At 38.2% G+C, this 59,176-nt stretch overlaps 4 protein-coding genes across 7 annotated transcripts; 1 reads left to right on the forward strand and 3 right to left on the reverse strand.

Annotated features, from left to right (window-relative positions):
* Window positions 1–16,840: 16,840 nt before the first annotated feature.
* On the reverse strand, window positions 16,841–19,256 carry LOC103962156. Of its 4 annotated transcripts, XR_007255010.1 has the most exons (6): window positions 19,068–19,256; window positions 18,508–18,838; window positions 18,126–18,195; window positions 17,933–18,024; window positions 17,540–17,602; window positions 16,841–16,995 (listed from the first exon to the last, which is right to left on the reverse strand). XR_007255010.1 is itself a non-coding variant. In XM_048575381.1 (5 exons), the coding sequence occupies exons 1-4, from the start codon at window positions 19,076–19,078 to the stop codon at window positions 17,975–17,977; spliced, it is 462 nt and encodes a 153-aa protein (XP_048431338.1). In that variant the 5' UTR covers window positions 19,079–19,256; the 3' UTR covers window positions 16,841–16,985; window positions 17,933–17,974. The 4 variants fall into 4 exon arrangements, 3 of the variants coding, with proteins under 3 accessions (XP_048431338.1, XP_009373105.1, XP_009373106.1); XM_048575381.1 differs by lacking the exon at window positions 17,540–17,602 and having other exon boundaries at window positions 16,841–16,985; XM_009374830.3 differs by lacking the exon at window positions 17,540–17,602 and having other exon boundaries at window positions 19,068–19,253.
* A 1,070-nt stretch (window positions 19,257–20,326) lies between these two features.
* Window positions 20,327–22,515, reverse strand: LOC103962157 (putative pentatricopeptide repeat-containing protein At3g08820). The gene has a single exon (XM_009374834.2). The coding sequence runs from the start codon at window positions 22,438–22,440 to the stop codon at window positions 20,371–20,373; it is 2,070 nt and encodes a 689-aa protein (XP_009373109.2). The 5' UTR covers window positions 22,441–22,515; the 3' UTR covers window positions 20,327–20,370.
* Window positions 22,516–23,110: 595 nt separating this feature from the next.
* Window positions 23,111–30,223, reverse strand: LOC125473088 (protein SCAR2-like). The gene is made up of 10 exons (XM_048575388.1): window positions 30,049–30,223; window positions 29,293–29,456; window positions 29,013–29,136; window positions 28,784–28,907; window positions 28,179–28,255; window positions 26,594–28,065; window positions 24,072–26,506; window positions 23,880–23,966; window positions 23,679–23,801; window positions 23,111–23,604 (listed from the first exon to the last, which is right to left on the reverse strand). Exons 1-10 carry the CDS (start codon window positions 30,201–30,203, stop codon window positions 23,551–23,553), a joined length of 4,815 nt encoding a protein of 1,604 aa, XP_048431345.1. The 5' UTR covers window positions 30,204–30,223; the 3' UTR covers window positions 23,111–23,550.
* An 8,725-nt stretch (window positions 30,224–38,948) lies between these two features.
* Window positions 38,949–40,384, forward strand: LOC103962159 (short-chain dehydrogenase reductase 2a). The gene is made up of 2 exons (XM_009374836.3): window positions 38,949–39,176; window positions 39,371–40,384. The coding sequence occupies exons 1-2, from the start codon at window positions 39,088–39,090 to the stop codon at window positions 40,206–40,208; spliced, it is 927 nt and encodes a 308-aa protein (XP_009373111.1). The 5' UTR covers window positions 38,949–39,087; the 3' UTR covers window positions 40,209–40,384.
* The last annotated feature ends 18,792 nt before the right edge of the window (window positions 40,385–59,176 follow it).

Consider the following 59,176-nt stretch of genomic DNA (forward strand, 5'->3'; position numbering starts at 1 on the left):
ATGTGTAATGCAAATCTCAAAAATCATTTTGACTAAAAAACCTTTAATTAACTCACCTAGAGAAAACGTCCATTTCTATTGATTTTTTTAATGGTAAACTTTCCATGCTATGCTAACAATGAATATATGCAAGTCCAAGGGTAAAAAGCCAACATCCCATATGCTATCCCTTTTTCTCAGTTCTTCTCGCCGTCCCTCCTCCCTTCCTCCCGTTCCCAGTTCATCATTTCCCACATCCTTTGCTACAACATCTCAAATTCCCAACCCCTCTCATTTATTGTTTTGGGACATCAAGTTCCGTCCATGCTTTTTTTAAAATAAACTTTAACGAAAAACTTTCGGTACTATTTACTTTAACGAAAAATCACATTTTACACTAAAAAATCAATTCTGGTACTATTAATTTTATCATTTATTTTATCCTTATTGTTAAAACTCAAAATTTTCCAGCTAGTTTCATTAGTATTTTTTTTTGTTTTTTTTTTTTAAAGCGTATTTTACAAAAGAGAATTTTGAACAACAGTCTCTTGGGGTGACGGCTATTGGATCAGACTTATGATGTTCATCATGAAGGCTAGGGTTTGAGAGAAATTTTTGGAGTCAGTTGTGGTATCTCGTGTTTTCGTGTTCAAGGTCTGAATCACCTGTGGATTTGCAATTCTAGTGATGGTTTTGGCGACCTTGGTGATGGCTGCTGGTTTCCAAACCGCATGTCTATAATCTTAATCTTTTAAAACAGAAGTAAAAATCGTAGTCCGATATAGCAAGGTATCTTCGCCACGTCGATTTGTACCTCTGTGATACAGTCAGAGGATTAGGGTCACAAAATCCATATATTTAATTATTAAATCAAATGAAGATATATGGTTTGAATTGCTTTCAGTATAAGTTAATTAATTAAATCAAATGAAGATATATGGTTTGAATTGCTGACCAAATTGCTTTCAATATAATATTTCACCAGTTGAGACTGGAAAGCATACATTGAATGGAAACAACTGGAACAAACATTTCCAAATTAATCAACATATCATTAGCTACATGATTAGAAAATTTTAGGAGTACCTTCTTTTGTACTTTTGGCTAGACTTAGACTAAGTACTAATTTATACAAAGGTCATGAGGAGTTGTGATGGAGGAGGAGGACTTACCAACAACGCGGTATATATCAATCAATATTTCAAAGATATCGGCTATCGATTTATAACTAAAAACATTGGCAAGCCTCGCCTATTAGAGATGATAGACTTGAATAGGATTATTCACTATACTAAAAACACTAACGGCATTAAGAAAAATGGATGAAACTTCCTTATCTTGTTCAAATTGAAGGCCACCAATGAAGAAAATATATCCTACTAGTCCATCTAAAGGACAACTTTTCTTGAACAAAATAAGAAAATTGTCATTCATTTCGTACTTCAAAATGCTTTTAATATAGCAAATAACATACCCAAGTCAATTCTCTCTTATAAACGAAGCCATGAATACATTTCACCACCTACTAGGTAATTCGTTAAGTATAATAAGGGGTTCATTACGAAAAACTTTAGTGTCATTAGAATAAAACTGTCACTATATATTGTAGTTTGGACCCAAATTTACATCATCGGTCCGTGCAATCAAGGTGAGTGAGCATAGCTCCCAATTGTCGGATCGATAGTGAAGATAATTTTGTTATTGTTAAAAGATAATATTATGGTTTTTATCATAACAATTATCTTTTAATATAAATTATCTTTGCATATTCTTAAGCGAGATGGATGCAGATTATATCCCAAGCAAGCGGCACAGTTCAAATTGATTTAGGGTGTTTGGCGTGTCGTGTGGTGGTGACAAATTTACAAGTAATCATAAATGAATTTAAAATGAATTTGAAATTCATTAAATGGGGATCAGGATGCATGGATAGATCATGAAGAAGCCTGGATAAGCCTTGCTTTTGGTGATGATGTGATAAACCTAGGTTTTTATTTTGAAAAGTCACGAATAATCATGAAGGACAAATGACACATGCTCCTATCTTGTCATGAGGTCTGTTAGATGGTTTTTGATAAAAAAAAAAATGGTCTCTTAAGAGATTAGGTTATGTTGCAAATAAAAGGCAATTTATTATGCATGCATGGTTGCACCTGGACCAACATGGTGGAGAAGGAGAAGTTTCAGTTGGAATAGGATGCATTCATTTGGTCAGGTCATGCATATGGAAAGATATATTTATTTTTTCAAGGAGAATTAGGAGATAGCCTTTATCATATCTTGGAGATATTGGACGGCTAAGGTGATTAGACACAAGTTCTGAGTCAACGTGGCAAGTGATGTTCTACAAAGTTAGAGTGGCAATTAGACTCTACAAAGCTATCAGGCCGTGCCAAGCGAAAGACAACCACTATAAATATAGAGTCGTAGGCAACATTTGAGTCTCCCTCCAATTCAACACACAAACTGCCCTGCGCAAACTCTCACTCTACGCGAAATCTCTCAACAACCTTGAGATTTTTAATTTCCTTTTTCACCAACACATCTTCAGTTTGGATAAACACAACTGTTGCCGCATAATCAGCCAACCATGAAGCACCTTCAGTTTGGATAAACAGCACTGCGTCTAGGCCGACTGATTACCTATCCAAGTCTCGGCCAACAAGGATTTTCGAGTCTTTGTTGGTAGAGGTCATCCCATTAGCCTCTCAGCGAAGTGAGGTGTTACAAGTTATTGGGCTCAACACATTGAACGCCGAGTTGTTTATGATTGGATATGCATAAGTAAGTTTTAGAGTTCGGCATTTTGACAGTCAAACCACATGCACCATCAAGACATACATCTCTTTTGAGTACTTGTGTCCGTATAGCTTGGTGCTAGTTCGGCGTGCTTATACTATCACGAATATAATCACCGTGACCGAACCCGACGCCGACAATCTGTGAACTTCGCAAGACTAGCAGCCTTGTCTTCAAGCTCTAGAATCCGAAGGCTGAGACATATTCCTTCCTTGGCCGTAGTCACAAGATCAAGAAATCAGCAGCCCGCCCAGCGCAACATCAACACATTTTACTCCCTGGCAGAGCTCGGCCGACCAGTTGGCATGCCCCACAAACAACCGTAGGACGTAGTTAGCTTATTAATTACTTGGCATACGTGCCACGTAGGCTTGATAGTTTTTAGGGTCAACAATTGTGTATTCTTGAACAGATATATCTCCCCTACCTCTATCTCACTGTCCATTTGACATAAATTATTACGCAAGAACCAAGAAGTGAGATAAAGACATGCATAGGTGTTTTTATTTGGCGATCAAATAGGAAGACTTCGTTATATTGATTCCAATATATGAAATTTTATATGGAGATTAGGATTTAGAATTTGAACTTTGGAGGATCTCTGTGTTAAGTACAAGTTTCTTAAAAGAGAAACATAGCATGAAAGCGTGCCAAAAAAAAAAAATATTCAGTGAATAACTGAGTCATTTGCTCTAACACTTGATGAACTTGTTGTTGTCAGCAAAATCATATTGTACATATGTCAATACCTATCGAAATATGCTGAAACAATCTGATGAGTGATAAAGAGAATTTGTAGAGTATTATCGATGCAACCTGTCGAGATATGTCTAACATACATTACATCAAACACTTGGTAGATACAAAAAAGACCCTACCAAATATTCGAAGGGTCCTTAAAAAAACTTTACATGTATATTTCCCAAAACTTTGAATGATCCTGAGACCATCTTGTCCCAATATCCATCCGCTCAAAATTAAAAGTTGGTTGTGTATGTACGCAATTTCATACACGACGTCATTGAATTGTCTAGGAAAAGTCTAGTTTACCATCAATTTCATATTCTTGAGCGTGAATCCATGGAATACTTTCAACTTTAGCGTTTAGGATTTTAGGGCTTGGGTAATGTTATACAAAAAAAATTAATATAAGTTACGTGAACAATTCAGACATGCATCCATGCATGTTAATCGTGCTTTTCGAAATGGTCTGCTCTTCGCTCCTTATTTCAGATGATTGAAATGGTTTTATGCTTTCATGTTCCAACATGATCATCTTCGGATCTTTTGGTGAGAATTTTGGGGATTTGTGAATCGTGTCCGTTCATCGTACATCTTACAGTCATTTTTTGTCAAGTAATGTTTGTGTTTAATTTTAAATAAAAATATTTAAAATAATTTCTGATTGCATGATGTACGATGAACAGACATGATTGACGAATTCTGAGATCCTCACAAAGAGGATCCGGCGAATATCCAGATTCTTTTATCATAACTATTAGTCAAGCAACCTTTTTTTCTTAAACTTTGAAGCCTCAAAGAAAAAACGGCAGAGGTAGAAAATTCTCCTACAAAGTATATGATCCTTTGTCAACGGTCACTAGCACTCGATAATTCTTTCTATTTTCCTTGAGGAAGTTCATTGCATGCTCAAACCCTAGTTTTTGTGGTATCATCCAATAAATGTTTATTACGTGTTCAAAAAGTACAATATATCTATTTAATAGATGATTTACATATGATTAAATTGCGACCGAAGAGAATCTCTTATTTTTGAGAAAGAAAACAACTTACATGACAATTTTACAGTCATGTAGTGTAAGAACATGATATTTAAACCAAATTTTACTCATCTTTATTTTATTAGCACAACTACTGTACTGTGTCATATTCATAGCCCAAAAGTTGGACCAAAAAGGGATTTCGTACGGAAATTGGAATTAAGTTTTGACCAATACCGCAGTCAAATTGTACGGACAAAACCCCTGGCTTTCCAAGTTTTGACCAATTCCATGACAACCCAGCTACCGCAAATTCAAGCTGACTAGTTATATTCATAGCCCAATAGATGGACCAAAAGGGCTTTCGTACGGAAATTGGAATTAAGTTGAGAATTTTGGTGTTCAACGTGGAGTGACTAACTTCTTACAATACTTTTCACATGAGCCACCGTGCAAGGTGGAATTTGAGTCGCATCGTATTCAAATTTTATCATTTCGCATGCATGATGATCCAAAATATCCTTATTAAAAGCAGGTATAGCAAAAGGTCCCTTCACCATTTCCATCGCAGTTTGCGAAATTGTTGAGTGCAATCGGATGCATTTCATGTTAGGGTCATTCTGTGTCAGATCAGGAGAGAGGAGTGGGACGTTGGCATAAAAATTTATTCCGTAACATGATAAAATCTCTCCGCAAATTGGAATCATGACTCTGAAAAGATCGCTTCCACAAATAATACTAGCTTCACTTGGTATTTGAATTTCTAAAACTAACTGACGATTTTAGTAGCATAAATGTGCTTTGTACAATGATATTTGGAAAAAGAGAATTGAGTTAAGTCACACAATAAGTCTGTCATGATTAGGTAATGGACTTGTCATCCATATGTAAGTCGAGTATGAGACATTAATTTTATAAATGAATAAAAATATCACTAGACCAACAGTACCGATGATTGATGTTTATGAAGAAAATAAGAGGAAAATGTAGAAATGATCCCTCAACTAAAAATCCATGACTATTGGTCCTTTAACTCATCAAAACATGCAACTATAGTCCTTTTTGTCAACTACATTAGATTTCCGTCAAAATGAGTCACATGCCACACACATGAGGCTAAATCAAGAGGCAAATATAGAAAAACAAATGAGAAAAATTGTAGGAATGATCCCTCATCTTTAACCAAATTGTAGTAATGGTCATTCCAACATGACTCATTTTGACGGAATTCTGACGAAGTTAATGAAAAGGAATAGTCGCACATCTTGATGAGTTAAAGATTTTTAGTTGAGAGATCGTTGCTCTAATTTTTTCAAAAAATAGTATATATATGGATAGAGACCCAACTTTAGAAGTTTAATATGAACAATTGCAGATTGTGATGATGTTGTAAAACATTTAAGAAAGGCAGGCAACTTCTCAAAATGAATGATGCGTTTTCTGATGCGTGTATAGAGCAATGCAGCCAATGTCAACGAGAGCAAAAGACAGCAAAAGACAACTTCCAAAAGTCCTAAACAATGTATAACAAATACAATTAAACAAACAGCCAAATGAAGCTGAGCTAGAAGAAACTGGCAAAAGTTGACTTTTAGGCTTTTGGCCTATAGCTTGACTGATATAAACTAATGATGTTGGGTTAATCAAACTAGGAATGCAACTCGAGAAAAACTTAGGTGCAACCAGTTGTATATGATTTTGTGTTTATTATCATATTGGTATATCATTCTACGTAAGGCCGGCCTTGAGAATTTGCGGGCCTTAGGCGAGCCTTCGAAGTGGGGCCCTAGAGTTCTCTGACTCCCGATCCTTTGTACGTTGACATGTGTAAAAAATTTCACTAAATACATGAAAAATTTATTTCTGCATCAAATATCATTAAAAATTAATATAAAAAAAGAAAGACATACGAACATTATTCAAATATTACCTGTCTCGTGTTTTTAGATGCAAATGCACTTATTAAGTTTACATAATCTAATTTTTCAACCAATTCAAACAAAAAAAGAAGTCCCTACCCAGTATGCCAAATTCCAATCATTTTTCTATTGTCACAATGTTACTTGTTACATTCAATAAATGAATGAATGGTTGGATTGCAGAGACAATATCTTATAGCTAGGGAAAATACTAGAGTGAAGAGGATAATAATTTTCGTATACGCGGATTTGAATAATTTATTATATAAACTAATTAATTTGAACATTAAATAATGTCATTTTTTAAAAAGGTGAGACTTCTAGCCTTTTAGGTACATAATAAAGATATATGTGGTGTGATCTTAAAATAGGGCAATAAGGTGATATTTAAGAGAGAAGCAAAAAAAGTAAAAAGACGATGGTGATGACTATTTAAAAGGGAAAAGACGTGCATCTATAAAAAAAGATGGTGAGACCATCTTAAGTAAAATCATGCAATTAAAATGATGTTGGGAATAGGGTTGTCTTCTTCCTCACACAAGGCCAACCCTGCAACAAAAGATTTCTAGATTTTTGCGTTTACATATAAGTCCACATAGCTCCCGCCCATTTCCATTTAGACCTGCCTAGCTCTGCCTAAAAATTGGGGGCTCTTCCAAAGTGGGGGCCCTAGGCGGGCGCCTACTCCGGCTACCCCCAAAGCCGGCTCTAATTCTACGTAACACAAAGTGATATATTCTCGATTGCACCTTAGATTTTTCTGTAAGTAAGTTGTGAGTCAATCTAACTCAAATTCATACTTGACAATTTGAGTTTTAAACTTATTTTTCTCTTTCGGAAAGTTTAAAAGCCGAGTAGGGTTTTGTCGGATTTGGATTGACCTGATCTGAGTCGCAATCCTACCAAGAACTCATCAAGCCATAAAGTAAAATATGATTACCTGTGGGTTAGAGATGATTATTCCCATAACATATATGTAGACATCGAAATTTCAGTAAAACAAATGTTCACCAATGCATTAAAGTTTTGACGTGTCAAGGCATACATGGCATACGCCACGTGTTGTACAAATTATACATGTGGCGTGTGACTCAACAAAATAGGGAGAAATACCCTTGAAGGATTAAACAAGTTTTTCTTCTCATTTTGGGCAATGACAAGGCAAGTACATTTCAATCCATTGAGGATCAAAACAAGTTTTTCTTCTCATGTTGGGCAATGACAAGGCAAGCATACTTCAATCCATTACGGATCAAAGCAAGTTTTTCTCATTTGGGCAATGACAAAGCATACACATTTCAAGTTTAAAATGGTGTTAAGTGGGAAATTAAGCCATAAGTTACACCACTTCAAGTTTAAAATGGTATTAAGTGGGAAATTAGGCCATAAATTACACCACTTCAAGTTTTAAATGGTATTAAGTGGGAAATTAGGCAATAAGTTACACCACTTCAATTTCAATATTGCATTAAGTGGGAAAATTAGGCAATGGTGCTTGGAAAAGAAAAAAATATTTTGTGGTGGTGATTCATTCTCAAAGCCTATAAATAGGCTTCTCCATCAAGGTATCAAGCATCAACCAATTCACAAATACATTTCTCCACACACCAAAACCTTGAAGCCTTAGAGTTCTAAAGCTCTCAAGAAAATCCCGAAGGATCAAGAAAGCACTCTTTGTTCTTCATCAAATCCTCCTTCAAGATCAAGCCCCAACGGCCCTTGAAGAACTTCAACCAACTCAAGATCAAGCCCCGACGGCCCTTGAAGAAAGTGTTCATCCGTTCATCCCAAGATCAAGCCCCAACGGCCTTTGAAGAACTTCCACCAACTCAAGATCAAGCCCCGACGGCCCTTGAAGAAAGTGTTCATCCGTTCATCCTAAGCTTAAGCCCCAACGACCCTTTGGATCAACAACTCATCCATAAACCCATACACCCATTCTTCAAGATCAAGCCCGACAGCTCTTGAAGAAAGTGTTCATCCGTTCATCCTAAGATCAAGCCCCAACGGCCCTTTGGATCAACAACCTCAACAAATCCACACATACAACCGTTCATCCAAGATCAAGCCCCGACGGCCCTTGGATCAACAAACAAATCCACACATCTATTCTTCAAGATCAAGCCCAAAAGCCCCCTTGAAGAAAACCAACTGTTCATTCAAGATCAAGCCTCAACGGCCCTTGAAGAAAACCAAACGTTCTTCAAGATCAAGCCCAAAAGCCCTTGAAGATCCGCTCATCCATCAACATTCAAGATCAAGCCTTGAAGGCCCTTGAAGAAACTTTCATCAACCTTCAAGATCAAAGCCACGAAGGCCCTTGAAGAAACTTATAACTGTTCATCCAAGATCAAGCCTCGACGGCCCTTGGATCAACAAATCTACATCTTACGGAGATAGAATCAGAGGATCAAATTACAAAGAGATCGTAACCCCAAAATCATTAAACACAAAAATATTATTTTGTACACGTTATTCTTGTTTCTTGTTTCAAGGAACTTTCGTGTTCACAAATTTGGCACGCCCAGTGGGACATCTCTACCTCTCATCTCTATCCTCAAATCATCGAAAAACGCAAATGGCATCAAGAAAGGATCAAGCTGTTCCTGAAATCAAAGCAAAGAACAAGAACATCATCGCCGCAAGTGGTGATATTTCGGGCACCATAACCCGAAGTAAGGCAAGAGCTCTTTTTGCCGCGGCTTCCGCCCCTACATTAACTCTGTCAAAGGAACAAGAGCACCTGAGGCACGAGCATGTGATCACCCTAGCCTCGCTAAGGGCATCAAGAGGGGAAAGCCTGAGGAAATACTCAGAGTCCCTACTCTCCGACGCTGATTCGAGCGACAGTACAACTATGCAAGTCATGACCACTGGAGTAACTTCAATCGAGGAGCAGCTAGCTCAGATGAATGAAGCAATCGCAAAGCTCACACGGACTGCAGAGGAGAAAAACTTGCAAATCGCCGGACTCATCAACCGTCTGGAGGCACAGCATGGCGTCAAAATGAAACCAAGCTCTCTTCCAACTAAGAAGACCGAAGAAGGCTTTAACCCAAATGCCTACGAACTTATGTCAAAGGCTAGGCATGACTTTGCTTCCTCTTCAAATCTTGGAAAGAAGGTTTCAAACACCGTCAATGACAAAGAACGTAACCTCACCAAAACTCAAAAGAAGTTGAAGGAGCATGGTTACGGAGTTGACAACAACAAAGCCGGACTTGGCTTCACACCAAATGCACCTGTGAAGATTTCAAGCAAAGTGAAGAAAGCTAGCGCTCAACACATCAGCGTGAGCATTGAACAAGACCAAAAAGAGCCTAAACCCGCCCCTCGGACGTCGGTCTTCGATAGGATGAGCCATTCAAGCTCCAGAATTTCAGTGCTTAATCGCATTGGTAGTCAAGGCCGAACCTCTGTCTTCAAGAGGCTTAGCACGCCAACATCCCAAAGCTCTGTTTTTGAAAGGTTGTTAAAGCCTAAGAAACAAAGCAACACAGCTATCTCTCCTCTGCGACGATCAGCTTCGGAAAGATTTGAAGATAATGAGAAGCCTTTTGGAAAGAGGAAGACAACACCAAAGGAAGAAAAGTTCGATGGGCTAGCAGAAAAAGGTGACGTTCGAAGCTTGATTCCTTCAAGGATGAAGCGCCAAGCAATCCTAGAGGTCGACACAAAAGGACCACTGAAGGTAAGGAGGCGCATCATCGTCCACACTGGCAAATCTTCATGCCAACAAACCCAAGAGGACGGCACTGAAGATGAAATCCCTAAGAAAGATGTCACTTCTGGCTCTTTCGACTCAAAGTCTTCACCTCGACTGTTGGGGGCATGCTCCAAGTCAAGTGAAATTGAAGGATGGACTCATGTCGCTTCGAAGAAACTGCACGAGAAACATATGTCTTCTCCACAAGTGCACCAATCAGAAAGGGGGCAAAACAGCTATTGTCAACCTCCAGAACAATGTGAAAGTGTTGGAGATAATGAAATTTCGACACAAAGATCGTCCATCCCCATCACAATGTGCGACCTCTTCCCAGAAGACTTCTTTAATTACTCGATCAAGGCTCCTTCCTATGAAGATTGCGAGGAACGCCTCTCCCAGATCGCTTGACAAATCCACAACAACAACCAAACACTCCTGGTCCGCATGAGCATAAAAGGCGACAACCAAAGCTCCTCGTTCGCACGAGCCTAAAAGGCGACAACCAAAGCTCCTCGTTCGCACGAGCCTAAAAGGTGACAACCAAACGCTCCTTGCCTGCACGAGCTGAAACTGCAAACGGCACTAAACGCTCATTGCCTGCACGAACTGAAACTGCAAACAGCACCAAACGCTCCTTGCCGATCATCCAATCCCAGCTGATTGGAAAATCTCAAACGACTTGCCTGACGAGGAGGTGTTCTACATCGACATCTTCCCAACATGGACGATGTTCTTCGACGGATCCGCACGAGCAGACGGAGCGGGGGCATGAGTAGTATTCATGTCGCCACAAAGGCAAATACTACCTTACTCATTCCAATTGAATGAGCTATGCTCCAACAATGTTGCTGAGTACCAAACATTGATCATCGGGCTCCAAATGGCGATCAACATGGAAATCACAGCTCTTGAGGTATATGGCGATTCCAAGCTCATAATCAATCAACTCTGAACTGAATATGAGGTGAGGAAAGATGATCTCGTCCCATACTTCCGGCTAGCGACCCAACTGCTACAAAAGTTCGAAGCTGTGACACTGGAACATGTGCCAAGAAAGGAAAATCAAATGGCAGACGCTCTCGCCAATCTAGCCTTGAGTATGACACTAGGAAAAGATGAAGTTACAGACGTGCCAGTTTTCCAAAGATGGGTGATTCCGCTCGTTAATGAAATGTCACTAGATGATACAAATGTCATCTCAGTACTTCCAGTCGATGCTGAAGAGTGGAGACAGCCGCTGATCGACTACTTAGAGCACAGAAAGCTTCCAGATGATCTCAGACACCGTTCCGAAATACGTCGACGAGCACCTCGCTTCCTTTACTACAAAGGAACACTCTATCGACGCTCTTTTGAAGGAGTGTTCCTGAGATGCCTAGGTGAGGAAGAAGTTAATCTAGCCATGGAAGAAGCACATTCAGGTGTGTGTGGGGCACATCAGTCTGGACCAAAGCTACATTTCCGGCTTAAAAGAATGAGTTACTACTGGCCGAGCATGGTGAAGGACTGCCTGGAACACGCCAAAAGGTGCCAAGCCTGCCAATTCCACGCCAACTTCATACATCAACCGCCTGAACCATTACACCCTACAGTTGCTTCATGGCCGTTCGACGCATGGGGATTGGACGTTGTAGGACCAATTACGCCAAAGTCATCTGCAGGGGAAGCTTACATCCTAGCTGCAACAGATTACTTCTCCAAGTGGGCTGAAGCCATCCCTTTAAGGGAAGTAAAAAAGGAAACTGTTGTTCGTTTCATCAAGGAGCATATCATCCACCGATATGGGGTGCCTCGCTACATTATCACTGACAACGGAAAGCAGTTCTCCAACCGACTCGTGGACGAGCTTTGCGACAAATACAAGTTCAAGCAGCACAAGTCTTCCATGTATCACGCTCCTGGCCCGCAAGAGCATAAACTGTGTACGGCAAAATCATCATCAAAACCATCACTCATTTGAACTACGTCATGACTTGATCCCTCCTCAACCAAGGGTACGTAGGCAATTTGAAACTTCAAAACTTCAAGTACAGTCACATCATCAAAATAAAAAAAAAAAAAAAAAAAAAAAAAGGGAAATAACACATCTTGGTGATGTATATGTTTTATCTGTATTTAGCACAATACACTGATAAAATAAAGCATGTTCATTGATCTCCGAGAAATTACAAGTGCGTATAAAAAATAAAAAATAAAAATAAAAAAAAATAAAAAAAATAAAAAATAAAAAAAAGCCCAACTCTTCCTCACCTCCGAGAGTGCACTCCCAGCCCTGCTCTCAAGTACTCATCTTCAACTATTGATGTACCCCCAAAGAAGATACCAGATGCCTGGAATACAGATGAGGCAGGAGGAAACGGTAAATCGAAGCATGTGGAGACAAGCACAACAAATATATGTGTTGATTCATTCGCTGCTTCTTCAAAAGCAAAAGTATCTCATATCATCAAGGGCGAAAGCAAAGGTATCTCATATCATGCTTTTTCCCTGTCTTTTCCTTTGCCCTTGTTCTCACCTGCCAAGACAAGGACAGAGAGAGCAATATGTCGGAACCTCCACTCAAACTTGCGCTGCCACCAAGAAGTGATGGTCCATTCAAATGCAAGGTTTGCATTCCACTCCTGTATCAGAAGACAAATACTACAAGAGAAGATGCCAAACCTGCATAAGGAAATACCACTTCTGCAAAGGGGAGCAAGTAAGGCAAGTGAAAATGATACATTGAAGCATGTGGAGACAAGCTACAACTGCATATGCTGAGCTATCCTCTAACCCTCTTCAATACGAATTGGAGAGATTGAACAAAGAAACAGAAAAAATGAGTAAGCTCAGACCTTCGGGGGAGACCAAAAGAATCCTGCTACCCAGTTCAAGAGTAGCACAAAGGAAAATCAACGAGTGGAGGAGACCAAAAGAATCCTACACCCAGTTCAAGATCAAGCCTCGATGGCCCTTGAAGAAATCACAAGTCCGATTCAAAATCAAGTGTTCTCCACCCTTGAATCAAATTCAACTCCAGATAAAAGGAGTAAGTTCAGACCTTCGGGGGAGACCAAAAGATTCCTCCAGCCCAATTCAAGATCAAGCCTCGATGGCCCTTGAAGAAATTTCCAGCCCAATTCAAGATCAAGCCTCGATGGCCCTTGAAGAAATCACAAGCCCGATTCGAAATCAAGTGTTCTCCACCCTTGAATCAAATTCAACTCCAGATAAAAGGAGTAAGTTCAGGCCTTCGGGGGAGACCAAAATAATCCTGCACCCAGTTCAAGAGTAAGCCTGCGAAAAATCAACGATTGGAGGAAACCAGAAAATCTTCCAGTCGAACTCAAGATCAAGCCTCAATGGCCCTTGAAGAAATTTCCAGCCCAATTCAAGATCAAGCCTCGACGGCCCTTGGGTTGACATCTACATTAAGGGACTTCAAAACGCATCTTCTACACGTGTCAAGCACATGTCTACGACGCGCCTTGAAGTGGGGGCATTTGTAGACATCGAAATTTCAGTAAAACAAATGTTCACCAATGCATTAAAGTTTTGACGTGTCAAGGCATACATGGCATACGCCACGTGTTGTACAAATTATACATGTGGCGTGTGACTCAACAAAATAGGGAGAAATACCCTTGAAGGATTAAACAAGTTTTTCTTCTCATTTTGGGCAATGACAAGGCAAGTACATTTCAATCCATTGAGGATCAAAACAAGTTTTTCTTCTCATGTTGGGCAATGACAAGGCAAGCATACTTCAATCCATTACGGATCAAAGCAAGTTTTTCTCATTTGGGCAATGACAAAGCATACACATTTCAAGTTTAAAATGGTGTTAAGTGGGAAATTAAGCCATAAGTTACACCACTTCAAGTTTAAAATGGTATTAAGTGGGAAATTAGGCCATAAATTACACCACTTCAAGTTTTAAATGGTATTAAGTGGGAAATTAGGCAATAAGTTACACCACTTCAATTTCAATATTGCATTAAGTGGGAAAATTAGGCAATGGTGCTTGGAAAAGAAAAAAATATTTTGTGGTGGTGATTCATTCTCAAAGCCTATAAATAGGCTTCTCCATCAAGGTATCAAGCATCAACCAATTCACAAATACATTTCTCCACACACCAAAACCTTGAAGCCTTAGAGTTCTAAAGCTCTCAAGAAAATCCCGAAGGATCAAGAAAGCACTCTTTGTTCTTCATCAAATCCTCCTTCAAGATCAAGCCCCAACGGCCCTTGAAGAACTTCAACCAACTCAAGATCAAGCCCCGACGGCCCTTGAAGAAAGTGTTCATCCGTTCATCCCAAGATCAAGCCCCAACGGCCTTTGAAGAACTTCCACCAACTCAAGATCAAGCCCCGACGGCCCTTGAAGAAAGTGTTCATCCGTTCATCCTAAGCTTAAGCCCCAACGACCCTTTGGATCAACAACTCATCCATAAACCCATACACCCATTCTTCAAGATCAAGCCCGACAGCTCTTGAAGAAAGTGTTCATCCGTTCATCCTAAGATCAAGCCCCAACGGCCCTTTGGATCAACAACCTCAACAAATCCACACATACAACCGTTCATCCAAGATCAAGCCCCGACGGCCCTTGGATCAACAAACAAATCCACACATCTATTCTTCAAGATCAAGCCCAAAAGCCCCCTTGAAGAAAACCAACTGTTCATTCAAGATCAAGCCTCAACGGCCCTTGAAGAAAACCAAACGTTCTTCAAGATCAAGCCCAAAAGCCCTTGAAGATCCGCTCATCCATCAACATTCAAGATCAAGCCTTGAAGGCCCTTGAAGAAACTTTCATCAACCTTCAAGATCAAAGCCACGAAGGCCCTTGAAGAAACTTATAACTGTTCATCCAAGATCAAGCCTCGACGGCCCTTGGATCAACAAATCTACATCTTACGGAGATAGAATCAGAGGATCAAATTACAAAGAGATCGTAACCCCAAAATCATTAAACACAAAAATATTATTTTGTACACGTTATTCTTGTTTCTTGTTTCAAGGAACTTTCGTGTTCACAATATAATCCATCAAATCCAACGATCCGATTTAGAAACTTGAACCTGTCCAAAATATGGATACATATTAATTGTAGGCATCAAACAAATAAACCCCGGGAGATTATAATAAATTTAGTAATAAGATAAAAGTTCTGCTTTACCTGCATTTGTTGGATTCTGCTAAATCAAACATCCACAATCCAAGCCTAGAAGCAGCCACTCCTGTCATCAGCATATTGAAGCAACACACAAAGAGGAGGAAGGTCCACTGAATTAAGCAAATGAAAAGGGATCGACATTTGAAATTGTCACTTGGAGAAAATGAAGCTCCAATTTAATCGAATCCAGTCTAAGCCGAGCCATATATCGACCCTGAAATTTTTATCTGAGATTGTATGGACCAGAGTCCTGTTCAGAGTGTTAGAATATAAGATTTACGATAGGGTATTGCGACAGAAATTCCAATTGCAGCACTGAGCCACGTTCTATTCCAATGGCATGTGCAATTATGAATGGCCGGCCTTGAGATTCCTTATAGCACTTCCACCACTAACAAATGTGACAGCCCAAAGTCTATTTTTAAGGCCAGCGCTCCCCACCCCCCTCCCCACCCCACAAAAAAAAACTCACTCCACCCCACAGAACAGGCTAGCCCAAAGTCTACCTTAGCTTCTAGGCCAGCTCATGTTGACGTCAGCCAAGGGCTGAGTTCTTTTTTGCGGCTAACGCTTGGGATCACACATACGTGGGCGCACGTTTTGGCATTAAAAAAATGTCAAAGTCTTTACCGTGGTGAAGATGCACTCAACCAATTACTGTTCATTGCAGTCAATTACTATTCATTTAGGTGGATTAAATAAACTTTGAACCAGCTCATTTTTTTAGGCGTGGAATTGCTCTGAGACTCTACGAGCCATTGAAAACGAGTCCTTAAGTTTTTAGGGCCTTCAATGCGTTTTACATTCAAGTAGTTTATTTTTATTCGAAATCAGACTATTGAAACTATTGGGAGCATTTTTGCTCACCATCATAAACTATGGCGTATCCTCACTATACAACTTATCATCTGCCACGTGTTCTTTCACTTAAGCATGGTTAACTTTCACAATAAAATGCTCATTTTTATATTTCGAAAAAAATTAACTATGATTAGGTGAATGGACACGTGGCAGATGATGAGGTGTATGATGAGCATACACCATAGTTATGGTGGTGAGTAAAAATGAATCCAAAGCCATTGCCTCTGTTTTGTGGGAGTTGGTGAAATACTCACCTAGTCTTCATGGGGCATGCTTGAGGCGTATTTGAGGCGTCCCTTTATTACCTCACTTTGCTGATATTTATTACCTCAAAGATTAAGGACTACTCAGAAGAGTTTATGTCTAAAACGTATCCCTATTAATCCCCTTGAAAACGATGGGATTCCGAATTAGAAGACAACATCCATGTATTCTTCCATGACTGCACCTCAACGATAAATTTCAAACGGTGCAAAGTAAAGCGAGGAGAATTGAGTTTCAGATGACGTCATAGGTGAGTTAAGCCTTTAAAATTTGTTCGGCCCAAATAATCTATTAACCTACACGTTGGGCCGTACCTGGACTGAGCTAAGGCAGAGATGAACATATCTCCTCCAAGTATTAGGTCAAACCTGTGTGGTTATGTTATACACGTTGTCCATACAACTCAAACGAAATTTTAGAGATGAAATCGCAATTAACAAATGATTGTCTTCCCATGAAAATAAAGGCTTAGGTACATTGATACGTCCAGAAAATAAACAAAATTAACTGAAGAAAGTATAAATCTTGTTACAGGCACATCCATGACGGGCGAGGGTCAGCACGACTCCAAGCACAGCCTACGACATCCTACCACAAGAAACAAGACATTAGAGATCAATTTTGCGGGATATGTACAATTGAAGAAGGTAAGCATCAATTATCTGGCGGAGGATACAGTTATTTGTTGATCACTACTTGCCTGCCACCATTAGGTATCACAATATTGCTTACTATTCAGTTTCATATACTGAGTCTCGTACTAGAGAAAAATGAATAGCCATAAGGAACAAAAATATGCACAATGCTGAATCTATTTTATGTTTTTTCTATGCAGCGACGTGTGCTAAACTATTCATCAGTAAAAAGGCACAACGAAAGACGAGTTGAAATCCTCTGGGATATGGCAGACACAGCAATCCACACAAACAGATACTAGCACACAGAGCTTGAAAGATCAAGCTTAAGGAATAGTTTTAACTTTTTTCTCTTCAGATTTCAATTTGACCATAGTACCTCAAAATTCTTTTACCAGACATATATAATGAAATCTTAACAAAAGATAAGGATGGAGAAGTGGAAGGATGTAAAGGGTAAATCACAAACGATAATGGGAAGGAAATATGTTACATACTGTTGCTCCATCCTCTTGTCTTGGTAGAAGGGAAGGAAAGGAGCAAATTCTAAGCTTGAAAATCTAGGAGAAACAAGCAATATTCTGTAAATTTGTTTGCATCAACAGTATAAATGAAGATAAACAAAAACGAAAGCATGTAAATGTCAGTCAATTGTGGATCAAGTACACGCACACAAAAAATGCAGTTACCCCACCAAACAAAAACAAAGAAGCATGTAAATTGATAACCAGTTAAAGAACACAAATCCAACTTCTTCAGATTTCATATGATCATAAAATTTTGAGAATGGATAACATATTCATTGTTCACTCATTTTGCATGCTATGTTATTCTAAACATTGCAGGATGTAGAAGAACAAGCACAAGAAGGCCAAGAACAATAGCGATACCAGCTCAAAATTTGATCGGACACGAAGGCCAACTTCGTCGTGCTAAGAATCACCCTTCAGTTCATCTGAATCTGAGTCACTTGCATTATAACCTGCCACAGGTCCACAAAACCAAACAGTGGCACATTTAGTTATGGTGAGGATGATTAGCACAATGACAATGATTACATGAATTTCAAAGACAGAAGTCAACCTGGCTGCTTATCACTAACTTTCCAAACCGAAGATCGCGTCCTCGACGCTCTTGTAATCCATACTCTTCCCTGTAAAATCCCGAAAACCGAAAAGCATTAGCACAAGCAAGAATCATAACACAATCACAACCAGAGCTCTAATTATGTACTAATCCTAACATTTAATCTACAATTTGCAGTGCCAAACACAAAGCTTGCAACTTTAGCTAATAAAATTGATCAAAAAACAAGTTTAGCCACTTAATCTAAATTAATTAGGATTAGAACACGAAAACAAGATCATAAAACAAAAAGCTCAGAACTTGAACCCTAAAACCCAAAACCCAAATAAAAAAACCCCAAAAAACCCACAAATGAAACCAAACCCAGAAAGGCAATTACCATGTGGTCATCTCTGGGGACGCCATAGCCGTTGTAATACATCTGTCCCACCAAAACCTGCATGTTAATATCGCCATCTTTGGCCTCCTTGAGCGTGTCCTTGAACCACCGCTTTATGCAGTCCGACACGACGGCGGAGAGCGGCACGCGATGTTCGTTGCTACTGCTGCTGCTGCTCGCCTTCACTGAGCTGCTCTCAGTCTCCATCTCCTTCCTCTTCGACAACCTCGGCCGCTTCGACGATTTCTGGGTTGTCGGCGAGGTGGGCCTCGTTTGCTTTGGAGGAGAGGTCACCAGGTTCTGCGACGTCGTTTTGGCCACCTGGTACAGCCTGGCGGTGGAGCGAAGCGACTTTCCCATTTATTAAAAAATTGCAAAAGAAAAAAAAAGACTTGAAATTTCTGAATTTAAAAAATATTGGAAGAGACTCAAAAACGAGAAAACAGTTTTCAAGTTTGGAATTTTTTGGGTTTTTCAAATTTTCGCTTACCTTTTTGTGTTGTTTGAGTGGAAAAATGGTATTCGAAAACAGTTTTTGAGAAGTGGGGGGCGGAAATTACATCGCTGCCATGTCCCTTGGCCGTTGGACGTCGTGTTCGTGGTCGACTTGGTGGTCTGCTTTCCTCAACACTTCGTTTGCTCTGATGTCTGTATTTTTTTTTTTTTTTTTTTTTGTCAAAGACGTCTGTATTTTTTTTTTTTATTGGAATTTTTCTATTTTTCATATTATTTATTCCTTTACAAAATGGCGGTAATTGGCGCTATTGGACGAGGATGAGGCTACTTTCTAATATTTATCACAATCGTCCGGATAATGCTTGGTAAATAGTAATATCAGCAGCTTTCCATGTCATTGTGGGCCCTCAGCTACAACTTTCCACCAAACTTACGTATTCCATGACGTGTGTGATGACTAATTATATACTAGGCTCAAGTGACCGTCTGCCGTTGTTGTTAGTTACTCTGATAGATAACGTTGGGTAAATTAAGTTTTTAAATTAAATATGTAAATTAAATGACGTGTTATTAATAGAAATAAGCATGTTAATTAATTTTTAGGTAATAATTTAATCATCAACTTTTATATCATTTGATTTACAAGATTTAATCTCCTAGCATTACTCTAGTCTGGTTGGTAACCGTTGATACAAGAGAAACTCACGAGGCGTGCTCATGATTGTCATCCGTTGATCCCAGGAGACCTTACCATGCTCGAGTGATTGTTGATGGTTGAAGCTAGTGAGTTTGATGGTCATTTGTCGATTTAGGTGAAACTCATTTAACAAGCAGGAATAACCGTCACGCGTTTATTCTAGTAAATTTGATTGTCTTTCCCGTGGTACAATTGGATGTATCACGGCCCCTAGCCATTTGGCCCTTACTTTGTCTCACAAGCATCGTTTGTATATAAGCAGAATGGATAAAGAAAGCCTCCCCAAGTGTTGTCATCAAAGGTACTGCTATGAAACAAATGTATAAAATTAAGATTTTTTAACCAAAATGGTTTTTGAGATTTACAGAACCTCCCACTTCGGTCCATAAGATTTGAAATCAATAGAAGTAGATTTATAAATTTGTCCACCATCATTCATTTTGACCATTCGTTGAAAATCTCCATTAAATAAAGATAAAATAGCAAAAATACCCTCAATTTTTGTCAAATCATTTTGGCTCATTATTTATTAAATTGACAGTATTTTTGTCATTTGGTTATTAATTTACATAATTATTCAAGGAATAACCAAAATGATTGATGGTGGACAAACTTAGGGACCACTCCTATTGATTTCAAATCTCATAACCAAAGTGATGAGTTAAACAAATCTCAATGACTATTTTGACTAAAAAGCGAAAAATTAAATATTACCAATAATCTTTACATGAACATGAACCATCAATGAAACAATGAAATCGGTTATTGTCCCGAACGATGATCTCTCTCCCTGTAATCTTCGAGATGAGCTTTATCGCCTCATGACAATCACCGCACACACGAAGGTTCTTCACAACTCGGATAGTATCTGTAGGAGCAGTGCTGATCAGACCAAATGCAACGGCCAGCTTCTCGCTATGACAGCCAAGGAAATGCTCCTTTTCTTCCTCTTCTATGTCAAACAACACAAAATCTGTGGTCGGAACATAACCTGCTGCTTTCAATTCCTTAGCCAACTCGTGAAGTTTTGCGTATATCTTATCTGACAATGTGTGGGACTCGTCTCCGACAAGGAATTCGTGAACAACCCCATTTACTTCGATCCAACTGCAACCCGGGATTTTCTTCATCCCTTGCCGACTCATTTGTGATCTGGTATCTGCTGCCTCATTCCATTTATGACTTGCAGAGTAAATATTTGATAGGAGAACATAGTGTGCTGAGTTCCACGGTTCTAGCCCAATGAGTTGTTTCAGTACAAGTTCAGCCAATTGGGTATTCCTATGTAGCCGGCATCCACCCAACAGCGCTCCCCAAACAATGGAATTCGCCTCCATTGGCATACTTTTTATTAACTCGTAAGCTTCATCCAACAAACCTGCACGGCCAAGAAGATCCACCATACATCCATAATGCTCAATTGTCGGAGTCAAGGAAAAGACACTCGTCATGTTATTAAAATACCTCCGGCCCTCATCAACTAGACCAGCATGACAGCATCCACAAAGAAGGCCCATGAAAGTGTTTCCATCAGGTCGAATTCCAATTTTTACCACTTGTCCGAATAGTCCAAACACAGCTTTGACATGTCCATTCATAGCAAGACCAGACATCACAGCATTCCAAACAACGTGGTCTTTTTTCTTCATCCCCTTAAAGACTTCCCAAGCAAGGACCATGTTCCCACATTTCGCATACATGTCAATTAGAGCTGTACCAAGAACTGGGTTAGTGAAACATTCATCTTTATCCATCAAATGGCTAGCCCAGTCCCCTAATTCAAGCGCTCCTAATCTTGCACAAGCAGAAAGTACGCCAACCATGGCATAGCAATCGGGTTTCAAATTCTCCTTCTGCATTTGAAAGAAGAGGTCTATGGCTTCTTTAGGAAGCCCATTTGATGCATATCCCTGAATCATGCTGCTCCAAGAAACTATATCCTTCTCGGGCATCACATCAAAGACGCGACGAGCTTTCTCCATATTTCCGCACTTGGTAAACATATCAACTAAAGAGGTAGCAACAAACACATTCCTCCCCATACCAATCTCCATTATGTATCCATCAATCCATTCCCCACTGCCTATATCCCCTAACCTCCCACACGCAGATAAAACCCTAACAAGGCTAAAACTATCAGGCCGCAAACCCATCTCCAACAACCCGCGAAACGTATCAATAGCTTCTCTGTACCGGCGAGCTTCAATGTACCCACAAATCATGGCAGTCCAAGAAACAACATTTTTCTCCGGCATTTCATCAAATACCTTATGTGCATGTTCCAAATACCCACATTTCGCATATAAGCAGAGCAAACTGGTTTTAACATAAACATCGAAGTCGAACCCAGTTTTCACCACAAGGGTATGAATGTTCAGCCCCAATTGGAAGTCTGATCGCCTCGCACATGCTTTCAGAACAAAAGGGTAAGTAAAGCTATTCGGTAAGAATCCATCTTTCCGCATCGAGCCGTAGAATTGGATCGCGTCGTCGAAGCAATCGTTGGAAACCAAGCCGCGGATCATGGTGTTCCAGAGGAAGATGTTGGGCTGCGCGGTTTGGCGGAAGACGTGGCGGGAGTAAGCGGTGTGACCGAAATCGAAGCCGGAGCGGAGGACCAGGTTGAGAAGATAGTTGTCTTGGTCGAGGCCAAGGCGAAGGAGCCGGGCGTGGGCGTGTTTGAGGTGGTTGAAGGAGGTGAAGCCTTGAAGGAGGCATTGCTTGGTTTCTAAGGCTTTGGAAAATGCAGGGGAGGATGCTCTGTTGGCTATGGCTGTCATAACCTGTTTGAGACTGGAAGAATTTTGGAGGGCAATTACTCAACGGTCGTTTTGTATTGCTCATTTTCCCACCAATTTCAAAATTTTAATACCTTTTATGTTTTGTGCAAATTTTCTTTCGTTCTGCGTACAACCGAATGGCGCAAAACTCAACGGTTAAATCTTGAATACAATGATCTAATGGATCTTTATAACAATTAAATCTAGCATAAAACTCGTACCACTAAGTAAGACGTAACATTATAACCGAACTTTGTTTTGTATGCCACTTCAACCCTAATGTTTCTTGCCAAAAATTTCTTCAAAACTGTTGATGTGGCTCGAAAACGGGTTCACTTAGGAGTCACGTCGACGATTTTGCTAGAGTTGTTGGATTTGGCAATGAAGAAAGTCCTCGGTCTAGACACCACATCATATAGTCCGGTTGTTTAGCCTAGACTGAATGAGTGGGACCAAAACGAAATGGTGTACCCATGCCATATAAGTCATTGTCGTGGTTGGGACCCAGGTCTCCTGAAATCAAAACTGCAAACAAGAATTTGCAAGGAATAGATAAACCTATGGCTAATACGCTGCGGAAGAAATGAAAAGGTGAATTTAAGAATTTGTAGTCTTGAATAAGTTCCACACATCGACATAATATGAACACAAAAACAATGGCCGCTAAATATGAGCCAGCAAAACAGAGTATTAGTATATATAGGGATACATATATGCACCATAACATTTCAATTACATACAGGATTACAAAATTTCATTCTTGGTACGCTACGTACTACATTTATATCACTCAAACAATATACACCTAACAAGATCTTAAAAATGAGTATATCTGGAAGTAGATTGGAACCGCGCTTACGCGCAGAGCTGTAGCTGTCGTTCTTGTATAAAGCATTTTGCCTCACACTAGATTCCCACGGATAGAGCTGAGCGACATTTCAACAAGTAGATTTTGAAGCGAGAGGGGAGCCGTATAATACAAGAATTTTGAGTAAGGAGAAAGAATACACCAAACTACAGAAACGTCCAGCGTTCTGTAAGAAAGAGAAGTGACCAGCCACTTCAAGCCAAGAACAGCACTGGTTAAGAGGTTAAGTAGAATAAACCCCTTTAGTTATCACTCCAACTATCATCATCGTCATCTTCATCACTTCCTGCACATGCCTGTAACGAAATTCTTCTCGTATTATTATATTAACTAACAAAGAAATACAGGTAGCAGAGGGAGATAGATTAACCTGGCGAATTGCACTTGCTTTCTCTAAGATAGCAGCGACCCTCAAGTTTGTTGCCGGGCCCTGAATGCTGCGTCTTGTCACCGTTGAAGATCTTGTCACCATTGCAGGCTTCAAGTTGAAGGACTAAGACAACAAAAGTTGGTTCAGTCTTTAACTTCGAAAATAGAGAGCCCAAGTACAGCAAAAATAGACATATCTGACCTTAGTTCTTATCTGTTGCAGCAATGAATCTCTTTCATCTACCTCAGGTTCAACCTGAGGCCGAACTCGTTCAGTTACCTTTCTCAACTGCAAAATGTCAACACGTTAGAAAGGTACTTTGTAAAGCATAAATATCAAGAAGAGCACATCCAGAAAAAGAAGAACAGATGCCATAAATGGATTATCAATTACCTTGCTTTGACCATGAGCAGCAACAGCATCGATGAGGGGATTTCTAGGACGAGGGAGCTTAGTAACTGGAACTCCATTAGACCTTCCAACTTCATAGTCTGACATTACAGCAGAATTATTGTATGACCATGATATTTCTCCCTCTGATGTTGGTAAACTATGCTGAGGCTGCTCCACCATTGTTGGAGCTGTCGCGGATGTGGAAAGAGGTTCTTGTTCCGATTCTGAATTTTTCGGTGAATGTTGAAGCACCTTAGGCTCGATACCGGTCTCCGGTGTTACCCGCTGCACAGGCTGGATAATAGATCCATGAGAAGATTCAGGGTCAAGTGTAGAAGTTGTACATTCAGAGCTTGGTCCAGTGAATGGATTTGAACCAGTCCGAATTTTTTCTCCCACTGAAGCAAAGTGATTAATTCCAGGCCTGTCATCAGATACCTCTGGTAACGACAAAAATGGGTTTGAGAATTGTGTTCCCCCTAAGTCAGGGAAATTATGTTGAAGATTAGCATCATTAACCATGGCTGGTAACTGCAACAGGGCAGGATGCACCATATTGCCAATTAAAGGTTCAGAAACATGTTGGAACTTCTCGCCTTCTTCAGACGCGGGAGGCAAAAATGGGTTCTGGGGCGGCAGCCCACCTCTCTGTGGTGCTGGCATATCAAATTGAGCTTTCTCATCAGGTTCCGACGGCTGTATTGGCAGTAAAGAATCCTGGTTAACTCCAACCGATTCTCTCTGTGAAAAAAGGGAAGTGTGTTGTTTTCCCATCCTCCATTGCATTGGTGGTAAAGGTGGCAATGGTGGCATGTCTTCCAGATTGACCACAGTACCTTCAGGGGGCAGGACTGATCTAGGAAGGGTAAATGGTTCCAATGCTTGCTTCGTAACATCAAGTTCCAGGCCTGATGATTCTGGTAAGAACTCTGATGTTAAAGCTTGGCTTGGGAGATATTCAGAATGAGATTCCAGGGAAGCATCCAAGTATACTTCCTGATTGATGTGCTCCGTAGATGGTAACTGGTTAGATTTCTCCGAATCCATGTGGTTTTGAGACCCTGCCTGTGCAGATTGAAGACTCGATAAGTTGATGCTTGCTTGATCTTCATCCGAACTTTCCACATCAAGTTCATCAGATTGAACCTCCAGAGAATGCTTTAAGTCAGCTTCTGGCTGATCCCTTGCTCCATCTCTTGGCAAATATCCGATATCAACTTGGTTTGCTTGTAAATCCACTGAATTGTCCAAACTAGTTTCAGGCTCTGGGAGGTAGCAGGTAGGTGAAGACAGAACTTCCGTATTTTCTAAAGATGCTGAGGCTATGGTCACATCACCAACAGCCAAACTACTTTCAGTTTGTTCATCCAGAGAGAAATTATGACCATCATCAGATACTTTTGAACTGGAATGGTCATAAATAGTTGATTCGCTTGGTTTTGATTCTGCGGGGACATCATGCACAGCCAAACTGTTCTCAGTCTGTTCATCCCGAGAGAAATTATGACCATCATCAGATGCTTTTGAACTGGAATGGTCATGAGTAACTGCTTGACTTGAGTTAGATTCTGAATCTGGAGAAACATCTTGTTTACTTGCTTCCATTTGCACTTCTGAGTCTGTGACAGATTCTGGAGAAACTTCATTCAGTTCAGATTCATTCTCATGGAAATCCCCAAATCCAGGAAGAGATTCATGCAAATTTATATAGTTCCTTGGTGGAGAAGAAATTGCATTTGCAGATGAATAACTAACATCATTGACGTCATTATCGGGTTGGGCAACAGCAGAAGAGGGCACAGCCGCAGTTTCTACATTTAGTGTTTCAGGTACCAGATCATCTGAATTCACATGATCTTCGTGGACTGTGAAAGTTGGACAATTAGATGGAAGTTCCACAGAAACGGTATCACCTCCTACATCAGCATCACTTGTGAATAATTGTAATTCATCATCATCCACGGTACTAAATCTCTCTTCTACATTGAATTTTTCTTCATAATGTGGAATACCCGCTTCAGCTTTGACGGATTCAAGTTGGGGAACATCCTCATTTAAATCAGATAATTCATCGTTATCCACGGCACTAAATCTCTCTTCTACGTTGAATTTTTCTTCATAATGTGGAATACCCACTTCTTCTTTGACGGATTCAAGTTGGGGAACATCCTCATCTAAATCAGATAATTGCTGCTCTATTAGGCCATGCATCTGGGGAGCATCCTGCTTCTCTGTTAGGCCACGTCTCTGTGGAGCATCCTGCTGCTCTGTTAGGCCACGTCTCTGTGGAGCATCCTGCTGCTCTGTTAGACCATGTGCCTGCCAAGCATCCTGCTGATCTATTAGGCCATGTGTCTGTGGAGCATCCACTACAGGCTCTTCTGAGATATGACTCTGTGCAGCATCCACCACAAACGGTACAACTTCGGAGTTGACTGCAGTTGGTGAAACAGGATTATCAAGTCTGGAAGCCGTGTTATCAAGATTTATAACATCTCTATAATAAGGCAGTAATGTATTACCTGAAGATATTTGTTCTTCTGGCAGGGCTGAGGAAAGCTGCTCTTCTGTGGATGAAATACTTAAGCGTGGTGAATCAATCTTTCTGGCAAAGCTTTCTAGAGAATCTTCATCTGCATATTGTGTCTTAAGTATTTTATTCACATCATTATTTCTACTTTGATCTTCAGAAGCAAGCTCTTCAACGTCTGACAAATGTGGCAAAGCATCGGAACTGAAACCTAAATCTTCCATGTCTGGCTCATCAATGGGATGGCTTGGTGAAGCATCATTAGTCTGGGAGTCACGGACAAAAGGCAGAGAATTATCCAGATTTGTCTCATTTTCGTCAATGTCTAATGGTTTACAATCAACTTTAATTTCGTCAGAGGGGTTATCATCTAACACAGGTCCTGCCAATGATACCACTGGCGAGTTTGCTCCAGTGTCTGAATGTAGCGTAGGACTCATATCCCTAACAAATGCACTGTAAGATGTATCTCCAGAATCAGGGATTATGTCTTCCACAATGCATGCATTATGAGACACCACCTGCTCCTTTGTTGTGGCTTCTAGAGACTCCACGAATTCAGATTTCTGGTTGGATGACATCTCAAAAATCTCAGCTCCACAGGTTTCAGTGGAAGGGAATTCTTTAGCTGCTCCATCACACTCTGATGGTGAATTCTCAACCACATTGCTTGGACTATCAGAGTGCGAAAAACTGGCTGTATCTTTTTCAAATGAATTCTTCCCGTCATCCGATGTAGAGGAGTTTCCAATTGATTGAGAATCCGAAAATCGAGTTTGAAGCTCCAGATGTTCCTCCTCATTTGCATCAGAATCTGTCCCGTACGTTTCCACGTTCTGGAAGCGTAGATTGTTCTTAGGTTTAAATTCATTGTCAGTTTCCATTTCTGATTCCAAAGTTGCAAGAGCATCCATGTAATTGTCTACCTCACTGGTCCTATCATCAGAACTTGAGGGGGTGGAACCCTCCATGCTGCCTTCAGTTTTATGTTCTCCACCAACTGCTATTTGTTTATCAGCTGCCACCTGATGAAGGTTGGAATAATTTTCATTTGTCTCAACATCAGAGTTTGGTTCAGACCCCTCTGGAATTTCTCTATCGAAACCCCCACTATTAAATCCATCCACGGATGGTTTAAATATATCTTCATGGACATCAGGTGAAGAGCTAGCACTTTTCCTTTCTGGGGACATTTCAGCAGGACTTACTGTAGTGATGTCAAGTATTCTAAGGTCTGGCTCACTGCTATCATCTAAGGTCAATCTCAAGAGCGGTGGACCAACAGAAGTTTCACAAATAAGTTTGCGTTCTGGTGAAAGAGTCTCCAGAAATGTCTTCATGTAACTTTTCCCAGTTTTTGAGTCAACTGCAGATCCATTCAAATGCCTTTTCTTCAATTTCACACGATGTGCAGGATCACTAGAACGATTCTCAATACGCTCCTCCAGGAACAACTCATGCAGTCTGCATTGTTTGAAAAAACAATAAGTAGCCACTCAACCAGCTGTTCTTTAAACATGAACATTTACAATAGCGTGAATGAGAACAGTGTGGTAATATGAAAAAAGAGCTCTTACTTGGCATTTGACTTGGCATGTGATGTCAGTGCAACTTCTGGGGTTTCACCATTCCTCCAGCGGGATCCTTTCTTCTGCTACACATAAGAAGACCATAGTAAATATTGTAATGACATAAGGTGTATAGTATAGCAATGACTTGGCAACAGAAAAAGGAGAACCTAATTTGCAAATTCTTAGTACAAAAAAAAAAAGTAGCATTCCCCGGTTTCCACATAGGCCTGCATGCTGGCTCACACTCCAAATCAAGATTAGGAGATGCCTAGCACATGCAGTCAGTCAGAAGGAGTGACGTAAACAGAACTTAATCAAGGTCCATGCTTAAAATTAAATCTCAAAGAGAAGAACTAAACATCAATTGGGTGGCATCTGTGTAAGTAATATCTTGCTCATACTGAACTAGGCAGCACAAGACCATGGAAAACAATCATGGTCGCCACCCATGGGTGGCAGCGCTCCTCCCAGAGGAGCAATGCCATGTGTTTTTCCTTTTCTTTTCATGTTTATACCTTTTAAGTAATTTTGTGAGAGCTCAAATAGTAAATAAATTTGCAAGTAACTAGAGAATACGCAGTTAATGAGAAATGCTCATTCCATCGCAATACCTTCACTTTACGGGTTTTCTTTTCTCTCTGCGTCTCTACTGTTATTGAAGATGCTGATTCAACTTTAAAGAATGACGGATCAGTGTACCGCTTCAAACATGCCCCAGCTCCAGCAACATCAAACCTGTTAGAATTGGATAAACATAATTATTTTAAAATTTTCCAAAATCTTTTCATTTTACTATATAGGTTAAAGTAGCATAAGTGAACACAAATTGGGTCATCATACTTGTCCAAAAGGAACAGCCGAGGAGGACCACGGCATTCTTCATAAGAATCCATTACAAAGCGAGGTAAGTCTCCACGAGTGATCATATTCTGTTCAGAACGCAGATTAGGATGCCAGTCAACCCCTGCAATAGAATTGTGCACTTGCATAAATATGCTGTAATTAATTTCTATTATCAACATGGCCAAAAGGGAAGTGTTTTTACTAATGCATCAGATTTTTATAGCTTTAACAAGGTGCACAAGTTACGAATAAAAAATTACATAACAAGTAGTCAAACCTGGATTGGAAAAGAAGGAAGAATGATTGGTTTGAGATAGAAGTGCCTTCTCAATTGAGGGAAAGTCCGCTTCAAGCTGTTGGACACGAACCACTAGACCATGGCCTCGTGTAGCGGTTGCCATTACTTCTTCGTGCAAGTCATGGAATATTTCAGCGGCAAACCTATGATAAGCAAAAATTGGCAACGAAATGCATTTCTCGTAAGTCCATTACCAACTAACTTAAAACCTACCATATAAGTTATGTGATACAGTCGTATCAACCGGAAAACCCAAATTACATGTCAGCTGAAAAGGCTTTAAACATCAATTCTTGGACAGAGAAGTACTTATTTATCCATGCCACATTTGCATTAACCAAGTTAAATCCAAATTCTAGAACATTTGGATTTCTGTATGATCCTATAACCAATTTTTAATCCAACAGATTCATTTCCGAAAAATATTCCCAATTACGCGCACTTCAATCGCCCTGATCAAATGGTAATCTCCAAAAATCGCATATTTAATCACCAGCATAGTTCAGTACTGGTGTCAACTAAGTCAACAGATTTCACTCGCCGTTAATCCAGTAATAAAGTCTAAATCTACACCAAAATTCCCAAAATAGTAATTCTATCACATTAATCGAATTATCAACTCCAAGAGTCCAAATTTCAAGCCCTAAAGTCTCAGAATTTCTGGTAAAAGCAACAACTTTCAACAATTCGAATCAAAACCCACATAAAGTAAAACCAGTGGCAAAAGATACTCACTCAGCAAGGTCGCCGAGCTGCCGCAAAACACCGACGAGGCCGGCCATGGCGACGCCTTCCAGTAGAGCCTCCGGATCATCCCTATCGGCTGCTCTGTACAATTCCGGATCGGCCAAGCCGTACTCGTTCCTTATCTGGTACCTTGTCAACGGCATTCTTCAGGTCTCCACTCCGATAAACCCTAATCACTCAGAAACTGCAAATTGTATATGTAACTCTGCTCTTCGATTTTACATTTCCAGGAGGGGGAGAGAGAGAGATAGAGAGATAGAGAGCGAGAGAGAGAGAGAGAGTATGCGGTGGTGGTCAGAGGGAGAGACAGACGTGAAGGGAGTGAGACAGAGAGAGACGGAAGGGAGGAGAAGTAATTAATGATATATTTTTTAATTTTTAACTGAGAATTTTGGAATGTAAGCAAACGATCGGCGCCCAACTTGCCGCTTTTATTGCGCCGGTTGTATTGGATCATGGTACGTATGATGTAACTGGACCGGATAATTTTTTGCACATTTGTTAATCTGTTAACGAGTTAGATTGTTATTGTCTCACCTATTAAGAACCCGTTAACAAGTTGAGTCGTTAGTCGTGTCATTTGTTAGGAACCGATAAGACATCGTTTGTCAGATCTAGACATTAGACAAGATAATTTCTTGAATAACCCGTCAACCTGACACAAAATGGCACAACCCGTTAACGAATCAAGTCGTTATGGAGTCAACTGTTAAGAACAAGTAAGATTACGAGTTTGACACAACAAGACATGACCCATTAAGATAACATGTATGACATGAAAACGACTCGTTTTCCAACCTAGATGTAATATAAAACGTAAATAATTTTCACACGCTTTTTTTGATACACCAATAATTTTCACACACTTCTTTTTAATTTTGTACTTATGAATATCCTTTTGTACAAATTATAGTTTGAAAAATAGAAAAAAAACAAGTGTGCAGAAATCTTTATTTAATATTGTGTCTTGGTGTGTTTGAGTTGGAATCGCTTGCCTTGAAGACTACAAGGTATTGGTGCTTAAAAACAATCCAAAGTTGAAAAGGAGGGGTAATGATGAAACAATTGGCTTGGAAATTACTCTTAGTACTAATTGGATTATTAGTTTATGTAGTAATAGCGTAGTCGGAATATAGCTTCTGTAGTAAAAAAAATATAATTTAAATCCTTTAGTGAAGTCTGTTATGATTTATGTCTAAAATTAACAGTTCTATCAACTCTCCATTAATTGTTAGCACGTAAGCTACACATGTGAGGTTAAAACATAACTATCAGTTAATTGTTAGCACATGAGGCTCACATGTCATATGTGTGGCTAACTTTACCTTTTTAGCTCACATGCTAACAATTAACAAAAAGTCGACAAAACTTCTAATTTGGTACCCAAATCCTAAAGACTTCACCACAAAAGTTTAAATCTTAATTTTTACCATATGGCTATCTTTCTACTACCATATCATCACGGAAATTATTGATCCAATTAAGCCTTACTCTTTTTATTTTTTGGGTGACTAGGTTGTTCAATATTTGATACTGAATTGGAATACCTATGAAGCATTTTGTATACCAATCAAGTCAATCACATTGTTTCTTAAATGGTTAAAAATGTTTGCTAACAACCGTAATGCTTTCAATAAAAACACTTCTAGTATAAGTGTTTATGAGCAAAAACGTTTGCTACAAAAACAGTTGCAAATAAGTCCTAAATCCAATCCCTACAAATCAAATTAAAAGATTAACTAATGCAATGGCAACTCGAAGTCATTCGTGAGATTGTACCCAATTAATAATGAGATTCACCAACACGATGGAAGACAACGACACTATTCTTACATAAAAACTACATGAAGCCAATGTTTGGTTCAGTAGCAGTTAACTCCACTTAGTAACATTTCTTCGGTTTAACTCACATAAATACAAAGATAATATGTAAGCATAATGAGTTCAATATTAATCGTTGTAGTTTATTGGTGCATTGTCACATTTGTAAATTGGTTGTCAAAAGGAAAAACAAACTAATATGATACAATCTATATGTTAATTTGAAACTACTTTATTGGAAACCGTTTGAGTAATAAAATACATCAAGAACTTGTGTTAATCATGATGGTTTTTGTTGCTTAGTGCTTGCCAAACAAGTAGACCCTCATGTCCGTTTGAGAAAAAGTGCAAGAGATATTGTCATCATATTATATAGATCCCAACTGCGTCAATTAGACTCCAAGACATGATTAACAAAGAATGAACCCTAATTAGTTCTCACCACGTCAAGGAGCTATGAATATTGTATATTGTCTATTTGATTCCTTTCACGAACATGTAAGATTATTAAATGTTCGAGAATAGAGTCTCATAGCGAACATATAGTAAAGTAACATGTAGTTTGTATGCAACAGGTTAACTATTAGTATCACTAAGATCTTTTGTGATGAAACCTTATACAGTCGGGACTATTGACTACAATATCGAATAGTTGGACATAGGAGGCCTAATAACTAGATCATTAGATACCAATTGACAAGTATGTTATCCCTTTTTTTCTTTGTTTGTTGACAGATGCAGTTCAGGGTTTCATATGTGAAAAGGAAACTTAAAAATAATAAAAGGAAGGGGGAAAATCTGGGGTTCTAGGTAATAGCAGTTGGCCATCCGTTGATCGTACCATACCATGTTGACTATTGAGCCAAATACAACCATCAAGGTAGGGTAAGGTCCAACAGAATGAGACCTACTGTTGTAGATGGGGATCGTTTCGTAAACACCTTGTTGAAAATATCTTGAAACTTATATTGAAAAAAAAAACACTTCTCGAAAAAAAACATAAGACAATGATTTAAGCAATTCTCGAAGTTTATTCAGGACACATTTTCAGTTCAGTATAATGATTAAAGCCAAGACCGTATTTTATTCTATTTTACATTTTTTATCTCCTTAACATTACATTTTTAAAAGAATTCGTCGAGTATCCTAAAAAACAATTCAGGATTGATTATAATTTTTCTGTCAAAAATTATCATAAACGTTTTCTGACGATCTTCCTTCTAAACCGCTTTTAACACGACTTTGAAGTTAAAGGTATGAATGATAGACAGCTATCCACTGGTTACTGGAGCCCAGGAAGGTCAGGACATGAATGCCAAATCACAATGGAATCAGAGTAACCAGAAAATCTAAACGCATGATGTGATAAAATGGCTGTCATTGATGTGACTCCCGGATTCCAGTACTTTTGGATGCACCTAAATTTTTGGGCTCCTTTTTTACCAGTGTGAAATCTGAACGGGAATATGGAAGCTTCGTTGAGCCTTTTTTATTTATGACTTTCGTACAGAGAGAGAGAGTGAAAAGAAGAGAAAGGATTGGCAGTGTGCAAGTGGTTTTAGTGGGAGTTCAGGGAGTGTCTTTTTCAAGGTGTCCTTGCTTTCTGGTAACTTCTTTTTACGCTTTTTCCATGGAATGTAGTTGTACCAGATACCAGTAGTTGTTACCTTTTGCTTTCTATGGTTCTGTTTTGCCCTTTTGGTCTTCTTCTTGGGACTTGCTCATTTAGCTCTCTTTAGCTTCAAGTGTATGCGATGTAGGCAATTTGTTGGTTTGTATCTGTGTATATTGTGTGTTATGTATTGAGATTTTCAACAGTTGAATTCATTTATTGAATCTTTAATTGCATAACAAATTATTCATTGTTTTGGTGTACGCTATTTCAATAGTTAAACTCTTGTTCATTGAATCTTTGATCGCATAACGAACCATTCATTACTTTGGTACAACCTTATATTGGAGAATAATAAACTTTCTGCATATAGTGGACATTTCTTTCTTTAAATTACATATGTTAACATTCAAAATTAAGAAGTCAACAAAAACCAGTATAATCAACCATAGGCTTGAAGTGGATATGCCTCCACTCTCCGCGAAGGTACAAAAGAGTAGCTCTGTCACTACCAATAGAATTTACTCCCTTCAAAATGTAAAAAATGTGTAAATCTACCCAAATTTTTAGCACCACCAACCAAATATTATATTTACACCTTATTTAATCTTCCTTTATTAAATCATGAACAATGACAAAGATGACTAAAAACGGCGATAACTTCTCGTTTGCACATCAGCACTGAAGATGCTCATTCAACTATAAAAACCATACATACATTCATATTTAGATGGTTGCAATATACTTAAATCTTGCATAATTAACAACAAATTAGGCGAGAGTAGCTATAGCTTCAAACAATCAAGTAACCTTTGCTTAAAAGCTTTGACTCCTTAGTAGTGGAACGCATATGCTTTCAACTGTGTATATATAATATATATGGTGTGTTGTGTAGCCACAATTGAATTGGTTTTCCAGTTGCCAACAACTTCTTCTCCAACGACTGTATGGTATGGCCACCATCTTTGTTAATGCTAATGCGAAAGTAACGTGCATTTTATGAAGGGGGGGGGGGAGTCCACCATTTTCTTACACAGCAATCTTTTTGGGTTATTTCCTCATAAATACTACTGTGTTAAATTAGTGGTTGCTGTTATGGGGCACTTGAATCTTGACCCACCAAACCCCTAGCTTATTTGTTACCTTAGTTATGTCTCATTATTGTAAATACACATGATTCTTCTTATTCATTTATGGGAAAATAACACAGCAACCACAAGTTTTAGTGTAAACTATTTGACATGCCCAACAAATGATGGTGTCTTTAGCCATTCCGTTTGGAAAAAAGATGAATACCCGAATCCTATAGCTTTGGACTCGCTATTCCGATCATGGTACCCCTAAGAGGAAATGCCCTTCCCCTTTTTTGTTGGTCGTGTGCAATGAGAGATTGTACCCCCGACACCCTCGTTAGTACGAGGTTCTTGGGTACGGCACCCATTTTGGGGGTCATGTGAGATGGGGGTGAGACCAAAAGTAGACCGGGGTTAGCATGGCAAAGCAAGGAGAGTGGGATATGAGAAGGTTTTTGTGCCTGTGTCCTTAGGGATGATCTGATCCCTAGTTTGTAGCCATGCGTTCGAATCTTTTGAATTGGAAGCTTACCGGAGTCTTCATTATTTGGTGTGGTGGATATATTCTTTTTCTCTGAAAATTTTTCAGTATATCTTATGTGATTACATAAAATAGAGTGAAAATTTGAACCTATATTAATCACTTAAGTTATTCATCCCCCTCAATAATCACTTGAGCTAATCTCAACCGGCTGTTTTGCGGTACATCTGCTAACAGCCAGAAGATATACCGTCCTTGTCTCTTAGAAAGGCCGTACAAAGTTTGGCCCAAAGTTGTGTGAGGGCCTGTACCCAAACTCTTCGAGCAATTCAGAGTCCAGTCCATTTTCATTTGGGCAATAAGTAGACTCAGCCAGTTAATCTTATTTGGGCTTGAATCTCCAAGATAATCGGAGAGAAATAAAATTAACTTATTGGGTTGCTAATGCGCAACTATTAAGACCTATTTAGTTTGATTTGACCATAGCACTATCATCATTACTACTAATCTCACCAGCATACTATAGAGAAACAAAACTAAGCGGGTTTTGATGATACACATTAATAACTCAATAGGTTGATTTACCTATCCAAATAAAAGCTTGTGCAGAGGTTTTGGATCCTCTCTCGTGCACATAAAATTGTCGTAAAAGACGTACAAAAAGGGACATTAATGTTCTGTTGTTTTAATAGGATAATGCTATTTTCACACTCATTTTTATCTCCCACACACTCTTGTTAATATTTGACAATTGATCTTCTTTAATTCATTCGATCTGAATACTAGAAATAGAGAAGGGTACGTGAAAAATAAAATAGGTGTATGTATAGCACTACCGATTCTAATATACAAATCACCATGCCCAAGAGTAAACAAATAAAAGAATTCTATAGTTGGTTAATATAATTAATAATAACGTGGAATTAAAAAAAAAAAAAAAACACATAACATTTCAAGTGGAGTCAATGGTCCCCTTGCTCTTTTTTCCTTTTGGTTTATGGGAACATGTACAAATCATGAATGGTGGTCTATTAGTTGAAAAGTATATCAGTAGGAGCAATTACTCGAAAAGTATTGCTCAAAGTATCCAACTAATCATGTACATTGTACATATGCATACTCGTTCAAGATTTGATGCATTAATTAGAAAAAGAAATAGCAATAAGAACGATCATCGACGTTAGTCTTGTATATAAAAAATACAGAGTCAGGGCCGGCCCTCAAGAGAGCGCAAATAAGAGATCACCAGATGTGGTCTTGTATATAAAAATTGTAATGCTAGGGCCGGTCCGACCTTAAAGAGAACACAAATAAGAGATCACCGACTTTGATCTTGTATATAAAAATACAGTGTTTGAATCAACTGGACTTTGTAAAGAACGCAAATAAGAGAGGCTACCCATAGCATCTTATCTTGCTCTATTTATTTGCTACAGAAGTTTCCGTAAGTAAATGACGACCCACAACGTAATCATAATTAGGAATAACTATTCATTTGCGAATATGGTTTGTTTAATCCCTTGCTTTGGCTCCAAAACACATCATGGGGGTTTTCAGTATAATATGTATCAGTAGAAATGTAAGGAGGTCAAATCTTTAATATCCGCCACAATCTTTAATCTCAGGAGAAATGTATAATATGTAGCTTCTTAGAATATAGAAGAAAATAATTTCATACGCTCATTGCATGAAACACGTGAAACTTTTTGTTTATATTTGTTGTTTCAAAATTTTTATGGATCTTGTTAATTAATGGATTGTGAAGAGAAAACACAAACAAGAACACATAATTCATATGTTTTTGGTAAATGTGCCTCTCATCTCTCTGAAAATTTAAATAGAATTCAATAACTTCTTTGGATGGTAAGAAAAGCACTTTTGTTTAAACTTAAGATTACCACTCAAAGTATTTCCTTTGTAAGTGTCATTTTGGTTCTAAAATACTTAAAGTCCTTAAATTTTATATTGCAAAATACCGACTTATTACTGTTTTGATATACTTCTACATTACAGTATTGACGATTACTAAACTATGTAATTGATCAATGATCACCTCTTTAAATTCAAGTCAAACATGCGAATTCAAGCCAATTTCAACGAAAGTATTTTTCATTTTTTCAATTTCTAACGTTTTGAAATACAATATCATGCATCTGGATATGGTATGATTACTAAGGTAGCATAGAAGTCATTAGTCAGACCTGCAATTGGACCCGGATCTATATATTTAAGTTTACGTAAACAATGATATACAATATACGTACACGGACATATTAAAGGTTAATTTATCCAAATTAATTAAATACTAATTTAGTTGATCACTTTTGTTTTTTTTTTTCTTTCTGGTCAAAATTGATGACTTCTACCTTGAAAAAAGCTAGCTGCAGTCTTTGGTCATAAACTTGAGGCCTCTTCCGTCGTTACAAAATGTCATCGTGGCCACCACTTTCCAAATAATGTAGTATTTTAAATACCCCATTTTCTAATGGAAGCAAGGAAAGCACTTGGACGTAAAAAAATGGATCAGATTAGGCACCCAAACAGAAATAGGAGCTTATTGGTTCTCTTCTCTTGTTAAAACTTGCAAAATTTGGTAGCTAAATTACACGTACGTCATTATATTTTCAAATGTTCCAAGGACTAAAAGTTAAAAACCCTAGAGTACAGTCTGTATGGCATGGCTTTTTCATAAAAAGACCAATTAAGGTCCGGAAAATAGCTCGACTGGTCGACTCTGGTACCAGTAGAATCTAAATCTTATTACTTAAATCATGAAATCTTCTCGGTTCTAATTTAACTTAATTTACTGTCCTTTTGAGTACACAAAACCATTAATATTGGCTAAACTAGAATCTAAATCTTGTTACTTAAATCAGGATATCTTATACAGTTCTGCGTTTAAGTTTAATTTATGAGGCTCTAATCTTCATTTTCTCCCATTTAGTAGGCATCTTATCAGTCGTAACTACTAATTAATCACACGCCAGCACAACTGGGGCCTCGTTGCATCTCATCTGCCAGCTGAAGCTATAAACAAATTCCCCAGTTTTTCACCTGCTCTGGTTCTTCTTCAATGCGATGTTTTCTTCTTTCAGCAGGCACTTTCTTGCCTTCAATTCCACAAGGCAGAAAAATATAACATAATTATATGTAACTGGGACCAGAATTTTTCATTCAGAATGGAGTTTGAAATTTTGTATTTAAAATAGCAGACATGCAGCTGCAGATTCACCTAACGAGCACTATTGGTTGTTTGACATTTTGAACAAACGATAGCTGGTTTGTTTTGCATCACAAAATTAACAATGGAAATATATGATCTGCAAACTTTTTTTTTTTTTTTTTAGTATCGACACTCTGTTTATTTTGGTATTTGGAGATTTGTATAGGAAGAAAAAATCATCAACTTCTCATAACAATATCTACATTGAGTCTAGAATATTGGACTTCTAAGATTTATGACGCCTCTCACATCCTGTAATGTGAATTCATTCTTTAGCCATTTTTTATGGACTTTGTGTGCAGTCAAATTAAACAAATATGAATTGGGATGAAAATTCAAACTTGAGATCTCTTCTAACATTAGGAAGAAAAATATCACTAATTCGACCTAAAAATTTTGGCTATGTACAAGAAAAGACACAAAAGATTATTCCATCACTATAGTATATGCTTTGCCATTATAATTGGCAGCTTATCTAGTAATACTTAGCTAGTTGTAATATTTATTTGTTGAGATTAATGTTTCTTAAGTCATACAGTTCTGCTACCACGCTTAAATTCCAAGGGGCAAGGAATAGAGGTACAAAAGTGAGGTGCATATTTCTAAGGAAGTTACCTTGAAATAACACAAACAGACCTCTCTTGGAACCCACTCACCCTCATGCATATGTATGCCTCTACTGCCTATAAAACCCATTCTTTCTTCACTCAACACCACATGCATATGTTTGTTTCTTTCTTCACAAACAGCCCTCTCTTGTTAAGCATCTCTCTGTCTCTCACCCCCTCCCCTGTGTTTATAGAGTTAGTTGCCAACCATGCCTGCCCAAGTTATGCCAGAAAAAGCCCTTCATGGAATTCATGGATTGGGAAGGGACAACATTACTACTACTCCCCTTCCTAAAAGGCACTTTCTCCTCGATTCATTTTCTCAATTGTTACTAAAAGATGCCCAAAATGCACATACTTTCAGAACATTTTAATCTAACATTTTGCATGGGAAGAGTGCCAAATTGAAAAGAAAACAATTTTATTCATTGGTAATTTACTTTTTATATAAATAAAATAGAGAACTAAGCGATATTAATTTCAATTTCTCAGGTTGGATGGAAAAGTTGCTATTGTGACAGGTGGTGCTAGAGGCATTGGAGAAGCAACAGTGAAGCTTTTTGCAAGGCATGGCGCCAAAGTAGTCATTGCAGACGTGGAGGATGCAGTTGGCACAGCCCTATCAAATTCCCTGAGCCCTTCAGTTACATATGTTCACTGTGATGTTAGCTTGGAAGAAGACATGGAAAACCTAATTGAATCAACAATCACCCGTTACGGGCAACTGGACATTATGTTCAACAATGCTGGGGTCCTCGGAAACCAGTCGAAACACAAGAGCATCATGAACTTTGATGTCGATGAATTTGATAGCATAATGCGGGTGAATGTTAGAGGAGTTGCATTGGGGATGAAGCATGCTGCAAGAGTGATGGTTGCTAGAGGAATCGGCGGGTGCATAATTTCAACCGCAAGTGTAGCCGGAGTCACGGGCGGGCTGGGGCCACATGGTTACACAGCTTCAAAGCATGCCATTGTAGGGCTCACAAAGAACGCAGCTTGTGAATTGGGAAGGTACGGAATTAGGGTAAATTGCATTTCTCCGTTTGGGGTTGCCACGTCAATGCTGGTCAACGCTTGGAGGATGAGCGGTGGTGATGAAGAAGATGAAGAGGAATGCATGGATTTCGTGATGCCCTGTGAGCAAGAAGTGGAGAAAATGGAAGAGTTTGTGAGAGGGCTTGCAAATTTAAAAGGTCAAACTTTGAGGGCAAAAGACATAGCTGAGGCTGCTCTTTATCTTGCAAGTGATGAATCCAAGTATGTTAGTGGTCATAACTTGGTTGTGGATGGTGGAATCACCACTTCAAGAAATTGTGTTGGCTTGTAGCCTAGCTTGTTTTAATTTTGTTTTTTTCCCATTTCATGGTGTGATTTTGTACAATCATAGATTAGGAAAAGGTTTGCGTGTTTGGGTTTGTAATAGGGTTCATTTGTCAAGTCTATATTCATCGAAATTCAAGTGTAAATTTTTGGTGGTGACCAATTTGGTGGCTTGGTACTCAATCTCTTAATTTAGTAAGGTAAAATGTAAAATGTAAAACTAGAAATTAGAACTTTGTTTAGTGTATTTAATTATGAGATGGCATAATGTTTTAAGATGAAAAATTATATTCAAATTGCATTGTCTTTTTCGTTTTTCTTTTAGGGAGAAATGAATCCATATACAACTACGCATTTTAAAATTTTGTGAACGACGAATTCTCCAAAAAAACCTCAACCAAAGAGAATTAAGTATCATTAACCCTACCTTCCCTAATGCAGTAAGCACTACAGCCATCCACTAGTATAGCATTACTTTTTTGGATTTGAATATATGAAGAATATGGGATAAAGCCTAAAGGGGTAATAAGATGTGCATATTTGAATATCAAAGCTGTCATGGTCATGCTCATGGTTTTGAGTTTTGACATCTAAATACGAGCTGCACATGTGACCCATGAAGTTGAATGAATCAAAATTCAAACAAAGCCATTGATTCTTAAAGAGCAATCGTAGGGGAAAAAGATACGCTAATGAAAGTCAGGAAAGTTTGACAAAGTACGAAAAAACTGTATTCCCTAAAAATACTTCGCCCATAGTTCGATATCAATTGATTGTTTAAGAAAAGTTTGTCCCCACTGTTATTAGAAATCTTTTTTCTGCAGAAAAACTTTCATACATTTGTTACATGAGATGAGTGTCTTATATTTACTATACTATATGAGTAGCACATGATTAAGAACATGGTACGTTCGTGACATATTTAAACTAGTGCACGAAAAATTTTCTCCGACAAATCTAGTTTTTTAGAGAATAAATTACAAGTAAACGATCAATGAAAATCAATGGATGACTCGTACTACAAAGACAAAGTTCTCTATTGAAGAATATTATATTGCATGGAACTCCATTGCCGGATTCTCATTCCCTCTCAAATTTCAAAAGCTATTCCATGATCCATGAACCATGACTTGTATTTTTTTTTTTGGATGAAGGAGGAAATATATGAAAGAGAGAACAAGTACAAGCAGTGTCATAAAAGACTTCCGATTCCAACTGAGGGATATATAATGTTACCAACCATATAGAGAAAATAAATCTCAAAAAGAGAAGATAACACTAACCACAAAAGCTATTCCATGATCCATGACTTGGTTTACACCTTAAAACTTTTGACTCTCAGCGGAATATACGTGCACATATCAACCATTTCAGAAACAAATGCTGGCCGGCCCGTAACTGGATGACCAGGAATACGTTTGCTGTTGCGTTTAAACTTGAATATCTAACCTATTTTGATATCATGATGAAAATTTAAGTTATATCATAAAATCAATTGATAATATAAGAAGTATCTGAGTAAAACATTTCTTTGCATTCTCGGTCTTCAGCCTGGTACTCGAGAAATAATAAAATCCCGACAGGTCATTTTGAACAGCTCAATCAAACCCTAGAAATCATCAATGATAAAAAAATTAGATAGACTTGGAAGCTGTCAATGTTCAAACGTAACCACATCATGAGTTGTAAGATTTCTGTCTTCATCGATCCAGGACTAAGTTAAATTAAACACAGTGGGCTCCCCTTGTTTAATTTAAACGAAGAAATACTAGGCAACGGGGTGCAACCATAGTTCTTTGTTCTTATTGACAGTGGCGGAGTGAGCATGGGGTCATTGGTTACCCTTGATCTCAATAATTTAAAAAACCTCATGTAAATTTGTTCGTGTATTGTATATAACATTTATAAACAGCTATGGCAAAATAAATTACAACCTCCTTCTTCTACTTGTTCTATCACATTTGTCTTCATTTTCTCTTTTCTTGTGCAATCTTTTGTGCGCACTATGTGCTCGATAAAATACCTTAGTTAAAAGGCCTTAGCAACCTTCAATGTTACTCTACAGTATCATGCACCCACCCTCTACAAGCTAAAAATAATATTAGTTGTCGACATATGTTGTCATAAACTTTCGGTATATGTTGAAAGGAATTGGCAAGTGTCTATTAGGTGCTCGATGAAATAGCTCAATGAAGCTTTTTTAGTTGATATTATGACCCCATTATTTAAAAATTCTAACTTCGCCACTGCTTACCAAGATGGCCAACAATTTAGTACAACTTGTAGAGCTATAGATTAATTATTATTTATGTGACTCGGCATTGCCCCTAGCATCCTGGAATAGCAGGTCAAGTAGAAAGTACTAAATTACTAATGGTCTATATAAAACTATAGACTAAACCCTTAAAATATACACAAATTGAACCGACGGCTGCCAGAGTTCTTTTGTTTTGTTGTAGTCTCCGAGTCCGTACTACTAATACTAGTAGTATATTAGGTCTCTAATTTAATCCAGTTCGATATGAATTAACAGGAGAATATTAGCTTGCTATAAAAATTAAGAATAAAACATTTTTTTTTTACTGGTGGAGAACGTCTCTCAAGCAGCTTTTAGAATGTCACGTTAGAAAGTACATTGCGAACCAATTATACTTAAGGAAAACTAATGAAAAGGGTTTAAAAACTATGAGTTTTAACGATAAAAATAAAATAAAGGGTAAAGTGAATAATACCATGATTGATTTTTAAATGTAAAAGTATAATTTTTATTAAAATGAACAGTATCAAGAACTTTTCATTAAAGTTTCCTTATACTTAAGGCATGCGAGAGTTCCTATAACAACATTACTCGTAACAGTGTTTGTTGGGAGCCATGTCAAGACGGCTTTAAAGACTTATGTCGTCGATACAGAAAGTCTGACCTCAAATTTGGTGGTTTTGGGTCTGAGGTGAAATTATAGAGGACAGCCTCATGGAGTGGCACGACATGGACGGAAATCGGCCTTAGTATTGAGGGCCTGGCAGGGCTAGCATGAAGCCCAATAGGGTCGACTGCCAAGGTTTAAATGGGCTGATTGAGATGGATAAATTCAGCTTTTGCATTTGGGGAGCCAGTATTTTAGAACCGACAAAAATGCTGAAACAAAAGAGAAGAGATCCAACCAGCTGACTTGATTTTGAACCAGAAGAACTTGAAGAATGTGATGGTTTACGAGCGTAGCCAGGAAAAACGTGTCGAGAACCCTTAATTTATTTCCTTTTGATGCAAACGTCAACTCAAACTTAGCTGACGCAGTTCGGTGAATTTATGCACCCCAACACTTGCTTCTCAAATGACAAATCATCAATGAGGTAAAACTGTTGGTTCAAACACTCCAATATCTTGTTTAAAAATGAATTATGATAGTCAAACCAAGCAACAAAGAAAACAGTAAACGACCAAATCACATGAGAACGCAAAAGATTTACGAGGTTTGGCAATTTGTTCCTATGTCCCTGACGAGCATCTTGAAAAATTTTACAAGTAGAGAGAATTAGCTTTGGTTACGATATCAACCTTCTTAATCTATTATTAATCCCTGGGTTCAATCTTTCTCTCACTTGCTCTATGTATCTCTTGTAGTTTTGGTTATGTTTAATAATCTCCATCATATTTATACTTGATAGACTTTAATTAAGAAAAGCAAAACCCTAAAAAAAGGAAAAATCCAACTGCAAAAGTCGCATGATGAGCCCATGCCATACATGCTTATGCATTATTACCAGTTAGGGTTGACAATAGTATTTTTAACATGTTAAACTGACAATTAACAAATATCTATTCGTAAGTGAACAATTGTCTTACTATATATTACAATAATGACTGATAATCATTCACGCGTACGTGAAAGACTGTCTCTAACCTTAGATAACCAACACACAAATCGCATTTCATGGTGGAATTGACACTAACTAAAGCCAAAAAAGAGTTCCAAACTGGGACCATACATGAATGCAACTGTACCAGTTAGTTGGAAGGATTTAGTTGGACAACTGTGCTGGACCAGATGTGAACAATGCAAAATTTTAAAATGGGGTTTACTTTGTTGTTTCTTAAGGTTCTCATCATCCCATCCTCACAAGTCCACATACATCCACAGTGCTATGTAGCAATATTGCAATTTGGTCAAAAAAAAGTTTGTAGCTAGCAAAGGGATCACTGTTTTGCCTAGAGGAAAATCCACTGTTTTAAAGTCCTTAGCAGGAAAGTACGTACAAAAGAAATATGAGGGCCGTACACTTGTGCAGAGTGACTGTGCGGCAGACAGCGACCTCCGAAGGCTCTCCAAAACCAAATTTGATGTATCCCATTGAATCCGGACCGGGCTTATCTTCCCTTCCAGTTCTCATACATTTTCATCCCTTCTTATTTTGTGCGGTCACAGTTAAGTTATGTTAATATTTTGTATTGATTTTTTTATAGAGATAATAAGACAAAAAATAATAATAATATAAAATGTTGATGTGACTTAACCTTGATCGTACAAATAAAAGGAGATAAGAGTGTATTAGAACTGAGAGGAGAGAAAAGCCAGGTCCATTGAATCCACTACGCGCCAGTTAACATGTCATAGCTTCTGACCCATCTTTTCTCTTTTCATTTGCTCTTTCGAGCGGAACTTCTGTGACACAAAAATTATTGTTACGTTATGTAAATTTTTTTATACAAACTATTGTATTATTAGATATTATAATAACAATATACTAGTGACATGTATGTTTCTCTCTTGATATCCAATTAGGATTTCCAACTCATCAAACCCTTTCAACCTTAAACCTCCATGACAAAAAAAAAGAGTTCGTCCTCAGAGAAATGCAATTCTTCAGGGAAGCCAGTAAGAAGAAGGTTTACCACCAAAAGAGGTTCTAAAACACGTGACGTCAATGCTGCTGAAATCAGGAGGGAGATTCTCCATGCCATACAACTCCATAGATCATCATCATCATCATCATCATCATTATCAGCGGCACCAGAAGCGTCGGCGCCACCACCACCTGTTTTTGTGGGTCCACGGTTTGATTCATTGGCGGAGCCTATGCCTCTGCCTGGGCCAGTGTGGTCTACCACTGCACCTTCAGTATTGCCTTATGCTTCTTCTTCAGCAGCCATGGAAGCCTTGGAATTTGAGTGGGGGGAGAGCCAAGCTGCTTCATATTCTTGGTGGCTAGGGTTTCTGAAGACTTTAGATGGCAAAAATGCTGAGAAGTCAAACTATCCCTTGCCATTGGGGAGTTCTAATTGGTTGTTTGGTCAGAACCAGAATAGTAATAGTAACTGTAAAGTAGATGATGATCAGGGCACAGCTGCTTTGGTTGATACAATTGATCAGAGCCATTCACCAGATGAATGGTTGATGTTTCCAAATACAGAAGATGACGTGGGTGAGATTGTAATTCCCTAAGCTTGGAAACTTGGAATATATATGCTCTAGCTAGCTAGCTAATTGGATTTTAGATATAAATATATATAGCTTAAGTTCTTAGTACTTCATCCTCAAGGACCTCAACTATGTGTTTCATATTTTGCTTGAATTAGAGGTAGATAATGACGACGACGACGACGACGTTGTATTTGTTTCTTTTTAGAGCAATCTTCTACATGCAAGAGAAATGAATCACGTACTCTCTTTTCTTGCACTCCTCTATTAGTTTTGGTACCTTAAATATTTTGTTAAAAAGGGCAAGTGCAAGAGGATAATAAGTGAGCTTCACGGGAAAATTGAAATATTTTAATTTTTTCATGGTATCAGAGCAGAGTAAGTTGTCTCACATATGAAACTTGATGACCACACACTACAAGAAAACATTGCTTCTCTGACCCCCTGAAATTTGTCACATAACACTAAAATTCGTTACATAATAGTATATGTAATGAGTTTTGGTAGTCATAGTGAGCGTCACCTATATCGCGTCATGGAAAGTGTGTGTGACGAATTCTCTATCCCTCACAGATTTCTAGTATACGTGACGCGTGGTTCATCACGTATTGCTGCTATTTGTAACGAGCTGGTTATCACCCAGTCCCAGAGTAAGTGAGGAATATAAGAATTCTTCCCAGAGTAAGTGAGGAATATAAGAATTCTTCTCATTTGAATTTATTTATTTTGATTTTATTTTATTTATTGATTTTGTTATTTTCATAACTATAATGAAAACTGACTGTATAATAAGTAAATAAATAATAGGCTAAATATCAAAAATGGTCCCTGAGATTTGCATAATCAATAGAAATGATCACTGAGATTCAAAATCAATAGAAATGGTCCTTGAGATTGTCCACCATCCATGATTTTGGTCATTCCGTTAAAAACTCTTTGGGCAATTTTCAAAGCTTCGTAACTCAATCGATTCTTAACCAAATTCGACCCATAATATATCGAAATGCAGATAGGAAAGTGTAGAACAAGATTATACCTATTTGGAAGCCCAGTGGTTTCCAGAGATGGCCGGATATGTCAGGGGTAAGCTGATCAATTTGTTATAACTTTCATTTGACACACACACACACACAGACATATTGTATAGTCTTTGAATCAATGGAAAAAGAAAGCTAACTGTGGTTTGTGGGAAGCAAATAACTGTTTGAATCAAGAGAAGTTTGAGGTAATATATGCTTAGTTCCTAATGAATTATTATGTTCATTAGCCCAGGGTAGAGGCCTTCGTTGTATACTTTTTTCATTTATTCCTATTCATCTTCTTTGACAACTAGTTTGAGTGCTTGACTTGTTGCCCGGCAGGGAGATTCTAATTTTGGAAACACAATAGGCCAGCGAAGGTAATTAGCTTATTAAACAATTTTTTGGTTTACTTACTGGATTTGGTTGATCCTTCTATTCTTCTGTTGCAGCGGTGCCTGCTTTTCCAGTGAATTAGATCTTCTCTGAAGAACCATCGAATTGCTTTGAAAAACTTATTGTCCTTCGTATATGAATCATCTGCCTTGTACTTGATTTCTTGCTTATTGCATCTAGCTAGCTATTTCATAGTGTGAAGCCAAGGAGTGATCGACGAGCAAAATTCAAACCCTATGAGAAAGAAAGCTGGTGACCGAAGTTAGCTTAGCCGAGTTTGGGCTTAAACATTGGTATGGGGTGCTTACAGTTTAGTTTCATCCCCGGTCTGCCAGGGCCTTCGGGTAGTGGTAGGCCTCAAGTTTAAGCGCTCAATTCAAAAAACAAATATAACACAAAAAAAGAGTGGTTTTTTGTTCATTTCAAGGTAAGAGAAAAAAAAAATTGTCCATTAATGTTAAAAGAAAAAAAACTCTTATACCCATGTATAAAATGTTGGAATTTTTTGGTTCGCAGGGCCCGTCCCATTCTAACAATATCGATACTATTCCCAATTTTACTACCTGCCCAATCATTCAGGTGTGGGGTTTAACAACAAAAGGCCTCAGTATTAGTTAGAGTGGGGTCATTGATAGGATTTTTAGTAGCAGTGAAAATAGGATTAAAATCATTGAAAATACTTGCAAGAATACAAGGTAATTGTAGTATAACTGCTCATGCAAGATCGTTGTCCCCAAAGATTGTTTGACTAATTTGTAATTAAACTAACTCTTAATTAATTATTCAAACAAATTTTATCAAAGATTTAAGATTTATGAATTTAAAAAGATTAGATAAACAATAAAAGAAATCTGAAAGGTTGGAAATAATAACAGCAAAGAAGAAAAAAATGTTTTTTTAAAATTAACAATTTAGAGAAATCTAGGGTTTAGCCATCACCGTCACAATCCTATGCAATTCTATCAATTACTTATGAATTTCCACATACATGCTTTGAAGGTTAGGTTTTCCTAATGCATATTTTCCTTGTGATGTTCAAGTGAAAACGTAAATCTAACATGCAATCTGTCTGTGATGTTCAGATCAAATATAAACATGCAAGACTCATTAAGTTCCGTGAAAACCCTTTGAAAAACCATGCAACCCTTAAGAGTGCCTTAAGTGAACTTACAATTACTAACCACAAGAAGCCCTCCTCAATTTCAGGGTGAGGTTCCAATAGAAATTGCATCAAATTACTTGTCTAAATATTCTAATGGTGATCAGTCATTAAAATATATAGATAGTTTTAATCGCGGTGATTAATAATTCAAAGCAAGCATGCATCCATTCATAAGCAAATTAATAAAATCATATATTCATTGTAAGATCCCACATTGCCCAGGGGAGTGGATCATGTAAGCCTAATATGTACATTTCTATCTTTACCTAGCACGAGGCCTTTTAGGAGTTTACTGGCTTCGGGTTCCATTGGAACTCTGAAGTTAAGCGAGTTCGCGCGAGAGCAATCCCATGCAATCCCATAATGGGTGACCCACTGGGAAGTTCTCGTGTGAGTTCCTAAAAACAAAACCATGAGGGCGTAGGTAGGGGCCCAAAGCGGACAATATCGTGCTACGGCAAAGTCGAGCTTGGGATGTGGCAATTATCTCTGAAGTAAACATGTAAGCCAGATGGAATAAATCAATGTAAAATGATATGTCAGCCGGAGTTGTACGGTTGACCCTCATCATAACTATACTCACTGCAATTTCTATCATCAATAAGTACTCACCTGAATTCTATCATCAATAAGTACTCACTTGAACCTTACATGGGCGTTTGCAGTGTCATGCAACATTATGCATATCTATACTAATGCATATACTTGAATTTCCATCCGCTTTGAGCATGATTCTTATATACGTATATACTACTATTTTCTGGGAAAATATACGGGTTTTACGGTGAGGGGTTATTATATTTGAAAAGTGAAATGTGTTTTCAAAACTTTGTTTTTGCCCACTCACGTTTTCTGTTTTGCGCCCCTCCAGGTTGTAACGACTAGACGATCGTATCGATGAGGATTATTGGCAAATCTCAATATAAGTGACTACCTCTGAGGTTATGATCCTTACCCACACTATTGTACTTTACTTATGATCTGATACCAAATTGTCACATCTTGGCCCGGGCCCCCACCATATCCCCGGCTCGACTCCACCGTAGCACAATATTGTCCGCTTTAGACCCCGACCATGCCCTCATGGTTTTGTTTCTGGGAACTCACACGAGAACTTCCCAGTGGGTCACCCATCCTGCGATTGCTTTCGCGTGAACTCGCTTAACTTCGGAGTTCCTATGGAACTCGAAGCCAGTGAGTTCCCAAAAGGTCTCGTGCTAGATAGAGATGAGAATATACATATAAGGCTTACATGCTCCACTCCCCTGGGTGATGTGAGATCTTACAATCCATCCCCCTTAGGGGCCCAATGTCCTCGTCGGTACACTTCCGGCCAGGGATTGGCTCTGATACCAAATTGTCACATCTCGGCCCGGGATGTGGTGGGGGCCCAAGTCGGGATATGACATTCATGCTAAGGTTCATGACCTAACCCTAGCAAAGGAATTAGTTACGCATACTCATAATAAAAATCAAAGAAAATATTATTAAGAAGAAAAGGAATGAAAACACCTTAAAGTAGAAAATCTCCAAAAACCCTAGCAATTACTCTCTGTCTGCAAAGTTGCATAAAAGAAAGCGTAACCTAAAACTAAGAACGGCAAAGCAATATAATTGCTAAGCCATCACACAAACCCTAAAACATAGGTCTCTTATTCCAACTAGGAAACTAAATAATAAAATAAATTACTTAGAAAATAAAGTCCTAATTAAATTAGGAAAAACTGCAAGGGAACTGTTCAGCCACGTTTTAGCCTAAAAAATCCTCCAAATCTGGTTCATAATAGCTTGTTTTGAAGATCGAGACGTTCTGAACACATCTCCAAAAGACCACGAACCCATCCGAGGTCATATTGGACTCCAAAAACGCAATTCAATCCCAAAACGTCATTATTCCAGCACCGCGCATTGCTCCTTTATTTTATTGCCAGAAAATCATCGTTTCGTAAAAAAATCTGATATTTTGATATGATCAAGCTAACTGAATCACGAATGTCCTCCAACTAGAATTACTCTAAAATTCGTCCATTTGACCATGTTTTGCTCCAGAGGAAATCGAAAGTCCTATATTGAACATACAATTTAAAGTATCAAAATTCTTCCAAAATAATTACCAAAACATACTAAGAATAGGGTAAAATATATAATACGAAATTGACTCATCAAAATACCGCCAAACTTAGCTTTTTGCTTGTCCTCAAGCAAAATAAAACTAGAAAACAAAAATAAAAACTAACACACTAGAAACTACTAATTGACAAAAATTTCCACCTTCAAAGTTGCAATCCATAAAACACGTTAAAAATCAGAACATCTTTTCAAAAGTTCCAACCAATCCCGCCACAGAGTCTAAGCCATTTAGAATCAATTAAAAAAGAATTCACAAACTTCCTTTGGTGAAAAGTGAATCAACATAGCTAAGGAAACTCGACTAAAACCCTTACCTCTCGTCCTTCTTTATTTCACACATACTAACTTTAAATATAACTATTTTTATTTTTCTTTTTCTCTCTTTTTTATTTTTTATTTTTTATTTTTTTCTGTAACAGTAGTGGTCGTGCATTGTCAGTTCCCTTAAGCTTTCGATCAAACCCATGTAGCGAGCTTTAGGTCAATGACTCCCAAACCACTAGAGCTTTAGGGCACTAGGTGTAGAACACCCCTAAGGACTTATTTTCAATTGGAACTCAGCGGTCGTCTCCATGTTAAGAGCTCAGACTTTCCTTCCAGGTGGTGACAAGCTCATTGGCTTGCACACAAGCTCGTTGGCTTGCACGGGCCCGCAACCGTGGGCTCTGATACTATGTTGATATTTTTTGGATCGTAGGGCCCGCCCCACTCTAACGACATCGATACTGTCCCCAACTTTACGACCTACCCAATCTGTAAGGTGTGGAGTTTTACCACAAAAGGCTTCGGTATTAGTTAGAATAGGGTAATCATATTTAAACCCCTTGGTTTCTTTTCCCACCACTGATGTGGGACTTTAACATAAAATTACTACAAAGGACTTAGTGATTTCTTAAGAAAAATAATTATTTTTTTTTAACACGCATAAAGTTTTTTCAGTGCATGCACCTCAATCAGGCACCTTGCTGGTATGGTATGCACTGCAATCAAATTGGCATTTTAAGAAACAAATTTCAAATGGGGTTATGCCGTTGCTAGAGAGAGATTATACCTCCTTCCTGTGAGGAAGGTTGGAGGCATTCAGAACACAAGAACTGAACATTGTTTGACTACGCTTTCTTTGCAAGTTTCGATGGTGTCCCAATCTACTCGTAGTTGGGTTAGAAACTTAGAAGGATTTTTATTTTCATTGGAAATTTAGGCAGTTGAACCCCGCTTCTTGGTTTCGTATCTTGCTTCTGTTGCCCAGATGAAAAATGGGTCTCCAAGGAAAAATAAATTCATAAAAGGTAAAAGAAAGGCATCCTTAGAAGTTTAGTAAATTATTTTGGATGTCTAAATAAACGTGTAAAAATAAATTGAGTGTCCAGAAAAACAGAAGCGTCCAAACACAAAACTTGAATGTACACAAAATCACTCCACTAAAAAATACAGACTAATCAAAATATTAAAACCAAGCGAATACAGTCTGATTAATGAGGGTTCTAATATCCAAATCATTAATGGGCCATGCATCACTCTGTCATATGCATGCAGCTAACTAACTTGTTATTGCCAACAAACAAGCAGCAGTTCAAATATTGGAGGCACAATTAAATGTGAAGGCCATCTGCATGAGGGTCTACAAGAGTGACGGTGACAAATGCATGCGATCAATTTGACCATTCACCAAATGAACCTCAATGAATGGCCCAGCCTCTTTGACTTTGTGACTTCGCAACTACTATAGAGGTTTGTCACTTATCACCTAACATACTAGCAATGATCGGTCGATTACATAGCGGTCCCAATGCAAATTGAGGCCTAACACGAAAATGCAACGATCTCTTCTAAATCTATATTATATATATATATATATATATATGTATGTATGTATGTATTTTAATAACAATTTTTTTTTTTTTTTTTGCATTGGCTTGTTAGCATCTTACACACTCTTGTTATAATAAGGAAGGATGTGTGAGAAGATAAAAAAGATGTGTCAAAATCACTTCCCTTTTAATAAACCAATGTAAATAGAAAACTTTTCAGTTCATCTACCAATCATCCACTATGAATTTGACGTGCATCAAGATGTAGGAGAATAAATCTTTGGTTTTTCTTTTCTTTCACATTTGTCGAGAACACAATCACGATGAATGATAAATTAAGATATATATATATATAACATAAGTGTATGAAAAAAATATAAGGTCTGATTCAAATTGAGGACAAAACAAAATGCCTTCTTCGTTTTTTCTCTTGGCTCACATGTGTGTACACGATTTCTAACCATTGATGTACGTAAGGTCTTCATAATCAACAAATAAGGGTTAGATTTCACTCATGCGCGCGGTGTCTGAAGCTAGAAGATTCAAAACATCACTGGATCCGAATCGATCAATCAAATCCTCTTTGAGCTAGTTGTAGAATGTACATCATCTTAATGTTGATGTATAGTGGGGGTACCCACATGTACCATGTGACAAAATTGTGAAGCAAAATCTAAGAAGCATGCGCACCACACAGCTAGGCTAGCTGGCTCATTTACGTTTTTTTTTTTTTTTTTTTCACCAAACTAGATAATTTTTTATGTTTAAACAAACTAATAATAAACCTAGTAAATGATACGGAAAGCCCAAAAGACAATCCAGATATAAGCATAGTTCAAAAGGAAATGTACAACAGATAGTCCTTAAAAGAGCAAGTTCACAACAACAAAAAATTCTAATATGAAAGACTGCTACCTCAACCACACTAGTTGCATTACCATCACAAAACTGCCACCACCACCAAGAAGAAGAAACCACAAACAAACTGTGGATGAATGGAAAATGGGGTGAGCGAGCCACCCGCGCAAAAAACGCTCCCATAATCCTAAATTGACACACCCCGACCCGGAATGTCCACTTGACTCCGAAATCGAGTTGTGTTGGCCGAACCCTGGAAGGTGACGAAACCATAAAGTGTAGTGTGGTGGAATATGTGAATGAATTTAAACCTAAAAGTGCCTAAATATAAGAGTGCGCAGTGAGCGGGAATGAACCCATTTCACACGTGATGTCAGAGCATAAGTACAGTACAATAAGATAGGGTGAGAATTATACGATCGAAGGTAATCGTCTACCCCAATATTTGTCAAGAATCTTCGTTACTAAAACCTGGAGGGGAGAAAAACAAGGGTGAGTGGGCCTGAAAATAAAGTTTTAATAAAAACCCTTGAAAATGTTATAACCCCTCGCCGTAAAACATGTATAGTTTCCAAGGTATACATACTACATATAGTATGAAAATATTCACCGTAGCCTGCAAAATATCAAGATATAAATACGGCACAATAGTTCATATATAAGTGCATGACGTCATTAATTGTATACTTTCGCATAAGCAAACATATCAACCAAGTGCTCATCGACACATGCTGACACACGAGTTCATGCAGAGTTATTCTGACATGAACATGACTGGGTGTAATAATGATATACGCTATAATCACATGAAGACTGGCGCTATTCGCGGTCATATACGAGTCGGAGTTGCCTATTGCAACATGTACGACAGGACTGGCACCTACTTGGATCCAAGGCGAGCGTACGGTGCAGATGTGAACATACATGTGAAAGATTGGCCCTGGCCTTGGGAGACCACTAACATCGGTGCATCAAACAATGAGCATAAAACATAAATATAGTCATGCCATAGTGATTCGATAGTTTTAATCAACATAATATCATTCATAGCCATATGTATAATCATGGCATCAATAAACATACGCATACCTGTGCATACCGTAGGATTTATGATCACTTTGTAATTTTTCATTATTTCACTAATTCTTATGAGCATTAGTCTAAGCTAGGCATACGTAGTAAATTCTCTTTCAATGTATAAATGGAAACTAACAAATATGTATATACTATATACAAGAAAAGACCCACTCACCTGAAGTTCGCGCTACAAACTCCCTAGCACGAATATCGAGGAGTCACGAACGATTGTCGCCTAGAACAATTATCAAATCATGTCTCAGAATTCTTATTGATAGAACATGTAACTTACATAAAACACATCCCCAATGATGTTCTAGAATGATTTGTAACCCATTGACCAAGAGTCAACCGTCGGTCAAAAGTTGACGGTAAGGTCCACAACCCTACGTAACTCAATCTCGAAGATCCACACCTTAAATTTCCAATTTGCAACTTCCTAAGAAAAGTTTCAGAATGATCCAATGGTCGGATCTCTGCCAATCGCTAAAATTAAGTGACGGCCGACGTTTATATTTACAGACTTAGAAAACCCATCCGGGAAGATCTATATGTCAGATTCCCGATCCGTTAGTTCCTAATATCCTTAAATAGTGTGTACTATTACTCATTAAAGTTTGGTGACGATCCAATGGTCGGATCGTCGAATTGTATAATAACCAATTGGTGGCCCTTAATGGAAATATAACCAAACAATGAAATTTCGTCAATTAGATGTCTAATATGGAATTATGGCACCTATTTTAGCCTAGGGAGGTCAAGTGGTGTCTCTTCCCACGCACCGCCTGGACTTGCCGAAAAATTCAACTATTTTAAAAAATTCTCAAATTTTACAAGAATGAAGATCTCAACGAGTAGAGCAAGTTTTATACCTGTGCCAAGTCCAATTTAGCGGGAAAAAAGCCTCAAATTTCCACGAACCTGCCAGAACCCTAGAAATGGGTGCACTTCAATTCGTTTTCTTCGGTGTTCCACCACCCCCAAACTTGTTTGGGGTTTGTTCCTGGCCTCAAGAAGATTCCAAAGGTGGTGATGATTGAAGAGAAATGCTTAAAAAATGGTGGATCGCCATCAAAGTTCCCTCACACCCACCGATGCGGTTCTAATGAAATCGAAACTAATGTCTTCGATTTTTGGGTGAATATGGAGGAGAGATTAATGCTAAGTTGTTTCCAAGTGATTCTGCGTCGTGAATCACCGAAGAAACGCCGGAGATGGCATCGGGAATTGATGTGGAACCCGGATATTCTACCGGGTTGCGCAGGTTAAACTTGTCGGGGAAGGTTTTGGCTACCTTCCCCTTCCCTCCTTTCTCTATTCTCTTATTGGTCCACTCCCTTTCTCTTCCTCTCTCATCTTCCTTCTTTCTCCTAGTTCTCGTTGGTCAGTCCTTCTCTCTTCTCCCCCCGATTAGGCAGCTTTGCCCTCTTCTTCCTCCTCTATTTCTTATCATCTCCGGTTCGTTCTTCCTTTTTTCCTTATTTCTCACAAAATAATCTTAAAATAATAATATAATAATTAGGATAAATATATAAAATAATAAAAAGTAATCTTTATAAAAGTATTTTTCGGATTTGTAATTCCGTAAAACCCCTATCGTAACTCCGATTTCGATTCAGATTACGCTTACACAATCGTCCCCGTCGAGAACTTCGAGAGTACGGTAAAATAGTAACTTGCATGCGTCACTAAATGACGGTCAACGAAAATCAACAATCTCGCCAATAGGACATTTTCAGTCAATTCACTCTTTTAAAAATTAATAAAATCGTAAAATTAGAGACGGGTTATCACAATCTACCCACCTTAAAAAATTTTCGTCCCCGAAATTCAAAATGATTTGTTATACAAAAATAGTGAAAGGACAGCAGAAAAATAAATATGTAAAGAAAAGATCAAGTTAGAGCGGTTGCATAAAAGAGAATGTCATTCCGTCACGATCGAATTGTAGTGATTCCTCTTTCAGGCCTCCAAACTCAAGCTTTCCTTATCCTTGAATACAATACTACAATATAAAATCCTTTATGAAAACATCAAGTCAAAATAGAAATATAGTAACATATAGTCAAAATACATATATAATATAACGTACAATTTAAAATAGTTGTGCTGAAGTCAAAACTGAACATAAAAAAATTTCACCTACGCACTTGTAGGGTCACGTACTTCGAGAATAAGCATGTAGTAACTTTGGGTCGAGGCCAAACAATAAATAAATAAACTAACACAAACAGCCTAATGGTTCACTTTCTTAACGAGTCCAACGAATAAGTTATCGATATTATAGTTTGCAGCCCGCAATACCGACAACTTATAGTTGTCTCGATAAGTAAGTAACAAATTCCCGAGGGTGCAATATTACCATCATGCCCCTTATTGGGAAATACACATAAATCATCCAATTAGCGTTTTAATCATGCTCACGTACTGCCCTCTTGAGCGACAATACAAATAGCACACTATTTGCTACATTGTAATTTCGATCATTCAACTACCTATTCACAATACTCTTTTGTCAATCATGTGCTATGCATAAAATTTCCATACTACGTCTCAACAGTGCCATACCTAAAACCAAAAATTGTAATCGTAGTTACAAGCAACTAAAATAAAGATAACTAAGTGTTACAACCATGCTAATTGTAGAAAGGACAAAATGCAACATGTCCACTAAGGTTTGAGTATCTTGTTTCAGACTAATCGTTAGTCTGAGGGTGAAATGTGGTACGTGACAAAGCTTAATACACATGACCTTCAAGAAGGCTTCCCAAGACTTGGAAATGAAACATGTGTCACAATGAGATATAGTAGTGACACCCACACCATATAACCAAACAATGCAGTTCATAAAGCCATAGTGAGCAGGTTCATATTGAATTTCCCTCGAGTTTAGCAAAATTATGCCAAGAAGAACAATCAAGATTTTGAGGGTCAAACAAGTCCATCAAATCTAGAATACAAGGTAATTGAAATTAATGCATGACATCTCGCTACAACGGTAGCTTCTGGAACATTCAATCACCAACAGTAAGGATTTGCTTATCAGAGTATTTGTTGAGTGATTGAGGAACTAATAGTCACAACTAAAATCTAAATGTTCGGGCGATTCACCTAAACAGTCTATTTGCTTCAAAATTAATATGAAGTGCAATAGGGTAAACATATACCAAAAGGTGACTGGAATGCCTTCCGGCGCAAAAGGTGAATATGAAATCATAGTCAAAGTAGATGTTGATCTAAACGCCATAAAAATATGATAATTTCAAGAATGAGTAATTTTCTCAAGTGATTTAAAATGTAATCCTTCTGGACCAACTGAAAGTAAGCTAACTTTTCAAGTCGGTCGATAATCACCGAAACATCATTGTAATATCCACATGTACAAGATACCTCGTACCAGGAGCTTGTGGTGATATTTTCCATCTCCATTCCAATACAGAAAGTGAGTATAATCACTCGAACGATTTCTTGATAATTTGTAAGTAACGTCAACCCAATGCTCGTGAGTTCTAACTAAAATGAAATAGGACATGCCGAAAGCATTTCGGGAGTAGATAATGTCTTTTGCTGCGGTAAACAGTAATTACGTTTACGCAACAGGGATGATGCATGATTGTGTAATCGTAGATGTTGATTCGGTTCCTGTATCGCTAATGTCAGAAATCTAATTCTTCTCAAATGGACATGTACTTGTGAGGTCTAAGATTGATAGAGATTTGGACATGTTTCTCTACAGAGAAGTGTCATCCTGTTTTCAAGTAAAGATGGTAACTATTGACTCTAAGCCATGAATAATATGGTTCATTCCGAACGGTTCTAACCGCTGTAAAATATATGCGATGCTCTATCATGCTGCATTTACACAACCAAATTATCCAGAGAAAACGTCATCAAGGATTTCGAAATGATTAATGTCATCGAAAGGTGTAAAGCAAAGGTGAGGTAAGACAACAGTTTGGTTGTCAGAAACTTTAATCATATCCAACATCCCAAACCAAACTAACTTTCTTTGGTCAATAAGTGAGGAAAAACACTATAACCGAAAAATTGCTAACCAATTGTCGATAAAATTGACAAGACCAAAGATATCTCGAATTTCATAACACTTTGTGAGATTTTCAACTTTCTTCCGCTACAACCTTTTGGGAAAAAGAAAAGAACGTCGTCCAGTGAGAGCATGGTTCCCAAGAAACAAACATGTTCTAAACAAGTTTAACATTCGAAGAATTTGATTCAAAGCTAACTATTGGTGTTTAGAGAATTTAATCTCGTTGTTGGGATAGGTGGGAAAGTCATTAGTAAGACCACTACAAATTCGTTAAGCTATGGAAGAAAACTTAGGTTACAAAAGTTGGTCGGGTAGACCATCAATTCGAAGTATGGGTATTAACAGTTTTAATCGTCACTCAATTGGGTCGCTAAAATCTAGGTATGATTCAAAGGTTTGGCCTTTCACCTCTGTGAATAGGTTCGAGGTTCCCTAGATAAGGTGTTTGGTTGGGTAAATTTCTAATCAGTAAGCTTTTGTAACTAAGTTCTCTCAATGATGTAGGACTTGTTCGAAAAGGATGCAAGGAAAAACTGGTGTAATACGAGAAAGTGGATCGATGGTGTACTTCACTCTACCATTTGGTGATATCCTAGGTAAAATTTTGGAATATGACGCTAGAGGTGTACGTCCTCGAACGTACCATACTACTTCTTTTCACTACACCACTTGCGAATAGGCCTTCATATCTTTCTTGATACTCAAATCACTCTAACAGTGAGAAATCGACTCGTACTCCGATTTTACTGTTTACTTGTGGAAGTGATCGAAAATGTGACTAGTTGAAGAGGTTTTGATTACCTAAGTGGAAAACATGGTTAAAACAACTGCGAGTTTACTGTCCTCTTACAAAACTTGCTCCTAAGTTTCCATGATTTAGTTTCTTTGGCTCAGGTAGTCACTGTTAATTAGTCTATCAGTCGGGCCGCTAATTAACGTATATACGATATTTTGATATTGTTCGTTACCCTAAAACTATGAACCGACATTCTGGTATAAAGTTATCACTTCCAGATACTAGTACATGTGTCCAGTGTCAGAAATCATACTGCCTAAA

This window comes from the organism of the source record quoted next, unplaced genomic scaffold (genome assembly GCF_019419815.1).
Source record: "Pyrus x bretschneideri cultivar Hongxiangsu unplaced genomic scaffold, Pyrus_bretschneideri_v1 Contig11, whole genome shotgun sequence".
Lineage (NCBI taxonomy): Eukaryota > Viridiplantae > Streptophyta > Magnoliopsida > Rosales > Rosaceae > Pyrus > Pyrus x bretschneideri.

What these genes read in the sequence shown, in the direction of transcription:
- LOC125473088 (XM_048575388.1), bottom strand. Translation starts at nt 30,203, where the DNA reads ATGCCGTTGACAAGGTACCAGATAAGGAACGAGTACGGCTTGGCCGAT. An exon ending in CGGCTGTTCCTTTTGGACAA is followed by an intron (nt 28,908 to 29,012) that starts GTATGATGACCC and finishes CAATTCTAACAG; the next exon opens with GTTTGATGTTGCTGGAGCTG. An exon ending in TGCAACAGATAAGAACTAAG is followed by an intron (nt 23,802 to 23,879) that starts GTCAGATATGTC and finishes TTGTTGTCTTAG; the next exon opens with TCCTTCAACTTGAAGCCTGC.
- LOC103962159 (XM_009374836.3), top strand. Translation starts at nt 39,088, where the DNA reads ATGCCTGCCCAAGTTATGCCAGAAAAAGCCCTTCATGGAATTCATGGA. An exon ending in ACTACTCCCCTTCCTAAAAG is followed by an intron (nt 39,177 to 39,370) that starts GCACTTTCTCCT and finishes TCAATTTCTCAG; the next exon opens with GTTGGATGGAAAAGTTGCTA.
- LOC103962157 (XM_009374834.2), bottom strand. Translation starts at nt 22,440, where the DNA reads ATGACAGCCATAGCCAACAGAGCATCCTCCCCTGCATTTTCCAAAGCC.
- LOC103962156 (XM_048575381.1), bottom strand. An exon ending in TCCCCAGAGATGACCACATG is followed by an intron (nt 18,196 to 18,507) that starts GTAATTGCCTTT and finishes GGGATTTTACAG; the next exon opens with GGAAGAGTATGGATTACAAG. An exon ending in AGTTAGTGATAAGCAGCCAG is followed by an intron (nt 18,025 to 18,125) that starts GTTGACTTCTGT and finishes GACCTGTGGCAG; the next exon opens with GTTATAATGCAAGTGACTCA.